The following is a 72089-nucleotide window of genomic DNA, read 5'->3' as shown; positions in this document are numbered from 1 at the left end:
TTGCCAATTTCTTTGCACTCCACCACAATAGCCACACTGACAGCACGTGAGTTAGCAGCCACATATAACAACAATGGCTCCTTCTCAACAGGAGCAGCAAGAACTGGCGGCTCAGTGAGCTGTCTCTTCAGATCCTCAAAGGCAGAGTTGGCAGCGTCACTCCAGACAAAGTCACCTGCTTTTTTCATCATTTCACACAATGGCATAGCCTTCTCACCCAACCGGCTTAAAGCTGCAACACGGCCCGCCAGCCGCTGAACGTCATTGATGCACGCCGATTTATCCAAAGATGTGATTGCCTTAATTTTCTCTGGGTTAGCCTCAATGCCTTTGTTAGACACCAAAAACCCCAAGAATTTGCCAGCTTGGACTCCAAAAACACACTTGGCCGGGTTAAGCATCATTTTGTAGACCCGGAGGTTATCAAAGGTCTCCTTCAGATCAGTTACCAAGGTTTCCTTCTCTCTGGATTTCACCACTATATCATCCACATAAGCATGAACATTACACCCAATCTGATTGTGAAGGCAATTCCACACACATCGTTGATAAGTCGCCTGGGCACTCTTAAGCCCAAAAGGCATAGACACATAGCAGAAGGCTCCAAACGGAGTGATGAAAGCTGTCTTCTCCTGGTCCTTAACTGCCATCTTGATCTGATGATAACCCGAATAGGCACCCAAAAAACTCAAACGCTCGCAACCCGCCATAGAATCAATGATCTGATCAATATGAGGGAGAGCAAAAGGGTCAGCCGGACAAGCCTTGTTTAAATCGGTGTAATCTACACACATACGCCAGGTGCCGTTTTTTTAGTACAAGCACCGGGTCAGCCAACCACTCCGGGTGAAAAACTTCAAAAATGAACCCAGCCGCCAAGAGCCAGGCCACCTCTTCTCCAATAGCCTTGCGCCTTTCCTCGTTAAACCGTCAAGAAACTGCCTGACCGGCTTAAATTTCGAATCAATATTGAGAGTGTGCTCAGCGAGTTCTCTCGGGACACCCGACATGTCAGAAGGCTTCCATGCAAAAATGTCCCGGTTCTCACGGATGAACTCGATGAGCGCGCTTTCCTATTTTGGATCCAAGTTAGCACTAGTAATGAACTGTTTGGATGAGTCGCCAGGCACAAAATCAACCATCTTGGTGTCATCAGCTGATTTGAATTTCAACACCGGTTCATGCTCTGTAGTTGGCTTCTTCAAAGACGTCATGTCTGCCGGGTCAACATTATCTTTATAAAACTTTAATTCCTTTGTTGCACAAACAGACTCAGCATAAGCAGCGTCACCTTCTTCACATTCCAGGGCTATTTTCCGGCTTCCATGTACTATAATGGTGCCTTTATAACCCGACATCTTGAGCTGCAGATATACATAACACGGTCGGGCCATAAACTTGGCATAAGCCGGCCGTCCAAACAGGGCATGATATGGGCTTTTGATTTTAACCATTTCAAAAGTTAACTTCTCAGCCCTAGAATCGTATTCATCCCCAAAGGCTACTTCCAGCTCAATCTTACCAACTGGGTATGCCGACTTACCAGGTACCACGCCATGAAAAACAGTGTTGGATTGTTTAAGACTCTTGTCAGTCAACCCCATGCGACGAAACGTCTCATAATAGAGGATTTTGATGCTACTGCCTCCGTCCATGAGCACCTTATTAAACTTATATCCACCAACCTGAGCCACCACCACCAAAGCCAAGTGACCCGGATTATCAACCCGGGGAGGGTGATCCTCCCTACTCCACACAATAGGTTGTTCTGACCATCTTGATACGTCTCCAACATATCTATAATTTTTGATTTCTCCATGCTATATTATCTACTGTTTTGAATGTTTATGGGCTTTATTATACACTTTTATATCATTTTTGGGACTAACCTATTAACCCAGAGCCCAGTGCCAGTTTCTGTTTTTACCCTGTTTTAGGGTTTCGAAGAAAAGGAAAATCAAATGGAGTCCAATTGACCTGAACTTCATGGAACTCATTTTTGGAAGGAAAGAAGCCCAGAAGACTTGGAGTGCACATCACGGGATCTGCGAGGAGGTCACGAGGTAGGGGGGTGCGCCCACCCTCCCTAGGCGCGCCCTCCACCCTCGTGAGCCCCTCGTGCCCCCCTGACGTACTTCTTCCGCATATATATCTCCATATACCCTAAAAACATCCGTGAAGACAATATACCGGGAGTTCCGCCGCCAGAAGCCTTCGTAGCCACCGAAAACCAATCTAGACCCGTTCCGGCACCCTGCCGGAGGGGGCAATCCTTCTCCGGTGGCCATCTTCATCATCCCGGTGCTCTCCATGACGAGGAGGGAGTAGTTCTCCCTCAGGGCTGAGGGTATGTACTAGTAGCTATGTGTTTGATCTCTCTCTCTCTCTCGTGTTCTTGAGATGGTACGATCTTGATGTATCGCGAGCTTTGCTATTATATTTGGATCCTATGATGTTTCTCCCCCCTCTACTCTCTTGTAATGGATTGAGTTTTCCCTTTGAAGTTATACTATCAGATTGTGTCTTTAAAGATTTGAGAACACTTGATGTATGTCTTGCCGTGGATATCTATGGTGACAATGGGATATCGCGTGATTCACTTGATGTATGTTTTGGTGACCAACTTGCGGGTTCCGCCCATAAACCTATGCATAGGGGTTGGCACACGTTTTCGTCGTGATTCTCCGGTAGAAACTTTGGGGCACTCTTTGAGGTTCTATGTGTTGGTTGAATAGATGAATCTGAGATTGTGTGATGCATATCGTATAATCATACCCACAGATACTTGAGGTGACATTAGGGTTTTGGTTGATTTGTGTCTTAAGGTGTTATTCTAGTACGAACTCTAGGGCTGTTTTTGACACTTATAGGAATAGCCCAACGGATTGATTGGAAAGAATAACTTTGAGGTGGTTTCGTACCCTACCATAATCTCTTCGTTCGTTCTCTGCTATTAGTGACTTTGGAGTGACTCTTTGTTGCATGTTGAGGGATAGTTATGTGATCCAATTATGTTATCATTGTTGAGGGAACTTACACTAGCGAAAGTATGAACCCTAGGCCTTATTTCCACACATTGCAATACCGTTTACGCTCACTTTTATCATTCGGTACCTTGCTGTTTTTATTATTTCAGATTACAAATACCTTTATCTACCATCCATATACCACTTGTATCACCATCTCTTTGTCGAACTAGTGCACCTATACAATTTACCATTGTATTGGGTGTGTTGGGGACACAAGAGACTCTTTGTTATTTGGTTGCAGGGTTGCTTGAGAGAGATCATCTTCATCCTACGCCTCCTACGGATTGATAAACCTTAGGTCATCCACTTGAGGGAAATTTGCTATTGTCCTACAAACCTCTGCACTTGGAGGCCCAACAACATCTACAAGAAGAAGGTTGTGTAGTAGACATCACATCTCAAATAGCGTGGAACCGCCGGCTCAACAGTGTTTACAGCCCTTTTATGAAGTTTCTGGTCCCTCTTCCACAAACTAGTGGTAAATACGTGGTACTGCCCACTGTTCAGCTGTTTCGGGTTACTCTGATACCCGGACTGTTGCTGTTGTTGCTGCTGATTACTTTGGCCGGATTGCTGATTATAACCACCTTGGTTACCCAGATGGCCCTGGCCGTGAAAACCGCCTCTGCCTGAGCCGGCGCCCGGGCCATGAAATCCGCCATCGCTTGAACCGCCGCCAGGTCTGTGGTTACCATCGAACATGTTGGAATTTTTAAACGCCTTCATGATCGTACAGTCCTTCCACAGATGGGTAGCTGGCTTCTCCCGGGTGCCGTGTCTCAGACATGGTTCATTCAGTAGTTGCTCAAGGGTGGGACCTGACCCGCCTGACCGAGGAGGTGGCCTCCCCTTGCGCTGTTGGTTGTTGCCCTTTGTACTGGCATTAGCCACAAACTCGTCAGCCTTACGTTTATTACCTCCTTGATTCGCCGGGTTATGCTGGTGACCCTTGCCATTGCCGTTCTTTTTTTTCCTTCCCTGCCTTCTCTTCATCAAACGCGGGATCCTTGGTACTATCTGAATCAACATATTTGACCAGAGCCACCATCAACTGGCCCATGTCATGACAATCACGCTTGAGCCGCCCCAACTTCTGCTTCAGAGGTTCAAAACGGCAATTTTTCTCCAACATTAAGACCGCAGAGCCGACATTCATCTTATCAGATGAATGTATTATCTCCTTGACCCGGCGCACCCAATGGGTCGTGGACTCACCTTCCTCTTGCTTACAGTTAGTCAAGTCCACGATTGACATAGGTTGCTTACATGTGTCCTTGAAGTTCTAAATGAACCGGGCTTTTAACTCCGTCCATGAGCCGATGGAGTTGGGTGGCAACCCTTTCAACCAAGTGCGAGTTGTTCCATCCAACATCATAGTGAAATATTTAGCCATTGCTGCATCGCTGACCTCCAATAGCTCCATTGCCATCTCATAACTTTCAATCCATGCCCCAGGCTGCAAGTCGGCCGTGTAATTAGGCACTTTACGAGGCCCCTTAAAATCTTTTGGAAAGTGCTCATTACGTAGAGCCGGCACCAGGCAAGGGACACCTCTGTCCTTGTGGCCACTCCTACCTCAACAGAGGTTGCTGGATAAACTGGAAAAGCCTGATGAGCCGCCTGCTCAGCTGCCAGTTGAACCGCCCGCTCAGCCTCCTGACGGATCCTCTCCTGATCCACCAAGTTAAAGGCTCCATCCCGCGCCGGGTCATGCCAGCGTGGTTGGTTACGGCGTTGGGCATTGCTTGACATAGCCGCTGAGTCCATATGCCTGCTATAGCTCGGGCTCCGGCTTGGGAGAAGGGTTGAATGGATTCTGTCTCGACTATAAGAGTACTCATCCTGCTGTGCCAGGGCTGTCTGAAGAAGTTCTCTAACCCTTCGTGTTTCGATCGCCGTTGGAGAGTCGCCTTCCATTGGGAGAGCCGCCAGACGAGCCGACGCAGCAATTAAATTCTCCAAAGGGTTAGAGAAGTTACCCGGTGGTACTGGCGTGTAATGAGGTGGAGCAGTACTCACACGTGGTGTTTCCATGGCCCTCGGCTGAACCGGCGCCCCCGTCCCGGGTGTTGTGATACAGTTTGCCTCCGGCGGGTTGTTGGGACCGGCCCCGGGTGTGTGGAAAAGGTTCCTAGGATCGTAAGTCAGAGGCAGACGTGACTGAGTTTTCTGGTGTCTTCTCCTCATGACCTCGTTTGACGCGTTCAGATCCACCGAGAGCCGGAAAGTCTCCGCTTGAAGCTGCCGAGCACGAGCATCCAAAACCGCCCTCTCCGCAGCCATCCTGACATCTTCTGCTGCTAAATTTTCCTTGGCTTGTGCCACCTCTTCACGTAATCGTGCCACCTCCGTGTCATGCTGAGCCTTATCCGCCGGCTCAACCATAGCAGTCAACAGAGCCGTCATCTTATCCATGAGGTCCATTAGTACCTGAGCCGGGGGGTGCGCGGGGTCTCCTGACCCGGCTGCTGCCGACCCGGTGGTTATTGCTGCCGCAGGCGTAGAATTCTGCCCGGGTTGAGTGCCAACCATGAAGACTCCGGCTCGATTCGGCGGCTCAGAGGGGTCCGGAATACTGCTGCCATCCGAACAGCCCCCAAGCACACCATCTTGTAGCTGATACAAAGAGTCTGTCTCACCTGTGGACGATGCATCGTCAAAGCAGACGACCGTCTCACCACCATCTGTCGATCCTTCAGAAAATCCCCCTCCATGGATGCAACCCACGAAGGCCCGCCGCACGGCGGGTTGAGCCCGGACGGGTCACGCGCATTGAGCCATCTCGATGAGGTTGGTGCAGATGTCCGGCTCAGGGCCTGACTCGCCGATCCGGCCGATGAAGACATGGATTCCGCCGAAGGGGACCCGGTACCCGTACTCAATCGAGCCGGCGTCGGGGCTCCAGCCTTCGTCGTCGATGTAGAGCTTGCCGCAACGACTCTTGGTCATCCGGCCCACAGCGTATCCCTTGAGCCCTTCGAAGTTGCCCTTCAAGAACTCAAATCCACCGTGCACTGGCCCCACGGTGGGCGCCAACTGTCATGGAATTGTCACGCCAGATGTCCTAGTGAAAGGACTTAGTCGTAGGGCCATCGCAACTAGGAAGCTTAAAGGGGTTAATCGGGACAAAGGACACGAGAGGTTTATACTGGTTCGGCCCCTTACGGCGAAGGTAAGGCCTAGTCCAGTTGATGTTGTATTGCTAGGTTTCGATGACCAAGGAGCGAATCCGCTAGCTTGGCTATCGATCTGTTGATTCTTCTCCTAAGCCGCCGTCGGGTCGTCCCCTGCTACCTCTTGAGCACCGCGTTGGTTTTCCCCGAAGAGGAAGGGATGATGCAGCAGAGTAGCGTAAGTATTTCCCTCAGTTTTTGAGAACCAAGGTATCAATCTAGTAGGAGGCTACGCGCGAGTCCCTCGTACCTGCACAAAAAATAAATCCTCGCAACCAACATGAAAGGGGCTGTCAATCCCTACACGGCCACTTACAAGAGTGAGATCTGATAGATATGATAAGATAATATTTTTGGTATTTTTGTGATAAAGATGCAAAGTAAAATAAAGGCAAAGTAAAAAAGCAAAGGAAATAACTAAGTAGTAGGAGATTAATATGATAAAGATAGACCCGGGGGCCATAGGTTTCACTAGTGGCTTCTCTCGAGAGCATAAGTATTCTACGATGGGTGAACAAATTACTGTTGAGCAATTGACAGAATTGAGCATAGTTATGAGAATATCTAGGTATGATCATGTATATAGGCATCACGTCCGAGACAAGTAGACCGACTCCTGCCTGCATCTACTACTATTACTCCACTCATCGACCGCTATCCAGCATGCATCTAGAGTATTAAGTTAAAAACAGAGTAACGCCTTAAGCAAGATGACATGATGTAGAGGGGTAGACTCATGCAATATGATGAAAACCCCATCTTGTTATCCTCGATGGAAACAATACAATACGTGCCTTGCTGCCCCTACTGTCACTGGGAAAGGACACCGCAAGATTGAACCCAAAGCTAAGCACTTCTCCCATTGCAAGAAAGATCAATCTAGTAGGCCAAACCAAACTGATAATTCGAAGAGACTTGCAAAGATAACCAATCATACATAAAAGAATTAAGAGAAGATTCAAATATTGTTCATAGATAGACTTGATAATAAACCCACAATTCATCGGTCTCAACAAACACACCGCAAAAAGAAGATTACATCGAATAGTTCTCCACAAGAGAGTGGGAGAACATTGTATTGAGATCCAAAAAGAGAGAAGAAGCCATCTAGCTACTAACTATGGACCCGTAGGTCTGAGGTAAACTACTCACACTTCATCAGAGGGGCTATGGTGTTGATGTAGAAGCCCTCCGTGATCGATGCCCGCTCAGGCGGAGCTCCGGAATAGGCTCCAAGATGGGATCTCGTGGATACAGAAAGTTGCGGCGGTGGAATTAGGTTTTTGGCTCTGTATCTGATCGTTTGGGGGTACGTAGGTATATATAGGAGGAAGGAGTACGTCAGTGGAGCAACAGGGGGCCCACGAGGGTGGAGGGCGCGCCTGGTGGGGGTAGGCGTGCCCCCTACCTCGTGGCCTCCTCTTTTGTGTGTCTTGACGTACGGTCCAAGTCTCCCGGGTCTTGTTCGTTGAGAAAATCACATTCCCGAAGGTTTCATTCCGTTTGGACTCCGTTTGATATTCCTTTTCTTCGAAACCCTAAAACAGGAAAAAAACAGCAATTCTGGGCTAGGCCTCCGGTTAATAGGTTAGTCCCAAAAATAATATAAAAGTGGATAATAAAGCCCAATAATGTCCAAAATAGTAGATAATATAGCATGGAGCAATCAAAATTATAGATACGTTGGAGACGTATCAAGCATCCCCAAGCTTAATTCATGCTCGTCCTCGAGTAGGTAAATGATAAAAACAGAATTTTTGATGCGGAGTGCTACTTGACATATTTTTAACGTAATTCTTCTTAATTGTGGCATGAATATTCAGATCCGAAAGATTCAAGACAAAAGTTCATATTGACATAAAAATAATAATAATTCAAGCATACTAACTAAGCAATTATGTCTTCTCAAAATAACATGGCCAAAGAAAGTTCTTCCCTACAAAGTCATATAGTTTAGTCATGTTTCATTTTCGTCACACAAGAATGCTCTCATCATGCACAACCCCGATGACAGGCCAAGCAATTGTTTCATACTTTAGTAATCTCAAACCTATAAACTTTCACGCAATATATGAGCGCGAGCCATGGACATAGCACTTTGGATGGAATAGAATATAATGAGGGGGGGTTATGTGGAGAAGACAAAAAAGGAGAAAGTCTCACATCAACGAGGCTAATCAATGGGCTATGGAGATGCCCATCGATTGATGTTAATGCAAGGAGTAGGGATTGCCATGCAACGGATGCACTAGAGCTATAAATGTATGAAAGCTCAACAAAAAAACTAAGTGGGTGTGCATCCAACTTGCTTGCTCACGAAGACCTAGGGCACTTGAGGAGGCCCATTGTTGGAATATACAAGCCAAGTTCTATAATGAAAAATTCCCACTAGTATATGAAAAAGACAAAACAAGAGACTCTCTATCATGAAGATTACGGTGCTGCTTTGAAGCACAAGTGTGGCAAAGGATAGTAACATTGTCCCTTCTCTCTTTTTCTCTCATTTTTTTGGGCCTTCTCTCCTTTTTTTGGCCTTTCTCCCTTTTTTATATTCCTCACTTGAGACAATGCTCGAAAAATGATGATCATCACACTTCTATTTATTTACAACTCAATGATTACAACTTGATACTAGAACAAAACATGACTCTATATGAATGCCTCCGGCGGTGTACCGGGATATGCAATGGACAAAGAGTGACATGTATGAAAGAATTATGAATGGTGGCTTTGCCACAAATACTATGTCAACTACATGATCATGCTAAGCAATATGACAATGATGAATGTGTCATGATAAACGGAATGGTGGAAAGTTGCATGGCAATACATCTCGGAATGGCTATGGAAATGCCATAATAGGTAGGTACGGTGGCTGTTTTGAGGAAGATATAAGGAGGTTTATGTGTGAAAGAGCATATCATATCACGGGGTTTGGATGCACCGACGAAGTTTGCGCCAACTCTCGATGTGAGAAAGGGCAATGCACGGTACCGAAGAGGCTAGCAAGGATGGAAGGGTGAGAGTGCGTATAATCCATGGACTCAACATTAGTCATAAAGAACTCACATACTTATTGCAAAAATCTACAAGTCATCAAAAACCTCGGCACTACGCGCATGCTCCTAGGGGGATAGAATGGTAGGAAAAGACCATCGCTCATCCCTGACCGCCACTCATAAGGAAGACAATCAAATAACACCTCATGTTTCAAATTTGTTACATAACATTTACCATACGTGCATGCTACAGGACTTGCAAACTTCAACACAAGTATTTCTCAATTTCACAACTACTCAACTAGCACGGCTTTGATATTATTACCTCCATATCTCAAAACAATCATCAAGCATCAAACTTCTCTTAGTATTCAAAACACTCATAAGAAAATTTTACTAATCTTGAATACCTAGTATATTAGGATTTTAAGCAAATTACCATGCTATTTAAGACTCTCAAAATAATCTCAATGAAGCATGAGAGATCAATAGTTACTATAAAACAAATCCACCACCGTGCTCTAAAAGATATAAGTGAAGTACTAGAGCAAAACTATATAACTCAAAAGATATAAGCGAAGCACATAGAGTATTCTAACAAATTCCAAATCATGTATGGCTCTCTCAAAAGGTGTGTACAGCAAGTATGATTGTGGTAAACTAAAAAGTAAATACTCAAATCATACAAGACGCTCCAAGGAAAACACATATCATGTGGCGAATAAAAATATAGCTCCAAGTAAAGTTACCGATAGAAGTAGACGAAAGAGGGGATGCCTTCCGGGGCATCCCCAAGCTTTGGATTTTAGGTGTCCTTATATTATCTTGGGGGTTCCATGGGAATCCCCAATCTTAGGATCTTGCCACTCCTTGTTCCATAATCCATCAAATCTTTACCCAAAACTTGAAAACTTCACAACACAAAACTTAAAGTAGAAAATCTCGTGAGCTCCGTTAGCGAAAGAAAACAAAAGACCACTTCAAGGTACTGTAATGAACTCATTCTTTATTTATATTGGTGTTATACCTACTGTATTCCGACTTCTCTATGGTTTATAAACTATTTTACTAGCCATAGATTCATCAAAATAAGCAAACAACACACGAAAAACAGAATCTGTCAAAAACAGAACTGTCTGTAGTAATCTGTAGCTAGCGCAAGATCTGGAACCCCAAAAATTCTAAAATAAATTTCTGGACGTGAGGAATTTATCTATTAATCATCTGCAAAAATAATTAACTAAATAGCACTCTCCAAATAAAATGGCAGCAGTTCTCGTGAGCGCTAAAGTTTCTGTTTTTTACAGCAAGTGTAACAAGACTTTCCCCAAGTCTTCCCAACGGTTCTACTTGGCACAAACACTAATTAAACACAAAAAACACAACCAACACAGAGGCTAGATAAATTATTTATTACTAAACAGGAGCAAAAAGCAAGGAATAGAAATAAAATTGGGTTGCCTCCCAACAAGCGCTATCGTTTAACGCCCCTAGCTAGGCATAACAAGCAAGGATAGATCTAGGTATTGCCATCTTTGGTAGGCAATCCATAAGTGGCTATCATAATAGATTCATAAGGTAATTTAATTTTCTTTCTAGGAAAGTGTTCCATGCCTTTCCTTAATGGAAATTGGAATCTAATATTTCCTTCCTTCATATCAATAATTGCACCAATCATTCTAAGGAAAGGTCTACCAAGAATAATAGGACAAGAAGGATTGCAATCTATGTCAAGAACAATAAAATCTACGGGCACATAATTCCTATTTGCAACAATAAGAACATCATTAATTCTTCCCATAGGTTTCTTAATAGTGGAATCCGCAAGGTGCAAGTTTAGAGAGCAATCATCAAAATCACGGAAACCTAAAAAATCACACAAACTCTTTGGGATTGTGGAAACACTAGCACCCAAATCACATAAAGCATAGCACTCATGATATTTAATTTTAATTTTAATAGTTGGTTCCCACTCATCATAAAGTTTTCTAGGGACAGAAACTTCCAATTCAAGTTTTTCTTCATAAGATTGCATCAAGGCATCAACGATATGTTTAGTAAACGCTTTATTTTGACTATAAGCATGAGGAGAATTTAGCACGGATTGTAACAAGGAAATACAATCAATCAAATAGCAATTTTCATAGTTAAATTACTTGAAATCCATAATAGTGGGTTTAGCAACATCTAAGATTTTAATTTCTTCAATCCCACTTTTATCAATTTTAGCATCAAGATCAACAAATTCTGAATTCTTGGAACGCCTTCTAGGTAAAGGTGGATCATATTTAGTGCCATCATTATCAAGATTCATATTGCAAAACAAAGATTTAATAGGGGACACATCAATAACTTTTATATCTTCATCTTTATTTTCATAGGAACTAGAAGAACACGCTCTTATAAAGGCATCTTTCTTAGCACGCATCCTAGCGGTTCTTTCTTTGCACTCATCAATGGAAATTATCGTGGCTTTGAGAGACTCATTGATATCATGCTTAGGTGGAATAGATCTAAGTTTCAAAGAATCAACATCAAGAGAAATTCTATCAATGTTCCTAGCCAAATCGTCAATCTTAAGCAATTTTTCTTCAATCAAAGCATTAAAATTCTTTTGTGAAGTAATAAATTCTTTAATATTAGATTCAGAATCAGAGGGCATCTTATTCTAATTTCCATAAGAATTGTTGTAGGAATTACCATAATTATTAGAGGGATTACTAGGATAAGGCCTAGGATTAAAATTTCCTCTATACGCGTTGTTACCAAAATTGTTCCTACCAACAAAATTCACATCCATAGATTCATTATTATTCTCAATCAAAGTAGACAAGGGCATATCATTAGGATCAGAAGAAACACTCTTATTAGTAAATAATTTCATAAGTTCATCCATCTTTCCACTCAAAACATTAATTTCTTCTATCGCATGCACCTTTTTATTAGTAGATCTTTCAGTATGCCATTGAGAATAATTAACCATAATATTATCTAGGAGTTTAGTAGCTTCTCCTAAAGTGATTTCCATAAAAGTGCCTCCCGCGTCCGAATCTAAAATATTTCTAGAAGCAAAATTCAATCCAGCATAAAAGTTTTGTATAATCATCCACAAATTTAAACCACGAGTAGGGCAATTACGTATCATTAGTTTCATTCTCTCCCAAGCTTGTGCAACATGTTCATGATCAAGTTGCTTAAAATTCATAATATCGTTCCTAAGAGAGATGATCTTAGCGGGAGGAAAATACTTAGAGATAAAAGCATCTTTGCACTTGTTCCATGAATCAATACTATTTTTAGGCAAAGACGAAAACCAAACTTTAGCACGATCTCTAAGCGAAAAAGGAAATAGCTTCAATTTAACAATATCATTATCCACATCTTTCTTCTTTGGCATATCACACAAATCAACGAAGCTATTCAGATGGGTAGCGGCATCTTCACTAGGAAGGCCAGAAAACGGATCTTTCATGACAAGATTCAGCAAAGCAGTATTAATTTCACAAGATTCAGTATCAGTAAGAGGAGCAATCGGAGTGCTAATAAAATCATTGTTGTTGGCATTGGTGAAGTCACACAATTTAGTATTATCTTGAGCGATCGTGACAAGCAAGCAAACTAACACACAAGCAAACAAAAAGCAAGCGGGCAAAAAGAGGCAAATAGAGAAAGAGAGGGAGGATAGAGAGAGAAAGGGCAAATAAAACGGCAAGGGTGAAGTGGGGGAGAGGAAAACGAGAGGCAAATGGCAAATAATGTAATGTGGGAGATAAGGGTATGTGATGGGTACTTGGTATGTTGACTTTTGTGTAGCCCTCCCCGGCAACGGCGCCAGAAATCCTTCTTGCTACCTATTAAGCACCGCGTTGGTTTTCCCCGAAGAGGAAGGGATGATGCAACAGAGTAGCGTAAGTATTTCCCTCAGTTTTTGAGAACCAAGGTATCAATCCAGTAGGAGGCTACGCGCGAGTCCCTCGTACCTGCACAAAACAAATAAATCCTCTCAACCAATGCGAATACGGGTTGTCAATCCCTACACGGCCACTTACGAGAATGAGATCTGATAGATATGATAAGATAATATTTTTGGTATTTTTGTGATAAAGATGCAAAGTAAAATAAAGGCAAAGTAAAAAAGCAAAGGAAATAACTAAGTAGTAGGAGATTAATATGATAAAGATAGAATCGGGGGCCATAGGTTTCACTAGTGGCTTCTCTCGAGAGCATAAGTATTCTATAGTGGGTGAACAAATTATCGTTGAGCAATTGACAGAATTGAGCATAGTTATGAGAATATCTAGGTATGATCATGTATATAGGCATCACGTCTGAGACAAGTAGACCGACTCCTGCCTGCATCTACTACTATTACTCCACTCATCGACCGCTATCCAGCATGCATCTAGATATTAAGTTAAAAACAGAGTAACGCCTTAAGCAAGATGACATGATGTAGAGGGATAGACTCATGCAATATGATGAAAACCCCATCTTGTTATCCTCGATGGCAACAATACAATACGTGCCTTGCTGCCCCTACTGTCACTGGGAAAGGACACCGCAAGATTGAACCCAAAGCTAAGCACTTCTCCCATTGCAAGAAAGATCAATCTAGTAGGCCAAACCAAACTGATAATTCGAAGAGACTTGCAAAGATAACCAACCATACATAAAATAATTCAGAGAAGATTCAAATATTGTTCATAGATAGACTTGATCATAAACCCACAATTCATCGGTCTCAACAAACACACCTTAAAAATAAGATTACATCGAATAGTTCTCCACAAGAGAGGGGGAGAACATTGTATTGAGATCCAAAAAGAGAGAAGAAGCCATATAGCTACTAACTATGGACCCGTAGATCTGAGGTAAACTACTCACACTTCATCGGAGGGGCTATGGTGTTGATGTAGAAGTCCTCCGTGATCGATGCCCCCTCCGGCGGAGCTCCGGAACAGGCCCCAAGATGGGATCTCGTGGATACAGAAAGTTGCGGCGGTGGAATTAGGTTTTTGGCTCCGTATCTGATCGTTTGGGGGTACATAGGTATATATAGGAGGAAGGAGTACGTCGGTGGAGCAACAGGGGGGCCACAAGGGTGGAGGGCGCGCCTGGTGGGGGTAGGCGCGCCCCCTACCTCGTGGCCTCCTCTTTTGTGTCTTGACGTAGGGTCCAAGTCTCCCGGGTCTTGTTCGTTGAGAAAATCACATTCCCGAAGGTTTCATTCCGTTTGGACTCCGTTTGATATTCCTTTTCTTAGAAACCCTAAAACAGGCAAAAAAACAGCAATTCTAGGTTGGGCCTCCGGTTAATAGGTTAGTCCCAAAAATAATATAGAAGTGGATAATAAAGTCCAATAATGTCCAAAACATTAGATAATATAGCATGGAGCAATCAAAAATTATAGATACGTTGGAGACGTATCATCCCCTTATATACACGGGTTGACGCCTGGCGGCCTACAGAGTCCCGGCCGGCTTATAAAACGTGTCTGGCTCGGTGACTTCTTTTATATGCCTTTGTTTACAAGTCTTTCTTTACATATGGCGGTTTACAATATTGGGCCTTAAGCCGCCTCTGGGATTAGGCCTTCTACAATTCTTAATAAACTATCACCTTGAATATTACTGTGCTTCTCTTAACAACCCGCCATTAGGGTTGACCTAGCCCCTCCTGGGCGGGTCATACCTGAAAGTTATATTCCCAACATGACTTGTACGAAAGAATTATGAACGGTGTCTTTGCCACAACTAAAATGTCAACTACATGATCATTCAAAGCAATATGACAATGATGGAGCGTGTCATAGTAAACGGAATGGTGGAAAGTTGCATGGCAATATATCTCGAAATGGCTATGGAAATACCATGATAGGTAGGTATGGTGGCTGTTTTGAGGAAGGTATATGGTGGGTGTATGACACCGGCGAAAGGTGCGCGGTATTAGAGAGGCTAGCAATGGTGGAAGGGTGAGAGTGCGTATAATCCATGGACTCAACAGTAGTCATAAAGAACTCACATACTTACCGCAAAAATCTATTAGTTATCGAAGCAAAGTACTATGCGCATGCTCCTAGGGGGACAGATTGGTAGGAAAAGACCATCGCTCGTCCCCGACCGCCACTCATAAGGAAGACAATCAATAAATAAATCATGCTCCAACTTCTTCACATAACGGTTCACCATACGTGCATGCTACGGGAATCACAAACTTCAACACAAGCATTTCTAAAATTCACGACTACTCAACTAGCACGACCCTAATATCACCATCTCCATATCTCAAAACAATTGTCAAGTATCAAACTTCTCATTGTATTCAACACACTCATAAGAAGAAGAAAATTAATCTTGAATGCCTAACATAATTAAAGCAAATTACCACGCTATTTGTAGGACTTTCAAAATAATCTAAGTGAAGTATGAGAGAACAATAGTTTCTATAAAAAAATCCATCACTGTGCCCTAAAAGATATAAGTGAAGCACTAGAGCAAAAGCTATATAACTCAAAAGATATAAGTGAAGCACATAGAGTATTCTAACAATTTCTGAATCATGTCTGTCTCTCTCAAAAGGTGTGTATAGCAAGGATGATTGTGGAAAACTAACAAATAAAGACTCAAATAATACAAGACGCTCCAAGCAAAACACATATCATGTGGTAAATAAAAATATAGCTCCAAGTAAAGTTACCGATGGAAGTAGACGAAAGAGGGGATGCCTTCTGGGGCATCCCCAAGCTTGTGCTTTTAGGTGTCCTTAGATTATCTTGGGGTGCCATGGGAATCCCCAAGCTTAGGTTATTCCCACTCCTTGTTCCATAATCCATCAAATCTTTTACCCAAAACTTGAAAACTTCATAACACAAAACTTAAAGTAGAAAATCTCGTGAGCTCCGTTAGCGAAAGAAAACAAAACACCACTTCAAGGTACTGTAATAAAATAATTCTTTATTTATATTGGTGTTAGACCTACTGCATTCCAACTTATCTATGGTTTATAAACTATTTTACTAGCCATAGATTCATCAAAACAAGCAAACAACACACGAAAAACAGAATCTGTCGAAAACAGAACAGTCTGTAGTAATCTGTAGCTAACGCAAGTTCTGGAACCCCAAAAAATTCTAAAATAAATTTCTGGACGTGAGAAATTTATCTATTAATCATCTTAAAAAATAATTAACTAAATAGCACTTTCCAAATAAAAATGTCAGCAATTCTCGTGAGCGCTAAAGTTTCTGTTTTTTACAGCAAGATTAAAAAGACTTTCCCCAAGTCTTCCCAACGGTTCTACTTGGCACAAACACTAATTAAACACAAAAAACACAAGCAAAACAGAGGATAGATAAATTATCTATTACTAAACAGGAGCAAAAAGCAAGGAATAAAAATAAAATTGGGTTGCCTCCCAACAAGCGATATCGTTTAACGCCCCTAGATAGGCAAAAAAGCAAGGATAGATCTAGGTGCCGCCATAATAATAGGATAGATCATTAAAACTCATCTGATATTCTCTACATTCGGCAGCAAGTTTTCTTTGAGTCAAGCAAAAGTAATCAAAAGGGCTAAATTTAATGGGACCAAAGTCCCCAAGATCAACTTTAGGAGGTATAGGTTCCTCATTTGGCCCTTCGTATTGCACAACCAATTCGTCATTAAAATCATTCTTTTGACAGAACTTTGTGAGCCTATACTCGAGAGAATATCCTAGCTCATTATTTCGAATAGCCAAATCATTATTAAGTTCAGAAATTCTATCAACTAGAACATTGGTAGGAACCCTTTTTCTAAGATTTTCATTGAAAGCAACAAAGTCTAGATATTGAAAACACATTTTTCTTCTTGATCAAAAAGGATAGCCTCTATGGGAGGATGGCCAGTGTCCACCCTATAGTGTGCAAAGATTTCTTTGGCCTCTTTTATTATAAATCTAAACTCATGAGCCAAAAAGATAGTAGCGACACGCTTAACAGAAGAATGCTCAATATTAGAAAATTCTAGGAAAATCCTTTGTATGCAAGGATGCATTTGCATAAATTGTCTTTCAAGTTCAACTACAAGCATGGCGATAGCGTCCGCAAGACTACTAGTTCTATGAAGAATAGAACTACCCATAGAAGGCAAAGCACCGGCACAAGTAAAGAAATCTTGAATAACTCATTTTCCAATAATATTATCACTACCAATTCAGAATTTTTTTTGTATGTAAGATATCTGGTTCTTCAGTAGGAGCATCAGAATTTTCCATGATTTTATTATTGTCCATATCGACAATAATTTCCCCAATTTCAGACATAACGGCAGAAAGTGCAAGGGGCAAAAAGAAGGAGGAAGGCGAATGGAAAGAGGGGGCGAATAAAACAGCAAGGGTGAAGTGGGGGAGAGGAAAACGAGAGGCAAATGGCAAATAATGTAATGCAGGAGATAAGGGTTTGTGATGGGTACTTGGTATGTTGACTTTTGCGTAGACTCCCCGGCAATAGCGCCAAAAATCCTTATTGCTACCTCTCAAGCACTACGTTTGTTTTCCCTTGAAGAGGAAAAGGTGATGCAGCAAAGTAGCGTAACTATTTTCCTTTGTTTTTGAGAACCAAGATATCAATCCAGTAGGAGGGCACGCACGAGTCCCTCGCACCTACACAAACAAATAAGATCCTCGCAACCAACGCAATAAAGGGGTTGCCAATCCCTTCACGGTCACTTACGAAAGTGAGATCTGATAGATATGATAAGATAATATTTTTGGTATTTTTATGATAAAGATGCAAAGTAAAGAAAGCAAAATAAACGGAAAAGGAAATAGCTTGTTGACGGAAGATTAATATGATGAAAAATAGACCCGGGAGCCATAGGTTTCACTAGTGTCTTCTCTCGAGAGCATAAGTATTATGGTGGGTAAACAAATTACTGTTGAGCAATTGACAGAATTGAGCATAATTATGAGAATATCTAGGTATGATCATGTATATAGGCATCACGTTCGAGACAAGTAGACCGACTCCTGCCTGCATCTACTACTATTACTCCACACATCGACCGCTATCCAGCATGCATCTAGAGTATTAAGTTCAAAAGAACAGAGTAACGCTTTAAGCAAGATGAGATGATGTAGAGGGATAAACTCATGCAATATGATATAAACCCCATCTTGTTATCCTCGATGGCAACAATACAATACGTGCCTTGCTGCCCCTACTATCACTGGGAAAGGACACCGCAAGATTGAACCCAAAGCTAAGCACTTCTCCCATTGCAAGAAAGATCAATTTAGGAGGCCAAACCAAACTGGTAATTTGAAGAGACTTGCAAAGATAACCAATCATACATAAAAGAATTCAGAGAAGATTCAAATATTGTTCATAGATAAACTTGATCATAAACCCACAATTCATCGGTCTCAACAAACACACCGCAAAAGAAGATTACATCGAATAGATCTCCACAAGAGAGGGAGAGAACTTTGTATTGAGATCCAAAAAGAGAGAAGAAGCCATCTAGCTAATAACTATGGACCCGAAGGTCTAAAGTAAACTACTCACACTTCATCGGAGAGGCTATGGTGTTGGTGTAGAAGCCCTCCGTGATCGATGCCCCCTCCGGCGGAGCTCCGGAAAAGGCCCCAGGATGGGATCTCACGGGTACGGAAAGTTACAGCGGTGGAAATAGGGTTTTGGCTCCGTATCTGGTAGTTTGGGGGTATGTAGGTATATATAGGAGGAAGAAGTATGTCGGTGGAGCAACATGGGCCCCACGAGGGTGGAGGGCACGCTTGGGGGGTAGGCGCGCCCCCTACCTCGTGCCCTCCTGGTTGCTTTCTTGACGTAGGGTACAAGTCCTCTGGATCATGTTCGTTCTGAAAATCACATTCCCGAAGGTTTCATTCCGTTTAGACTCCGTTTGATATTCTTTTTCTGCGAAACTCTGAAATAGGCAAAAAAACAGCAATTCTGGGCTGGGCCTCCGGTAAATAGGTTAGTCCCAAAAATAATATAAAAGTGTATAATAAAGCCCAATAATGTCCAAAACAGTATATAATATAGCATGGAACAATCAAAAATTATAGATACGTTGAAGACGTATCAATGAGCATTGCTACCTCTTGAGCTTGCGTTGGTTTTCCCTTGAAGAGGAAAGGGTGATGCAGCACAGTAGCGTAAGCATTTCCCTCAGTTTTGAGAACCAAGGTATCAATCTAGTGGGAGGTAACAGACAAGTCCCCTAGTACCTGCACAAACAAACAAGAACCTCGCAACCAACGCGATAAAGGGGTCGTCAATCTCTTCATGGTCACTTACGAAAGTGAGATCTGATAGAGATAATAAGATAAATATTTTTGGTATTTTTGTTTTATAGATTGGAAAATAAAGATTGCGAAATAAACAAGCAAGTAAATAGGAAAATAATATGATGGAAGATAGACCCGGGGCCCATAGGTTTCACTAGTGGCTTCTCTCAAGATAGCAAATTCTATGGTGGGTGAACGAATTACTGTCAAGCAATTGATAGAAAAACGCATAGTTATGAGAATATCTAGGCATGATCATGTATATAGGCATCATGTCCGCGACAAGTAGACCAAAACGATTCTGCATCCACTACTATTACTCCACACATCGACCGCTATCCAGCATGCATCTAGAGTATTAAGTTCATAAGAACAGAGTAACGCATTAGGCAAGATGACATGATGTAGAGGGATAAACTCAAGCAATATGATATAAACCCCATCTTTTTATCCTCGATGATAACAATACAATACGTGCCTTGCTGCCCCTGCTGTCACTGGGAAAGGACACCGCAAGATTGAACCCAAAGCTAAGCACTTCTCCCATTGCAAGAAAGATCAATCTAGTAGGCCAAACCAAACTGATAATTTGAAGAGACTTGTAAATATATTTAAATCATGCATAAGAGATTTTAGAGAAGAATCAAATATTGTTCATAGATAGTCTTGATCATAAACCCACAATTCATCGGATCTCGACAAACACACCATAAAAAGAATTGCATCGAATAGATCTCTAAGAGAATCGAGGAGAACTTTGTATTGAGATCCAAAGAGAGAGAAGAAGCCATCTAGCTAATAACTATGGACCCGAAGGTCTGTGGTAAACTACTCACACATCATCAGAGAGGCTATGGTGTTGATGTAGAAGCCCTCCGTGATCGATCCCCCCTCCGGAGGAGCGCCGGAAAAGGCCCCAAGATGGGATCTCATGGGTACAGAAGGTTGCGGCAGTGGAAATAGGGTTTCATGGTGCTCCTGGATGTTTTCGGGGAATATGGGTATATATATGAGGAAGAAGTACGTCTCGGTGGAGCTGCGAGGGGCCCACGAGGGTGGGGGCGCGCCCCCTACCTCGTGGCCTCCTCGCTTCTCTCTTGATGGCAACTCCAAGTGTCCTGGATCACGTTTGTTCCAAAAATAACTCCCCCGAAGGTTTCATTCCGTTTGTATTCCGTTTGATATTCCTTTTCTGCGAAACACTGAAATAGGCAAAAAAACAACAATTTGCACTAGGCCTTTGGTTAGTAGGTTAGTCCCAAAAATAATATAAAAAGGTATAGTAAAGCTTATTAAACATCCAAAACAGGTAATATAATAGCATGGAACAATCAAAAATTATAGATACGTTGGAGACGTATCAAGCATGCCCAAGCTTAATTCCTGCTCGTCCTCGAGTAGGTAAATGATAAAAACATAATTTTTGATGTGGAATGCTACCTAGCATAATTCTTAATGTAATTTTCTTTATTGTGGCATGAATGTTCAGATCCAAAAGATTCAAGACAAAAGTTTAATATTGACATAAAAATAATAATACTTCAAGCAAACTAGCAAAGCAATCATGTCTTCTCAAAATAACATGGCCAAAGAAAGTTATCCCTACAAAATCATATAGTCTGGCTATGCTCTATCTTCACCACACAAAATATTTAAATCATGCACAACCCCAATGACAAGCCAAGCAATTGTTTCATACTTTTGATGTTCTCGAACTTTTTCAATCTTCACGCAATACATGAGCGTGAGCCATGGATATAGCACTATAGGTGGAATAGAATGGTGGTTGTGGAGAACACAAAAAAGGAGAAGATAGTCTCACATCAACTAGGCATATCAACTGGCTATGGAGATGCCCATCAATAGATATCAATGTGAGTGAGTAGGGATTTCCATGCAATGGATGCACTAGAGCTATAAGTGTATGAAATCTCAACAAAAGAAACTAAGTGGATGTGCATCCAACTCGCTTGCTCGCGAAGACCTAGGGAATTTTGAGGAAGCCCGTCATTGGAATATACAAGCCAAGTTCTATAATGTAAAATTCCCACTAGTATATGAAAGTGACAATATAGGAGACTCTCTATCATGAAGATCATGGTGCTACTTTGAAGCACAAGTGTGGTAAAAGGATAGTAACATTGTCCCTTCTCTCTTTTTCTCTCATTTTATTTTTATTTGGGTCTTTTCTCTTTTTTTATGGCCTCTTTTTTTATTTTCTTTTTATTTTCGTCCGGAGTCTCATCCCGACTTGTGGGGGAATCATAGTCTCCATCATCCTTTCCTCACATGGGACAATGCTCTAATAATGACGATCATCACACTTTTATTTACTTACAACTCAAGAATTACAACTCGATACTTAGAACAAAATATGACTCTATGTGAATGCCTCCGGCGGTGTACCGGGATGTGCAATGACTCATGAGTGACATGTATGAAAGAATTATGAATGATGGCTTTGCCACAAATACAATGTCAACTAAATGATCATGCAAAGCAATATGACAATGATGAAGCGTGTCATAATAAACGGAACGGTGGTAAGTTGCATGGCAATATATCTCGGAATGGCTATGGAATGGAAATGCCATAATAGGTAGGTATGGTGGCTGTTTTGAGGAAGGTATATGGTGGGTTTATGGTACCGGCGAAAGTTGCGTGGTACTAGAGAGGCTAGCAATGGTGAAAGGGCGAGAGTGCGTATAATCCATGGGCTCAAGATTAGTCATAAAGAACTCACATACTTATTGCAAAAATCTATTAGTTATTGAAACAAAGTACTACGCGCATGCTCCTAGGGGGATAGATTGGTAGGAAAAGACCATCGCTCGTCCCCGACCGCCACTCATAAGGAAGACAATCAATAAATAAATCATGCTCCGACTTCATCACATAACGGTTCACCATACGTGCATGCTACGGGAATCACAAACTATAGAACAAGTATTTATCAAATTCACAACTACTCAACTAGAATGACTCTAATATCACCATATTCATATCTCAAAACAATCATCAAGTATCAAACTTCTCATAGTATTCAATGCACTTTTTATGATAGTTTTTATTATACCCATCTTGGATGCCTATCATATTAGGACTAATTTTATAGCCAAAGCAAATTACCATGCTGTTCTAAAAGACTCTCAAAATTATATAAGTGAAGCATGAGAGATCAACAATTTCTATAAAATAGAACCACCAGCATGCTCTTAAAAGATATAAGTGAAGCACTAGAGCAAAATTATCTAGCTCAAAAGATATAAGTGAAGCACATAGAGTATTCTAATAAATTCTGATTCATGTGTGTCTCTCCAAATGGTGTGTACAGAAAGGATGATTGTGGTAAACTAAAAAGCTAAGACTCAAATCATACAAGATGCTCCAAGCAAAACACATATCATCTGGTGAATAAAAATATACCCTTAAGTAAAGTTACCGATGGACGAAGACGAAAGAGGGGATGCCTTCCGGGGCATCCCCAAGCTTAGGCTTTTGGTTTTCCTTAAGTTTTACCTTGGGGTGCCTTGGGCATTCCCAACCTTAGGCTCTTTCCACTCCTTGTTCCAAAATCCATCAAATCTTTACCGCAAACTTGTAAACTTCACAACACAAAACTCAACAGAAAATCTCATGAGCTCCGTTAGTATAAGAAAACAAACCACCACTTAAAGGTACTATAATTAACTCATTCTTTATTTATATTGGTGTTAAACCTACTGTATTCCAACTTCTCTATGGTTCATGCCCCCCGATACTAGCCATAGATTCATCAAAATAAGCAAACAACACACGAAAAACAGAATCTATCAAAAACAGAACAGACTGTAGTAATCTGTAGATTTCGAATACTTATGTAATCCCTAAAATTCTGATATAAATTGGTGGTTGTGAGAAATTTTTCTATTAATCATCTGCAAAAATAATCAACCTAATCGCACTCTCCAGTAAAAAATGGCAGCAAATCTCGTGAGCCCTAAAGTTTCTGCTTTTTACAGCAAGATCACAAAGACTTCCCCTAAGTCTTCCCAAAGGTTCTACTTGGCACGAACACTAATTAAAAACATAAAACCACATCTAAACAGAATCTAGATGAATTATTTATTGAATAACAGCAAGGAAAAAATTGTGTTGCCTCCCAACAAGCGCTTTTCTTTAAAGCTTTTTAGGTAGGCAAAAGATTTCAACGATGCTCACATGAAAGACAAGAATTGAAGCACAAAGAGAGCATCATAAAACACGTGACAAACACATCTAAGTCTAACATACTTCCTATGCATAGGCATCTTAAAGGCAAACAAATTATCAAGGCAAGCAAAAACTAGCATATGCAAGGAAGCGAAAAGGAACAATAACAATCTCAACATAACGAGAGGTAATTTAGTAACATGAAAATTCCTACAACCATATTTTCCTCTCTCATAATAATTACATGTAGGATCATAAGAAAATTCAACAATATAGCTATCACAAAACATATTCTTAACACGATCCACATGTATGCAAAGCTGACACTCTTCCAAAATAGTGGGATTAGCATTAACTAAAGTCATGACCTCTCCAAACCTACTTTTATCAAAAACTTCATAAGATTGAACATTCTCCAAATATGTGGGATCTAAAGCTGACACTCTTCCTAACCCACTTTCAATATTATTGCAAACATTATAATCAATCTCATATTCATCATGGGGCTTAAATAAATTTTCAAGATCATAAGAAGAATCACCCCAATCATGATCATTGCAACAAGTAGTAGACATAGCAAAACTAGCATCCCCAAGCTTAGGGTTTTGCATATTATGAGCACAATTGACATTAATAGAATTTATACTATCATCATTGCAATCATGCTTTCTATTGAAAGATCCATCGTGAATCACTCCATAAAGTACTTCATCACAATTTTCAGATTCACGAATTTCAAGCAAAACTTCATAAAGATAATCTAGTGCACATAACTCACTAGCAATTGGTTCATCATAATTGGATCTCTTAAAAAGATTAGCAAGCAGATGAGGATGCATAGATCTTAGGTTCTCTATTTAGCAATAAATAAACAATTATTCCAACCAAACGAGCAAACGAGCCAAGTAAGACATCAAAGCAAATGGAAAGACAAACAGAAGAAGGACGAATAAAACGGCAAGGGTGAAGTGGGGAAGAGGAAAACGAGAGGCAAATGGTAAATAATGTAATGCGAGGGATAAGAGTTTGTGATGGGTACTTGGTATCGGCGCCAGAAATCCGCACATTGGTGGGAGATCAAAGCTTGACTTGACTTCGTGCAAACCTCCCTAGCAACGGCGCCAAAAATCCTTCTTGCTACCTCTTGAGCTTGCGTTGCTTTTCCCTTGAAGAGGAAAGGGTGATGCAGCACAGTAGCATAAGCATTTCCCTCAGTTTTGAGAACCAAGGTATCAATCCAGTAGGAGGTAACACACAAGTCCCCTAGTACCTGCACAAACAAACAAGAACCTCGCAACCAACGCGATAAAGGGGTTGTCAATCCCTTCACGGTCACTTACAAAAGTGAGATCTGATGGAGATAACAAGATAAATATTTTTGGTATTTTTGTTGTATAGATTAGAAAATAAAGATTGAAAAATAAACAAGCAAGTAAATAGGAAAATAATATGATGGAAGATAGACCCGGGGCCCATAGGTTTCACTAGTGGCTTCTCTCAAGATAGCAAATTCTATGGTGGGTGAACGGATTATTGTCGAACAATTGATAGAAAAGCGCATAGTTATGAGAATATCTAGGCATGATCATGTATATAGGCATCACGTCCGCGACAAGTAGACCGAAATGATTCTGCATCTACTACTATTACTCCACACATCGACTGCTATCCAGCATGCATCTAGAGTATTAAGTTCATAAGAACAGAGTAACACATTAGGCAAGATGACATGATGTAGAGGGATAAACTCAAGCAATATTATATAAATCCCATCTTTTTATCCTCGATTGCAACAATACAATATGTGCCTTGTTGCCCCTACTGTCACTGGGAAAGGACACCGCAAGATTGAACCCAAAGCTAAGCACTTCTCCCATTGCAAGAAAGATCAATCTAGTAAGCCAAACCAAACTGATAATTTGAAGAGACTTGTAAAGATATTTAAATCATGCATAAGAGATTTTGGAGAAGAATCAAATATTGTTCATAGATAATCTTGATCATAAACCCACAATTCATCGGATCTCGACAAACACACTGCAAAAAGAATTACATCGAATAGATCTCCAAGAGAATCAAGGAGAACTTTGTATTGAGATCCAAAGAGAGAGAAGAAGCCATCTAGCTAATAACTATGGACCCGAAGGTCTCTGGTAAACTACTCACACATCATCGGAGAGGCTATGGTGTTGATGTAGAAGCCCTCCGTGACCGATTCCCCCTATGGCGGAGCGTCAGAAAAGGCCCCAAGATGGGATCTCACGGGTACAGAAGGTTGCAACAGTGGAAATAGGGTTTCATGGTGCTCCTGGATGTTTTCGGGGTATATGGGTATATATAGGAGGAAGAAGTACATCGGTGGAGCTGTGAGGGGCCCACGAGGGTGGGGGCGCGCCCCCCTGCCTCGTGGCCTCCTCGCTTCTTTCTTGACGGCTACTCCAAGTCTCTTGGATCACGTTTGTTCCAAAAATAACTCTCCCGAAGGTTTCATTCCGCTTGGATTCCGTTTGATACTCCTTTTCTGCGAAACACTAAAATAGGCAAAACAAACATCAATTTGCACTCGGCCTTTGGTTAGTTGGTTAGTCCTAAAAATAATATAAAAAGGTATATTAAAGCCCATTAAACATCCAAAACAGATAATATAATAGCATGGAACAATCAAAAATTATAGATACGTTGGAGACGTATCAAGCATTACCGAGAGGGCCCAGAGATACCTCTCCGACAATCGGAGTGACAAATCCTAATCTCGATCTATGCCAACTCAACAAACACCATCGACACCTGTAGAGCATCTTTATAATCACCCAGTTATGTTGTGACGTTTGATAGCACACTAAGTGTTCCTCGGGTATTCGGGAGTTGCATAATATCATAGTCATAGGAATATGTATAAGTCATGAAGAAAGAAATAGCAACAAACTAAACGATCATAGTGCTAAGTTAATGGATGGGTCTTGTCCATCACATCATTATCTAATGATGTGACCCCGTTCATCAAATGAGAACACATGTCTATGGCTAGGAAACTTAACCATCTTTGAGTAACGAGCTATCCAAGTATAGGCATACTAGGGACACTCTGTTTTTCTATGTATTCACACATGTATCAAGTTTCCGGTTAATGCAATTCTAGCATGAATAATAAACATTTATCATGATATAAGGAAATATAAATAACAACTTTATTATTGCCTCTAGGGCATATTTCCTTCAGTCTCCCACTTGCAGTAGAGTCAATAATCTAGTTCACATTGTCATGTGAATAGTTCACATCTTTATGTGATTAGTTCACATCTTCATGTGACTAATACCCAAAGGGTTTACTAGAGTCAATAATCTAGTTCACATCGCTATGTGATTAACACCCAAAGAGTGGTCATATTTTTCTTGTGAGAGAAGTTTAGTCTACGGGTCTGCAACATTCAGATCCGTGTGTATTTTGCAAATTTCTATGTCTACAATACTCAGCATGGAGCTACTCTAGATAATTGCTCCCACTTTCAATATGTATCTAGATCGAGATTTAGAGTCATCTAGATCAGTGTCAAAAGCTTGCATCGACGTAAATCTTTACGACGAACTCTTTTATCACCTCCATAATCCAGAAATATTTCCTTAGTCCTCTAAGGATAATTTTGACCGTTGTCCAGTGATCTACTCCTAGATCACTATTGTACTCCCTTGCCAAAATCATTCTAAGGTATACAATAGGTCTGGTACACAGCATAGCATATTTTATAGAACCTATGACTGAGGCATAGGGAATGACTTTTCATTCTCTTTCTATTTTCTACCATGGTCGGGTTTTGAGTCTTTACTCAACTTCACACCTTGCAACACAGGCAAGAACTCCTTCATTGACTGTTCCATTTTGAACTACTTCAAAAACATGTCAAGGTATGTACTCATTGAAAAAATTTATCAAGCGTCTTGATCTATCTCTATACATCTTGATGCCCAATATGTAAGTAGCTTCACTGAGGTCTTTTCATTGAAAAATTCTTATTCAAGTATCCTTTTATGCTATCCAGAAAATCAGTATCATTTCCGATCAACAATATGTCATCCACATATAATATCAGAAATGCTACAGAGCTCCCACTCACTTTCTTGTAAATACAGGCTTCTCCAAAAGTCTGTATAAAACTATATGCTTTTATCAATTCATCAAAGCGTATATTCCAACTCCGAGATGCTTGCACCAGTCCATAGATGGATCGCTGGAGCTTGCACACTTTGTTAGCACCTTTAGGATTGACAAAACTTTCTTGTTGTATAATATACAACTCTTCTTTAAGAAATCCATTAAGGAATGCAGTTTTGACATCCATTTGCCAGATTTCATAAAATGTGGCAATTGCTAACATGATTCGGACAGACTTAAGCATTGCTACGAGTGAGAAAATCTCATCGTAGTCAACACCTTGAACTTGTCGAAAACTTTTTTCGAAAATTCAAGCTTTGTAGATAGTAACACTACTATCAGCGTCCGTCTTCCTCTTGAAGATCCATTTATTCTCAATGGCTTGCCGATCAACGGGCAAGTCCACCAAAGTCCACACTTTGTTCTCATACATGGATTCTATCTCAAATTTCATGGCCTCAAGCCATTTTGCGGAATGTGGGCTCATCATCTCTTCCTCATAGTTCGTAGGTTCGTCATGGTCAAGTAACATGACCTCCAGAATAGGATTACCGTACCACTCTGGTGTGGATCTTACTCTGGTTGACCTACGAGGTTCAGTAGTAACTTGATCAGAAGTTTTCATGATCATCATCATTAGCTTCCTCACTAATTCGTGTAGGAATCACTGGAACTGGTTTCTGTGATGAACTACTTTCCAATGAGGGAGCAGGTACAATTACGTCATCAATTTCTACTTTCCTCCCATTCACTTATTTCGAGAGAAACTCCTTCTCTAGAAAGGATCCACTCTTAGCAACAAAGATCTTGCCTTCGGATCTGTGATAGAAGGTGTACCCGGCGGTTTCTTTTGGGTATCCTATGAAGACGCACTTCTTCGATTCGGGTTCGAGCTTATCAGGTTGAAACTTTTTCACATAAGCATCGCAACCCCAAACTTTAAGAAACGACAGCTTAGGTTTATTGCTAAACCACAATTCATACGGTGTCGTCTCAACGGATTTTTAGACGGTGCCCTATTTAACGTGAATGCAGATGTCTCTAATGCATAATCCCAAAACGATAGTGGTAATTTGGTAAGAGACATCATAGATTGCACCATATCTAATAATGTATGGTTATGACGTTCGGACACGCCATTACATTGTGGTGTTCCACGTGGCGTGAGTTGCGAAACTATTCCATATTGTTTCAAATGAAGACCAAACTCGTAACTCAAATATTTGTTTCCGCGATCAGATCGTAGAAACTTTATTTTCTTGTTACGATGATTTTCCACTTTACTCTGAAATTCTTTGAACTTTTCAAATGTTTCAGACTTATGTTTCATCAAGTAGATATACCCATATCTGCTCAAATCATCTATGAAGGTCAGAAAATAACGATACCCGCCGCGAGCCTCAACACTCATTGGACCACACACATCAGTATGTATTATTTCCAACAAGTCTGTTGCTCGCTCCATTGTTCCGAAGAATGAAGTCTTAGTCATCTTGCAAGCATCAAGTGATTCCAAAAGTCCATCAGCATGGAGTTTCTTCATGCGCTTTACACCGATATGACCTAAATGGCAGTGCCACATATAAGTTGCACTATCATGATTAAATTTGCATCTTTTGGCTTCAATATTATGAATATGTGTATCACTACGATCGAGATTCAATAAACCATTTATATTGAGTGTATGACCATAGAAGGTTTTATTCATGTAAATAGAACAACAATTATTCTTTAACTTAAATGAATAATCGTATTGCAATAAACATGATCCAATCATATTTATGCTCAACGCAAACACCAAATAACATTTATTTTAGGTTCAACACTAATCTCAAAGGTAAAGGGAGTGTGTGATGGTGATCTTATCAACCTCGGAATCACTTCCAACTCACATCATCACCTCGCCCTTAACTAGTCCTTGTTTATTTTGCAACTCCTGTTTTGAGTTACTACCCTTAGCAACTGAACCTAGTATCAAATACCAAGGGGTTGCTATAAACACTAGTAAAGTACACATCAATAACATGTATATCAAATATACCTTTGTTCACTTTGCCATCCTTCTTATCCGCCAAGTATTTGGGGTAGTTCCGCTTCTAGTGACCATTCCCTTTGCAGTAGAAGCACTCAGTTTCAGGCTTAGGTCTAGCTTTGGGCTTCTTCACGGGAGTGGCAACTTGCTTGCCATTCTTCTTGAAGTTCCCTTTATTTCCCTTGCCCTTTTACTTGAAACTAGTGGTCTTGTCAACCATCAACACTTGATGCTTTTTCTTGATTTCTACCTTCGCCAATTTCAGCATCGCGAAGAGCTTGGGAATCGTTTCCATTATCCCTTGCATATTATAGTTCATCACGAAGTTCTAGTAACTTGGTGATAGTGACTAGAGAACTCTGTCAATCACTATCTTATCTGGAAGATTAACCCCCACTTGATTCAAGTGATTGTAGTACTCAGACATTCTGAGCACATGCTCACTAGCCGAGCTATTCTCCTCCATCTTGTAGGCAAAGTACTTGTCAGAGGTCTCATACCTCTCGACTGAGGCATGAGTCTGAAATACCAATTTCAGCTCTTGGAACATCTTATATTCTCCGTGGCGTTCAAAACGTCTTTGAAGTCCCTGTTCTAAGCCGTAAAGCATGGCGCACTAAACTATCAAGTAGTCATCATACCGAGCTTGCCAAACATTCATAACGTCTGCATCTGCTCCTGCAATAGGTCTGTCACCTAGCGGTCAATCAAGGACATAATTCTTCTGTGCAGCAATGAGGATAATCCTCAGATCATGGACCCAGTCCGCATCATTGCTACTATCATCTTTCAACTTATTTTTCTCTAGGAATATATCAAAAATAAAATAGGGGAGCTATACGCGAGCTATTGATCTACAACATAGATATGCAAAAACTACCAGGACTAAGTTCATGATAAATTAAAGTTCAATTAATCATATTACTTAAGAACTCCCACTTAGATAGACATCCCACTAATCATCTAAGTGATCACGTGATCCATATCAACTAAACCATGTCCGATCATCACGTGAGATGGAGTAATTTTCAATGGTGAACATCACTATGTTGATCATATCTTCTATATGATTCACGCTCGACCTTTCAGTCTCAGTGTTCTGAGGCCATATCTGCATATGCTAGGCTCGTCAAGTTTAACCCGAGTATTCCGCGTGTGCAAAACTGTCTTGCACCTGTTGTATGTGAACATAGAGCTTATCACACTCGATCATCACATGGTGTCTTGGCACGACGAACTGTCGCAACGGTGCATACTCAGGGAGAACACTTATACCTTGAAATTTAGTGAGGTATCATCTTATAATGCTACCGCCGTACTGGGCAAAATAAGATGCATAAAAAATAAACATCATATGCAATCAAAATATGTGACATGGTATGGCCATTATCATCTTGTGCCTTTGATCTCCATCTCTAAAGTACCATCATGATCTCCATCGTCACCGGCATGACACCATGATCTCCATCATCTTGATCTCTATCAACGTGCCATCACATGGTCGTCTCGCCAACTATTGCTTTTCAACTATTGCTATCGCATAGCGATAAAGTAAAGCAATTGTATGGCGCTTGCATCTTATGCAATAAAGAGACAACCATAAGGCTCCTCCCAGTTGCCGATAACTTTAACAAAACATGATCGTCTCGTACAACAATTTATTTCTCATCACGTCTTGACCATATCACATCACAACATGCCCTACAAAAACAAGTTAGACGTCCTCTACTTTGTTGTTGCAAGTTTTACGTGGCTGCTACGGCTTAGCAAGAACCGTTCTTACCTACGCATCAAAAACCATAATGATTTTTCGTGAAGTGTGTTGTTTTAACCTTCAACAAGGACCGGGCGTAGTCACACTTGATTCAACTAAAGCTGGAGAAACAGACACCCACTAGTCGCATGTGTGCGAAGCACGGCGGTAGAACCAGTCTCATGAACACGGTCATGTAATGTCGGTCTGGGCCGCTTCATCCAACAATACTGCCGAATCAAACTATGACATGCTGGTAAGCAGTATGACTATAAACGCCCACAACTCTTTGTGTTCTACTTGTGCATATAACATCTACGCATAGACCTGGCTCGGATGCCACTGTTGGGGAACATGGTATTTCAAAATTTTACCTACGATCACGCAAGATCTATCTAGGAGATGCATAGCAACGAGAGGAAGAGTATGTCTACGTACCCTCGTAGATCGAAAGCGGAAGCATTTAGTAACGCGGTTGATGTAGTCGAATGTCTTCGCGATCCAACCGATCCAAGTACCGAACGTACGACACCTCCGTGTTTAGCACACGTTCGATGACGTCCCTCGGGCTCATGATCCAGCTGAGGTCGAAGGAGAGTTCTGTCAGCACGACAGCATGGTGACGGTGATGATGAAGTTACCGGCGCTGGGCTTCGCCTAAGCACTACGATGATATTACCGAGGTGTGTAACTGTGGAGGGGGCCACCGCTCACGGCTAAGACAAATCTTGGAGTGCCTTTGGGGTGTCCCCCTGCCCACGTATATAAAGGAGGGGGAAGAGGAGGCCGGCCTAGGAGGGGTGCGCCTATAGGGGGAGTCCAACTAGGATTCCCAATCCTAGTTGGAGTCCCCTTCCTTTTCCAAGAGGGAAGGAAGGGAAGGAGTAGGAGAGGGAGGAGGAAAGAGAGGGGGAGCCGCCCCCTCCCTAGTCCAATTCGGACTTGCCATGGGGGGAGCGCGGCCACCCCTTGAGGCCCTTCTCTCCTTTCCTGTATGGCCCATTAAGGCCCACTACTTCCCCCGACGAATTCCCATAACTCTTCGGTACTCCGAAAAATACCTGAATCACTCAGAACCTTTCCGATGTCCGAATATAGCCTTCCAATATATCGATCTTTACATCTCAACCATTTCGAGACTCCTCATCATGTCCGTGCTCTCATCTGGGACTCCTAACAACCTTCGGTACATCAAATCACATAACTCATAATACAAATCGTCATCGAACGTTAAGCGTGCGGACCCTACGGGTTCGAGAACTATGTAGACATGACCGAGACACATCTCCGGTCAATAACCAATAATGGAACCTGCATGCTCATATTGGCTCCTACATATTCTACAAAGATCTTTATCGGTCAAACCGCATAACAACATACGTTGTTCCCTTTGTCATCGGTATGTTACCTTCCCGAGATTCGATCGTCAGTATCCTCATACCTAGTTCAATCTCGTTATCGGCAAGTCTCTTTACTCATTCCGTAATGCATCATCCCGTAACTAACTCTTTAGTCACATTGCTTGCGAGGCTTATAGTGATGAGCATTGCTACCTCCTGAGCTTGCGTTGGTTTTCCCTTGAAGAGGAAAGGGTGATGCAGCACAGTAGCATAAGTATTTCCCTCGGTTTTGAGAACCAAGGTATCAATCCAGTAGGAGGTAACACACAAGTCCCCTAGTATCTGCACAAACAGACAAGAACCTCGCAACCAATGTGATAAAGGGGTTGTCAATCCCTTCACGGTCACTTATGTTGTGGTTTTGTTACGGCAGATGTCCTTATTATCAGGACTTAGTCGCGAGGCCAACGCATCTATGTGGTAGCTTGAGAGGGGTTGAGTGGAATGAGAGACGCAAGGTTTTACCCAGGTTCGGCCCCTCATGGTGGAGGTAAAAGCCTACGTCCTGCTTCATTGATATTGATGATGATGATCACGATTACAAGGGAGCTCTATCTCAAGAGCTATTGAGTTTCTGTCTAACCCTAACTTATCAAAACCTGTCCTCTTGGGGTGCCCTGCCCCTCCTTATATAAGTTAGAGGGGCGGGTTACATGTGGAGTCCTATTAGAATTAGGACTAGTCTACCTTCTAATACAAACCGGATACAAGTCCGAGTCTTAACTCCTTGTAAGGAAAATATTCCTCACGCCTTTCCTCTTAAACCGGCCCACCATTAACATAAACCGGCCTTCTGGGCCTTGGGCCTTGTCATCCGTCTGTCCCGCCTGCCAGGTTACCAGGGAGTCATAATGTTCAGGCAGGTTGCTTTGTAAACCGTCTGATCAAGGCGGGTCGCCAGTGAATCGCCAAGTGTAAACCGGGTCTCAAGTAAACCGCCAAGTCCGGCCGGGTCATATTTCCAGCCGGGTCATATCGCGGGGTATATCCCCGACATTAGCCCCTAGTTTAGCTTGGATTTATCCATGGTAAACTTATGTTGCAAAAAACACAAGAACAAATTTGACAGGTTGTGCCCCAGGTTAAGAAATTCTTGTAAACCGGCACCTCAACATCCTTAAGTCCTTGTCATTTCCTTCTTCTAGAAAATCCGGGTCAACAGACCAGCTTCATAATCAACTTGCTTGCATAAGAAATATTGTAAATCAAGAATCCATTTGAGTCAGCCTTCAATGCTCTGACTTGACAAAAATATTGGTCTCTGAAATATTTAACTCATATCCAGCCGGCATGATGATGTAGAACTTGCCGGTTTATGATTACCACCATTGTCGGGTTATAAAAACTGATAATTCTGGGTCATGACTGTTATAGACACCGGGTCATGATTGTTACCAACACCGGGTCACACAATTAATCTTCCTGCTTTGCTCAAAACTAAGAATTTGAAGATGTTCCTCCTTTATATGCATATTACCTGTAGCCCCCAAGTCTTAAGAGGAGAACATAGTGATAGCTTAAGACTTGCTTCAATATAAATGTTACAACCTTGGAAGAAATCTAGATTGTTCATCTCAGTCACTAGTCAAAACTGAATATTCCACATATGTAGCCCCCAAGTGTCGGGTTTTCATGCTTGCAGCAGCCTGGGACTTATAATTGACTTTATGCTCATAAAAACTTCAACCAGTGTAACCCCCAAGGGCCGGGTCATTATGCAATAATGAGCAGGAACTTTATAAATATGATCATGTAGACTTGAATCATCAATGTGTAGCCCCCAAGGGTGGGGTCATTATGCAATAATGAGCAGGGACTTTATATATATATATATATATATATATATATATATATATATATATACTTCATTGAAAATAACATCATATGAGGTAACCTCGTCATGGGGCTTGAACCCACGTCCACAAGGTTAAGAGCTTTGTGCTTTACCAACTGAGCAGTGGATCCTTCAATATAATGGATTAAGACTTGTGTACCTTGAATCATTGATAGGAGCAATTGGTAGCCCCTAAGGGCCGGCTCATTATGATGTGATGAGTCGGGTCTTCAGTAAGGCCAATAAAAATGACTTTGCATTAGCCCCCGAGTGTCATGGTGCATGCTTGCAGCGACATGAGACTTGCATATTTGATACAATCTCAATTTGAATAATGTAGCCCCCAAGTGCTGGGTCGTAAGCCTGCAGCGACTCAAGACTATTCCTTCAATTATAGAACAAAGCATATCCATTGATAATATAATAGCCATTGCGCAAAAGCGACTTTGAAAACCTTCATCATAATACTGGTTATTAATAACCATAATAAAATCCCGCCATGTTGGCTATTGGAAGATTTGAATAATATAATCCAATGATTTATGAGCGCATGATTCCAATAGCGCAATCCAAATATATACTGGCGACTTATAATCCCAAGCCAGTCCAGGTTAAGAAACATTGGATAATTTATCATCATACTGGCGAATTATAGTCGAAAGCCAGGCCGGGTTAATAAACGCCGGTGATTTATAATCATGCTTTATTCAACCTGTTTCTGAATAGAACAAGTTTAAAGTGTCCAGGCGGTTTACCGCCGGACGGGTCATAATGCCTAACATATAACCTGGGTTTATAACCAAGGCTGCACTTAAGAATAATCAAATATGAAATATATCATACATGTGACATTGAATCACATCGTTGGTTTACCAACTTTTTGTAGCAAGGGTGATAATCCAAATCTTGAGTCCTGATAACTCCTCCCATCTCTTGCCCGTTTATAATAAAACTGTATCGGGTTGTAATAAACACCGGATTATCCATATGTACTTGAAAGTGCGTTATATCGACTAGAGGGGGTGAATAGGCGATTTTTATGAAATTCTTCACTGAGGAATTTGCCGGTGAGGAAATTCCTTAGTGAAGAACAACTAGCAGCGGAATAAGTATTCAAATGTAAACACAACAGAATACAAGCATAGTCATCATGATGAAATGAAGATAGGCACAGAGTACAGGAAGTGTAATCACAGGATAACACATGATGAAGACAAACAGACTGAAGAAAATGAATTAAGGAAATTGAGAAAGTCTTCAGTCAAAGTCTTCAAACACAAATATGAACAAACATACAGCACAGTTATGAGGAAATGAAAGAGTTGAGGAAATAGAACCAGTAAGCTCGGTGAAGACAATGATTTGGTATACCAGTTCCAATTGTTGTCTCAGTTGTACGTCTGGTTGGAGCGGCTGAGTATTTAAACTCAAGGACACACAGTCCCGGACACCTAGTCAAGGACACTTAGTCCAAGACACCCAGTCCTCACCGTATTCTCCTTGAACTAAGGTCACACAGACCTCGTCCAATCACTCGTGGTAAGTCTTCAGGCGACTTCCAAACGTTCACAAACTTGGTCACTCGGCGATCCACAATTCCTCTTGGATGCTCTAGACCATGACGCCTAACCGTCTGGAAGAAGCACAGTCTTCAAAGGTAACAAGCGTCGGATCCACTCAGGATCAATCTCTTCAGTGATGCTCAATCACTTGGGGTTTGTAGGTGTTTGGGTTTTGGGTTTTTGGTTTTTCCTCACTTGATGATTTTCGCTCAAAGTCCTCGGAGGATGGGTTGCTCTCAAATGACAAGTGTTAGTTTCTCTCGAAGCAGCCAACCAGCTAGTGGTTGTAGGGGGCGGCTATTTATAGCCTAGGGAGCAGCCCGACATGATAAGACATAAATGCCCTTCAATGATATGACCGTTAGGTGGGTAGATATTTTGGGACAGTTGGCGCATAGCACATCAACGGTCGGAATTTTGAGTAGCAAAATCCTCAGGGCTATCATGTTTCTCACTGTATAGGCAATCCGCACTGGCGAATTCTTAACTCCTCAGTCAGGACAAATTTCTCAGAGACCAGAAGAACTTCGTCTCTGTCACTGAAGAAATTGACTGAACTATATGAGATTTCCAATGGCTTCACTCGAAGGGATTGGTAGGTGTAGGATTTTGAGTTGAGCATCACATGGAAATTTTTCCTTAGTATTTCCTCGACCCCCTTTAACAGTACGGTGTTTCCTATGACTCAAGAAAGAGAAAAACAAAACTATGAAAATGAAAGTCTTCAAGCTTCATATTCCTCGCATGAATATCAAGTCTTCACGGACACACCAATTTCTTCACTTTCAAAGTCTTCAGAAATACCAAAATCTTCAGTCAAAGATATTCATTTTTAGGGGTCGACTTTTCCTGTAAATATCAAACTCCTCATAGACTTATAGACTTGTGTACACTCACACATGCATTAGTCCCTTAACCTATAAGTCTTCAATACACCAAAATCACTAAGGGGCACTAGATGCACTTACAATCTCCCCCTTTTTGGTGATTGATGACAATATAGGTTACGTTTTCAACGGGGATAAACATATGAAGTGTAAATACTGATATTGAGGAATTTGATTGCAAGATATAGAAGAACTCCCCCTGAAAATGTGCATAGTGAGGAATTTGCTTTTGAAGCAATGCACACTTGAAGAGTTGTATCATGGAGAGCTCCCCCTATATCTTGTAATTCATACACGCATTTAACATATAATATGAAGAATTTGAAATGCATGATGAAATATGGTGCCTGATGAAATTCAGCATGCGTGCAATAATATTTAACGAGGAATAAGCATGCAGAATAGTGCATCAAAAGTATCAGAGCACAGTGCATCAAAAGTATCAGGGCACCATTGGGTTTAAGATTACAACTCGATCCAATAAAGTTTCAGAAGAATGAGAGTTGTAACTTAGCAAAAAACGCCCATATAGTAGACCCGCTTGAAGACTAACTCATATTTCTCCCTCTTTGTCATTGAATGACCAAAAGGATCGAAAATGAGGACTAACGCCCCTGAAGATAATCATGGTGATGAAGGAGTGCCAGCGTTGTTGGGGTCGTTGGTTGATGTAGGGCCTGCCGCGGTGTCATCCAAATCTTCATGTTCATCAGTGTCGCGCGATGAAGAATATGAGCTGGCCACCAGAGAAGGAACCTTGACCTTCTTGAATTTCTTCGGTGGAGGTGCAGACCAGTCAAAATCTTCATTAAGACCCATGTTCTTCAGATCTTCTTCACCATACAGATGTGACAGGATTGCCCAGGTGCGACCGAAGACTTGATGGAGGTAGTAGTGGTTTTTCTTCACTGCATTGTGTGTGGCAGTCATGTTGTGAATAAGTGAACCAAACTGACGCTTAACCCATTTGTGATTTCGATCCACCTTCTGGTGAAGACTAAGCAGAAGTTCACGGTCAGTCATCACACGCGGAGCAGTGGCTTGAGGAGTGGACTTGGGTGCATTGGCAGAGTCATGTGTGGCAGAGTCATCATTGGTGGAATAAGATGCAGCTTTGCGAAACTGGCCATCCAATGGACGAATGCCTTCATCAATTACAGCTGGTGCCTTGCCCTTTCCATCAACTAAGGAATATGTCTGCTTGAGGACCTCAACTGGGGGCAAGTAGCTGAGATGATTCTGGAAATCAGCTTTGTAGTTGAGTGAAGACCTTGTCCTGAGGAATCTCATGATCCAAGGTGCATAAGGCTTCAGCTCAAACGGAGACAGTGCAACATTTGTCATAGTCCTCATGAAGAAATCGTGATAATTGACAGGAATGCCATGAACGATGTTGAATACCAGATTCTTCATGATGCCAACAATTTCCTCATCAGATGAGTCATGGCCTTTGATAGGATTGATTTTCCTTGTAAGAATACGATAAACAGTTCTGGGCACGTACAACAATTCCTTCACGAGGAATTTGGTTCGTGGTGCCTGACCTGGTTTCAAAGGCTTCATCAGCACCTGCATGTAATGATGTGTGAGCTCAGGTTCACTGTAGATGCAGCGAGCTACTTCAAGGGGAGGACTGAGTGGTAGAGCACGAAGCAATTCAGAGGCTGGTGCAGTGTGGTGAGTGTTTTCAGACATCCAGTCCAGCACCCATGAATTCACATCTTCAGCATCTCTAGTGATGTGCAGCGTTGCATAGAATTGAAGAATCAGTTCTTCATTCCAATTGCAGATGTCAGAGCAGAAGTTGAGCAGTCCAGCGTCGTGAAGAATGGATCCTTTGGCTTCGGCAGAGGAGTTTTAGTGAGTTGCATCACGACCTCAGGAATATCAATCGCAGGTTCTTCAGGCTGAGGAATTTCTGGTTCCTCCTCAGTGGCAGTCTGCGTAGTTGGTTGTTCAGCAGCAGCAGTTTCATCAGCGCTAGTGGCTGGAATTTCCTCGTGGACAGATGTAGTGGGATGAGTTTCTTCAGAGCCCATGTGAACAGTTTGTGTGGGGGACTGAGGAATTTGCTGTAGAGGGGTGAACATTGGAGAGTTTGGATGCTGACTTTCCCAGAATTCATCACTGATTACAGGTGTGGAGCGGTCAATGTCCACATCTTCATCTTCCATTTCTTCAGTGCCAGCCTCTTCAGCTGTGAACTGAGGCATAGGCGAGGAGATGATAGGTGTTGAAGGGATCGCGTCCACTTCAATTTCTTCATCCAATGGTTCAGACGAAGCAGTAGAATGAGTTTCTTCATCAGATCCATTGGGGATCACATATTCTTCATCAAAAGGAACAAGGTCCTTTGATGGCCTGGTTGAGATGGGAACATCGTCAATAGGATGTGTAAATGAACTTGTCATAGGATTCATTTTCTTCGGAGCTGAAGAATCTGAAGCAGCTGATGCTTTCCTTTTCTTCATTGCAGCATGCTCTGCAGCCTTGGTCTTCTTCACATCTGATGCAGATGGAAGGATCGGAGTTGGTGTCGGCGCAGGAGGAGCAGAGGAATCTGGTTGGTTTTCTTCAGGCACAACTGATGCAGTTGCCCTGAGTTCTTCAGTTTCTTCAGGCGGACCACTAGTGGGTGCCCTAGCAATTTCTTCAGTGGCTAGAATGCAGTCATCAGCCCTGAAACTCACATTTTCTTCAGCAGCCTGATTGTCATCAGCGGTGTTGGCATGTTCTTCAGTCGGCTGAGCAGATGCTTCAGCCTGAGGAATTTCCTGTTGCGTTGGGGTAGCAACATTTGAAGTGAACTGTTCAGTTATCTTTACAAATCTAACTTTGACTCCTTGCCAATCAGCATAGTAGGCTTTGAAGTCATCGCTGAGGGTTTTGATTTCAGATTGGATTTTTACAAGTTCATCAGTTGTCATAGTGACAATGTTGTTCTTCAGAAATTTCTCCTTCTTGTACTGTGCTTTCTTGATCTGCCTGGCCTTCTCAAATTTCCACTTTTCTTCTTGAATGAAGTGGGTCAGCATGTGACTTCGGCCAGGAGTCAGCTTGAAGTCAGGCAAGGGAGTGTTGGGGTCCTTGTGCCAATCATCAATGTAGTCGAGGATCAGCTTGGGATCCAAAAGCAGTGGCACCTCTGATCCTTTGGCTCTAGCGGCCCTGACTTGCCTGTCTTTAATGATTTCTGCAAGTTCATCATCATCAGCTTCGTCTTCATCAGACGGCACTTGGAAAGCGACTTGCTTCTTTTGAGGACTTGGGCGTGGACCTCGTCCAACAGTGGCCTTTGTCTTCAGCAGTGAGGGGCCAGCTGAGGAACTTGGTGCAGCTGAGGAACTAGCTGAGACACCTGAGGCAATGGAGATGCCGGCAGTCCTTTGGCACGAAGCGAGATGCACAGGTGCTGAGGATTTGGTCGGAACAGCTGAAGGCTTTGGCGGCGGAGCTGAGGACTTTGGAGGAACAGGAGCAACATGAGGAATTGGCCGTGAGGGCTTTGATGATTCTGGCCGTGAGGGCATTGCTGATGAAGCACTTGGCTTGCGCGCAGGCTTGTTTGACATAGCCTTCTTTGGCTTGACAGCAAAGGCCTCAGCAGAGGCAGCAGCAGCGGCAGAGTCTTCATTGAATTTCCTCACTGCTTCTTTGGCTTGCTTAGCCAACTTGCCTTGGCGCTTGGCCCATTCATCAGGATAGTCCTCACCTCGCTTGAGGCTGGTGGGATCTGCTACTTGGCCAGGTGCCAATGGAGCTCTTGGGCATGGAGGATTGAGTGCAAATTTCTTCATGTACTTAGGAGTGACATATCTGTACTCCCTCCATTCTCTTGCCCATATCCTCTCTATCCTTTGTTTGCGCACTTTGCGCTCATTCTTGGTTTCCTCAGTAGGTGTGCAGTACCCAGCATATATGTCATCAGGGATCTCAAACGCTGTATTTACCTCAGGCCTCTTTCCTCCCTTCTGTGGCCTTTTACCATCAGCCATTTTCTTCAGTTGAGGAATTTGAACAATCGAATTCTCTGAAGAAGTATGCAACTTTTCTTCGAGGAACGCTGCAGATGAGTTAAGTTGATGAGAACCTAGTGATTCAGTAGCTAACATGTGTACTTGTGAACAAAGTATAGTTGCGAGGAATTTGGAGAGGTCATATGCGTTCTCAGAAGGTTTTTCAAAAAGAACAAGTTTGAGGAATTTGACCAGATGATTCTTGAAGATTTTCACTAAGCGTTCTTTGTCTTAGGTTCCACAGTTGTATAGATTGAAGATCCACACAATTGAGGAATCTTGAAGAAAAATGATGCTTAGAGAAACGAATCAAGAACAGATGACTTGTGAGGTGTTCAGTGTGTGAAGATATGAAGATAAACACTTTTGAAGATTTTGTAGATAATCATTCGAATCAACGAGAGCAGTAGAAGTAACTTTTAATTACCCTGGATGAAGAACACGACGAACTGGAGTGAGGAGATGTGAAGTTCGTCTGTGCAGATCTTCCACGCCCTAACTTGGTGGAGGAAGACAGCTACGGCGGCGGCGGAGTGAAGATGTCCGCGGTCGGCGCGAGTACGTCGGCGACGAGGTCGAGGCAGTGAAGCTCTTCCTCACCGGCGGCGATGAAGTAGCGACGGCGCTAGGGTTTGAGAAGCTCGAGCCGGAGAGAGAGGTCGAGCGGAGTAAAAGAAGTGAGGAAGGGAAGGAGGGGTATTTATAGCCACGGTGAAAAACTGCTCGCCCGAAGAAATTGGACGAACGTGCCCCTGACCCTTCTCATTCGCATGACATGTGTCACCCACGTAGTGAGAGGTGGAGATCGTGTTAGATCGTGGGTGAGTGGATAAGTGTATCATGGGATGCGGAACGGTTTGAGCGGCAAGACCGAAAATTTCGATAAGATAGGTTTTAAAGTTTCGTTCGCAATTTCTTCAGCTAACAAGGACACAGTGAAGATTTTGAACGAGTTTCAAATAGAACGCACATGAAGAATTTGTGAACAGATTGGGTTGAGTATAGCATAGAGGGGAAGGGTCCGATCACATTCACTTAGCAGAAAACCAACTTGAAGAAATAGCAATAAGTGAATGTTGTAGAGGACATAAACTCATATATATATATAGCCAATGAAGAAAAACGACGGAACCAGTGAAGACTATGCAAAGTTGAAGAATATGAATAATTTGAGGAATTTCAACTTTTGGTGGTGGCGTGACCCACCGTATAAGAATGATGATTTCAGACACTGCATACAATTATTGTAGGGTTCTGAGAATCAAATTTTTCATTAATTTCTTCACACTAAGAGTGTTATTCTTCATTGATTGAAGAAAAACGTTTCTTCATGTGTTGCACATCTAAGTCATCAATTTTGCATAAGTGTTAGGATGAGTGTCCTTTTCAAATAACATTCGAAGATTCTAGGATATTTAGCTCACACCGCAACTTGCTAAATCTCTTCTCATCCAAGGGCTTTGTGAAGATATCAGCTAGCTGTTCTTCAGTCTTCACATGCTCAAAAGAAATGTCGCCCTTCAACACATGATCACGAAGAAAATGATGACGAATCTGAATGTGCTTTGTCTTCGAGTGCTGAACTGGGTTGTGAGAAATCTTGATGGCACTCTCATTGTCACAGAAGAGAGGCACATTCTTCATGTTGACGCTGTAGTCCTTGAGAGTTTGCTTCATCCATAGCAATTGGGCACAGCAAGAACCAGTGGCAATGTACTCAGCTTCAGCAGTAGATAGTGATACGCAGTTCTATTTCTTCGAGGACCAACAGACCAAAGATCGTCCGAGGAAATGACATGTACCAGATGTTGACTTGCTATCCACACGATCACCAGTACAGTCAGAGTCAGAATATCCAACAAGATCAAAAGCCGAGCCCTTGGGGTACCATAATCCAAGTGTTGGTGTGTGAGCTAGATATCGAAGAATATGCTTCACAGCCTTATGGTGTGATTCCTTCGATGCAGCTTGAAATCGGGCACACATGCAAACACTAAGCATTATATCTGGCCTAGATGCACATAAGTATAATAAGGAACCTATCATGGAGCGGTATACCTTATGATCGAAGTCAATACCATTTTCATCAGTGCACAGATGGCCATTTGTGGGCATAGGAATTTTGACGCCTTTGCAATCTTGCATGTCGAATTTCCTCAGTACATCCTTGAGGTATTTCTCCTGAGATATGAATATGCCATTGTGTTGTTGATGAATTTGAAGACCTAAGAAGAATTTCAACTCTCCCATACTAGACATTTGATATTCTTCACTCATCATATAGGCAAATTCATCACTATAACGTTGGTCAGTACAACCAAAGATAATATCATCAACATATACTTGGCACACAAACAATTCACCATCATAAGATTTAGTGAAAACAGTAGGGTCGAGTGAACCGGGTTTGAAGCCTTTCTTCATGAAGAGTTCCTTCAAGGTATCATACCAAGCCCGTGGGGCCTGCTTGAGGCCATAGAGGGCCTTGTTGAGTCTGAAGACTTTGTCAGGATTCTTTGGATCTTCATAACCTGGGGGTTGAGCAACATATACTTCTTCCCCAAGCTTACCATTGTGGAATGCACTTTTCACATCCATTTGATATAGAGTGATATCATGATGGTAGCATAAGCAAGTAATATGCGAATAGCCTCAAGTCTAGCAACAGGTGCAAAAGTTTCATCGAAATCAATTCCTTCAACCTGTGTGTAGCCTTGAGCTACAAGTCATGCCTTGTTCCTCACCACAAGGCCATTTTCATCTTGCTTGTTGCGGTAGATCCACTTTGTGACGATGATATTGTGCTTGCGAGGATCTGGACGTTTGACCAGTTCCCAGACATTGTTGAGCTCGAACTGATGTAATTCTTCTTGCATGGCCTGAATCCACTCAGGCTCTAGAAATGCTTCATCTACCTTAGTGGGCTCTGTAATAGAGACAAAAGCATACTACCCACAAAAGTTAGACAAATGTGAAGCTTTTGAGCGTGTGAGAGGACCTGGCGCTTTGATGTCATTGATGATCTTTTCAACTTGCACTTCTTTTGCAATGCGAGGATGAGCTGGTTGTCGTTGAAGAGTTTGATCAGCGTTTTCTTCAGCACCATTTTCTTCAGCATTTTCTTCAGGTGCATTAGCTCGACGTTCTTCATGTTCTGGAATGAATTCTTCAGCAGATTCTTCAGTAGGAATGACATCCTCAGTAGCCTTGAACTTGATAGTTTCCTCAGGTGTTGGTTCATCTATCACAGTAGGTAGGTGCTCTCTTTGCGAGCCATTAGTTTCATCGAACCGCACATCTACAGTTTCAACAACTTTGTGAAGAACGTTGTTGAAGACTCTGTAGGTGTGCGAGTCCTTTCCGTAACCAAGCATAAAACCTTCATGTGCTTTCGGTGCAAATTTTGAGTTGTGATGAGGATCTCTAATCCAACATTTAGCACCGAAGACTTTGAAATAACTTACATTGGGTTTCTTATCAGTGAGGAGTTCATAGGCAGTCTTTTTGAAGAATTTGTGAAGATATACTCTGTTGATGATGTGGCACGCAGTATCAATTGCCTCAGTCCAGAAATGACGAGGCGTTTTGTATTCATCAAGCATAGTGCGAGCCATCTCAGCAAGAGTCCTGTTCTTGCGCTCCACGACGCCATTCTGCTGAGGAGTGTAAGGAGCAGATAACTCATGAGTAATACCAAGTTCATCAAGATAGTCATCGAGACCAGAATTCTTGAACTCAGTGCCATTGTCACTTCTGATGTGCTTGATCTTCCACACCAAAGTTGGTTGAAGCCCTCGAGGAAAATCGTTTGAAGACTTCCTGCACTTCATGTTTGTAAGTAACAAGGTGTACCCATGTGTATCGAGAATAATCATCAACAATAACAAAGCCATATTGAGATGCTTCATTTGAAATAGCAGAATAATGATTAGGACCAAAGAGATCCATGTGAAGCAATTCAAATGGGCGAGTGGTGGTCATGATAGTCTTCGCTGGATGCTTGGCCTTGGTCATCTTCCCAGCTTCATAGGCTCCGCATAGGTGATCCTTGAGGAATTTGACATTCTCGATGCCAATGACATGCTTCTTCTTCGCAAGCGTGTGCAAATTCCTCATGCCTGCATGACCAAGTCGTCGATGTCAGAGCCAACCTTCTGAAGCTTTTGCAAGTAAGCACACGGCTGGTTGTGGTCCTGTAGAGAAATCAACAATATACAGGTCTCCTCTCCTAAAGCCTTCGAAGACTTTGGAATTGTCAGCTTCCATAACCACAACACAACGGTACTTGCCAAAGACAACAACCATATCAAGATCACAAAGCATTGAGACAGACATAAGGTTGTATCCTAAGGACTCAACAAGCATGACTTTGTCCATGTGTCGATCCTTTGTAATCGCAACCTTACCTAGACCCAATACCTGACTTTTGCCTTTGTCAGCAAAGATGATATGCTTCAGATGCGACGGAGATAATGGAGCATCCATCAATAGATTCTTGTCACCAGTCATGTGGTTTGTACATCCACTATCGAGGACCCACTCAGTGGCTTTGGGTTGATCATCCTGCAGATGAATTAGTGCAGCTTACAAACTCATATACTTCATCAGTGAAGAATATGACATCAATTCATCAGATCAATTTCATCAAGTAAAAGAACTGATAAAGCAATATGAGGACGTGAGAAATGAAAGTTCATTTCTTCATGATTAGCCTGCGTCCTATCAGGCATGCTCAGGTCTCCAGCAAATTCTTCAGACGATTACGTGCGTCTGGAGACCTGACCCTGCAGAAGAGATTAGTTCTTTTTCTTCACCACCCACATCTGAAGGGGTGGCAAAGAGTTCATCATTCTGTGAGATCCATACGAGAAGGATGGCATAGAAGCCAGTCCATTTCGTTTCACATAAGAGGGGTTAGAGTAAGCATATGAGTAAGCAGAGAAATTCTTCGAGGACTTATGGACATAATGATTTGAAGAATAATGCACATATCCATAATCCTTAGATCTTCCCTGCGAAACAGACGTGTTAGCATGATGATGTTCATATGAGGACTTTGATCCATATGAGGAATTTGGTCCGTATGAGGAATTTGATCTGAGGTTCCTATTCTTCACAGGTGGCGTCATGATGACATTCACCTGAAGATTTTCAAGGAATCTTTTGGGAACCCAGATTTTCTTCATCGGGGAGCCGTTCCTGCAGTTAGTGCCAACATATCTAGCAAATACTTCACCATTCTGATTTTTGAATAGCTTATAGTTGGAGTCAATTGACTCATCATCAGAATGAGGAGATTCACATGCAAATTCAGATAAGTTAGATGGATCAACTGGAGGTCCCTTTGCAGCAACCCGTGTAGTTTTGGGGTACTGCTCAGGCTTCCAATATGTACCATCAGCATTGAGTTTTCTCTCAAAGGCGATACCCTCTTTCCTAGGGTTCCTATTGAGGATTTGCTTTTTAAGCACATCACAAAGAGCCTGATGCCCTTTGAGGCTTTTGTACATGCCTATCGTGTACAATTCCTTCAGCCCTGCATTGTCAATGATACTAGCAATGTCCTCAGATGAGGAATTAGTGATAGTAGAGGCATGTGAAGAATTTGAAACATTAGCAGCATTTGAACATTCAGGTGAAGAATTAGCAGATTCACGTTCAATGCATTTCAAGCATGGTGGAATAAATTCTTCCTGAGATGCGCTGATTTGTTGAGCAAGTAATGAATCGTGCTCCTTCTGAAGATCTTCATAACTCACTCTTAGCTTCTCAAGGTCTTGCTTTCTTTGAAGAAATTCATAAGAAAGCTTCTCATGATCCGATAAGAGAGTGGTATGACGACTTTGAAGTTTGTCAAGCTTGGACTGAAGTCTCTGAAGATTTTCAGTCAAAGTTTCAGTGCGATCCATTTCTTCACCCAACATATCATCGCTCTTGTTTAGCATATAGTGAGCTTTTTCCAAAGCTCTTTGTTGTTTAGTAGCAAGGGAAGCAAGTTTGACATAGCTGGGTCCAAATTCATCACCAGATTCATCATCACTGGACTCGGATAGGTAGCATTCAGTTACCTCAGCATCTTTTGCCATAAGGCATGATGCAGAAGATGATGATTCTGATTCGAATGTCATCGTTTTGAGAGATTCCTTGAAGTCCTCAAACCAAGGATCATGACAGGTTCGATGACCTTCATAGACCTCAGAGAGACGGTCCCACATGAGCTTCGCATGATCGAGATGCATGATATTCCTGAACTGATTTTGTGACAGGCTGGAGCAGATGACATCCTTCGCCATGAGGTTGAGAAGAGTATACTTGCGAATGTCATCAGCATCCGCCATCTCACACAGATCAGTCAGGCCAATCTCAGTGATGGTCCACAACTCGCTGTTCATCGCCATGGGGCGTTTCTTCATCATGGCCTTCCACTTGGGATACTCGTGACCGTCAAAGATGGGGCATATCACCTTTGTCATACCTGCGGTCGACATAACTAAAACTCCAGGCGGTTAAACCAAAATCACACAGAACAAGGGAGTACCTTGCTCTGATACCAATTGAAAGTGTGTTATATCGACTAGAGGGGGGTGAATAGGCGATTTTTATGAAATTCTTCACTGAGGAATTTGCCGGTGAGGAAATTCCTTAGCAAAGAACTACTAGCAGCGGAATAAGTACTCAAAGGTAAACACAACAGAATACAAGCATAGTCATCATGATGAAATGAAGACAGGCACAGAGTATAGGAAGCGTAATCACAGGATAACACAGGATGAAGACAAACAGACTGAAGAAATTGAACTGAGGAAATTGAGAAAGTCTTCAGTCAAAGTCTTCAAACACAGATATGAACAAACACACAGCACAGTTATGAGGAAATGAAAGAGTTGAGGAAATAGAACCAGTAAGCTCGGTGAAGACAATGATTTGGTAGACCAGTTCCAACTGTTGTCTCAGTTGTACGTCTGGTTGGAGCGGTTGAGTATTTAAACTCGAGGACACACAGTCCAGGACACCCAGTCAAGGAAACTTAGTCCAGGACACCCAGTCCTCACCGTATTCTCCTTGAACTAAGGTCACACAGACCTCGTCCAATCACTCGTGGTAAGTCTTCAGGCGACTTCCAAACCTTCACAAACTTGGTCACTCGGCGATCCACAATTCCTCTTGGATGCTCTAGACCATGACGCCTAACCGTCTGGAAGAAGCACAGTCTTCAAAGGTAACAAGCGTCGGATCCACTCAGGATCAATCTCTTCAGTGATGCTCAATCACTTGGGGTTTGTAGGTGTTTGGGTTTTGGGTTTTTGGTTTTTCCTCACTTGATGATTTTCGCTCAAAGTCCTCGGAGGATGGGTTGCTCTCAAATGACAAGTGTCAGTTTCTCTCGGAGCAGCCAACCAGCTAGTGGTTGTAGGGGGCGGCTATTTATAGCCTAGGGAGCAGCCCGACATGATAAGACATAAATGCCCTTCAATGATATGACCGTTAGGTGGATTGATATTTTGGGACAGCTGGCGCATAGCACAGCAACGGTCGGAATTTTGAGGAGCAAAATCCTCAGGGCTATCATGTTCCTCACTGTGTAGGCAATCCACACTGGCGAATTCCTAACTCCTCAGTCAGGACAAATTTCTCAGAGACCAGAAGAACTTCATCTCTGTCACTGAAGAAATTGACTGAACTGTATGAGATTTCCAATGGCTTCACTCGAAGGGATTGGTAGGTGTAGGATTTTGAGTTGAGCATCACATGGAAATTTTTCCTTAGTATTTCCTCGACCCCCTTTAACAGTACAGTGTTTTCTATGACTCAAGAAAGAGAAAAACAAAACTATGAAAACAAAAGTCTTCAAGCTTCATATTCCTTGCATGAATATCAAGTCTTCGCGGACACACCAATTTCTTCACTTTCAAAGTCTTCATGAAAGTCTTCGGAAATACCAAAATCTTTAGTCGAAGATATTCATTTTTAGGGGTTGACTTTTTCTGTAAATATCAAACTCCTCATAGACTTATAGACTTGTGTACACTCACACACGCATTAGTCCCTTAACCTATAAGTCTTCAATACACCAAAATCACTAAGGGGCACCAGATGCACTTACAGTAATACTAGCGACTTATAGTCGAAACCAGGTCGGGTCAATAAGCACCGGATTATAACTGATCATGTACTGACAACTTGTAGTTGAAAGCCAAGTCGGGTCAATAAACGACGGTTTATCATAAGATATTATGAACCTCATCAAAGGAGAAAAAACTTGGCAAATAAAAGCATAAAAAGAACATGTGAGGCTTTTCATGGGCTGCCAGGCCCAAAATCGAGGCTTTTCATGGGCTACCAGGCCATTGAGTTAAACCACTTTACAAAGCCTTTTAAGATGGACCTCACATTAACCAATCGTCGTTTTAACTTTGACAAGTTCAGGGTCTATGAGATTGACTTGTCAAACGTTCGGCGGGTCATACCAGGATTACCTGGATGGAGTGGCTTACTTAAAAAGGCAGGATAACCCGGGGTTTTAGGTGAATACACCTGGCTTCCAAGCCTGGCTTGATAGCCTATTACAAGGGTGCAGACTGTTTGTTCTTTGAGAAGCAAAGAGCCCCCGAGGCAATATTTTGAGTTGTGCTCACTGGGTGCCTATGTTTGAGTTGTGCATTTGCAACACTCTCTTTGGCCCCCAAGTGATTTCCCTAGTGGCCTTACGCTGGTCAAGAGGTGTAGCTATGGTTCAAATACGACCGAGCCCCCAAGTGATTTCTCTGGTGGCCTTACGATGATCAAGAGGTGTAGCTATGGTTCGAATACGACCAAGCCCCCAAGTGATTTTTTTATATATATATATGGCTTTATAAGCCGGGTCAATGGGAAATCAGAACTCCGTTTTATAAACAAAAGCCCCCATGTGATCAACAATATGATAAGCCAATAAGGCAGGATACCCATGTTTGAACTGTGCATCATGGCAACAGGTCCTCTTCGGCTACCTTTAACTTTTTGCAAGAGATAAATTCTTCTTGAACCGGTATTTTGAACCGGATATTGAGAGCGTCAGAGCTTTGCAAGAGATAGTTTCCTCTTTAAACCGGATTTTAACCTGATACTAAGGGCTTCAGCGCTGTGTGGGAGACGAGATTTCCCTTAAACCGGACTATAAACCGGAAGCATCATTGTGAGCCGGAATATTTCTGACGGCCTTTAAATTTTCATCAATATAACAGTAGCCTCCGGGACCGGGTTATCTTTCCCTCCATCGTCCTAGGGTTCTTGAACTTGCTTAAACTGGCAAGATTTGCTGAGTCGTGTCATCATAGCCTCCGAGTCTTAAGACGACTCGAGGAGTTGTCTTGAGATTCTCCGTAGTTGACCATAGCAGAAGGTATATATTATTGGTGTTGATAACGTGATGTGAACCCACAGAAGGTTGAGGTGACTGCGGCGGGTTATAAATGATCCCGTATGAACCGTGTCAGCAACTCGGCCAATGGTTCCTTCCAATTGGCTGTTTTGAAGTTTAACCAAACTGTAGTGGCGGCGACTTGTGTGCCTGCCCATTGGGCCACCCAGTGCAGACGGCGGTTGATAGTATATGATAATTTGCCTCCATTTTTTTGAAAGAAAAACCGGGCTACCCAAGCTGTGACTTGCTCATACTCAATAAATAGCTCATGCAGACAGGTACGGCCCGGTGTATTGATGTAGACCAGGCCGCGAGAGACATACGGTAAAGACGACCGCAGCATCAGAGGCGGCTCTGACAGATGAGTCGGCCGCATCATTGTAAGCCGGTGCAAACGGGCGAGTTAACCACATCATGTTGATGGCGGCTTGCAGTTATATTCACCGAGCTTGATGGTGTGGTCAGATGCTACCGCATTATAATAGTAGTGCGAACTATACATCCATAATACGATCATAGCTTTCGCGATGAACAATTGCTCCTGCATAAATAATATCTCAAGCCGGAGTAATTTGTTCCTTTAAAAAATAAAAAATGTATCAATAAAAATTGATTGGGTAGATTTCACCTTGATATGTTAGGCCAAAAATTATCAGCCATGGTGTTGAAGATCACGGCAGTGAAGCTGAAACCAACCACGAGTAAGTCGGCCGCAGGAGCAAACAGATGAGCCAGCCGCGGCGTTGCAAGCCGGTGCGGACGGGGAGAGTCGGTCGCCGCGCTCTAAGCCGGCGCGGACGAGAGAGTCGGCCGCGGCGTTGTAAGCCGACACAGATGGGCGAGTCGGCCATATGTTGATGTAGACTGGACTGCACGGGACGGCAGCCTGTGCGCGCTTATTGGGCAATTTGTGCAGTCCTGACGAGTTGATGCAGGCTGGACTGCGGGAACGGCGGCTTGCACACATATCTGTCGAGCAGTGTGGCATGGACGAATGCTAGTGCTTGCACTCCGTATCCACGGTATCATAGCATAAAAAATTTATCCTGCGTAGAAATATTTACAGTGCAAAGTAATTGTTTTTTGACAAAAACAATAAGTGTTAATAAAAGAAATTTAGATGAATATCACCTGATGTTTGTGAACGACAATTGATCTGTACATGGACACTGCTTGTCCTCTGTCTGATCTGATCTGATGTAGCCTTTGCCTCACGTAGCCTTCTCTTATCTTTCTTTTTTCTTTCTTTTAATTTTCATATGGGACGGAGAGTAACAGTACTTGGTTTCAATGACAACAATTCCATGGTCATGTCTATCCGTTTCCGGGTCGCGGCCTTCTCTTAACTTTTTTTGCTCTTTCGACTAATTAGCACTTTTTCGTGAATCAATAGTCTGATTGACTTTCCCAAAGCACTGAAGATTTATTCCTGTATCTTCATCACGAGACTGAAGTCAATTTATTAAACCCTTCAAGAGTCGCGCAAAGAGCGGCCGCTCGCACGTGCCACATCTCACAGGTACGACAAAGAAAAAAGAAATTGATTGCTTTGTATCGCTAGAAAGATAAAGGTCCTGATAATTGTCACACGTGTGGTATATCGGATAGTTGTGCCACACGCCTCGTGTGGCATGGACAGCAACCAGCCCACACACCTACGTGTGGGCAAAACAACTAATGCCCACACACATCTTTTTTCCCCTCCTGAACCCTCTCACACGCGTGCGTGTGGGCGATGTTGATAACGCCCACACGCCCGTATGTCAGGCCTCGTGCCCTTCTGGTCCCGCACGCGACGCGTGACGCCCACCGCGCGCCCGCAGTTGCCATAGTCCAGACCCTCGTCCATGTTCGTTTATCTGCAGTTGCCATGTCGCTGAACTACGGTTGCCATGTCGGACAACTGTAGTTGCCATGGTTGCTCAACTGCAGTTGCCATGTATGGTCTGATCTAATGTAGTTGCCATGATTTCATAACTTTAGGAGTTGCCACATACTAACACGAGGCAGTTGAGAAGTTGCCATGTGCTCACAAGCATGCTAGGGCAGTTGCCATGTAAAAAGGAAGAGTTGCCATCTACTTACGTGCACGTTAGGGCAGTCGCCATGTACGTGCACGTTGGGGCAGTTGTCATGTACAATGCAAAAACACATGGCAACTCGGTAAAAGACAGTTGTCATCTGCTTACGTGCACACTAGGCAGTTGTCGTGTACCCTACAAAAACACATGACAACTCGGGTAAACAAAGAGAGTTGTCACCTGCTTATAAAGCACACTAGAGGCAGTTGCCATGTGCGCTGCAAAAACACATGGCAACTAGCAGCTTACGTGTGGGAGAGGAGACGGGCGTGTGGGCGAGATGGCAAATGCCCACACACCAGCCCTTGTGCGTGACTGAAAACTGGTGTGTAGGTGAATTGCTAAACGCCCACACACCGGCCCCTCCGTGTGGTAAAACGGATGTGTGGGCGAACTATGTCACACACCACACACACGCCTTATCCTACATGGCACAGAAAATCAGCCAGATTGTGTCAAGATTCGTGCATATAGTACTGGACGGTGATGGATGCGTGTGGTCGAGATGGTCAACGCCCACACGTGTGGGCGTTAACATTTCCGAAAGATAAAAAGAAAAGAGGGGCGACTGGTCGGGCGCGTTCCCTTCCTCACGAAACAACCTTCCCCTCTTCTCTCCTCGTTTCCTCTTCTTCGGGCGGACCTAGGATTGTCGTTGCCGCCGTCCGCACATCCCAGGCTCCCAGCTCCCCCGGCGCCCGCTCCTCCGTCGAGAGGACAGGAACATGGTGGCAGCGGCCGGTGGAGCGGGAGCGTCTGGGTCAACGAGACGTTGCGGTACGAGGTGAATCGGCGGCAAGCCCGGCGCTAGCGCTACGCGCCGCCTTTCCGACTCCTCACTCCGTCCTCGTCCACGGTGGCCGCTGCCACCCTCACTTGCGCTCGTGCCCTCTTCATCTCCGGCCGCGAGCTCCATCCCGTCCAGCCTCATCTCCCCAGATCTTCTTGGTTTTGGTCCGGGAGCATACGGGTGCGGATCAAAGCATTGATGGACAGGTTCGTGAAGGAGCTGCAGAAGGCGCTGGACGTGGACATCCAGGATCGCATCATGAAGGAGCGGGAGATGCCAGCTACATTAGGAGCACAAACGCGGGGTCGCCGAGAGGGAGGCCGTTTGGAAGGCCGAGCTCTCCCGCCGCGAGGTAGTAATCGAAACCCGTACATGTCTTACTGTCGTCTCCTTTTCTGTCAGACCGATTCATCTGCGTATTTATACCCTGGTGTTGATTCATATGATGGTGTCGATGGCATGATGCCTTCGGTAAGGGATCAGTTGCTGAATCCTGGTGCATTCCAAAGTATATATATTAAATTTACATTTCCACTACCAGTAAACCATGTTGTCATCAATCTCTGATGTGTAGAGTTGACAGAGAAGATTCAGTGTTGTGATGGTCACACTCTTCTTGAATAATGTTTGTGCTGCACGGTCCTACTCCTTCTGGTGAAAGCATTTTTAGGACCTTCAGTGAGTTCTTCACTTTTTCTGTTAGCAGTGCTGAGATTTAGTGGGTTTAACTGATATTTGAAAAATGATCTTGATATAGTGAGTTTAACTGGTATCTGAAAAGTTTGAAGGGTTGACGGCTTCAGGCACAACATGCATTTTCTTGTTGTGGTACAACCTGGGCTCAAAACATCATTTTCTGTCTAATGCTTCAATTAAACCTCTTTTTTTAGTCTACTCTCTTAACCTCATTTCTTTAAACTCTCTTTTGAAATAGTTTCGAACTAATGATTCAAGAAAATTTCAAAACCTATTTCACTTGTTCAGTCCATAGATCAAACTTCACAAAACATAGACCTGAGACTAATCAACTCATAAGTTGCACGCTATCCTGCCTCCCCTCCCCTCGCGACCGCTCGCCACACAGCCTAATCGCCGGCCCTAACCCGGAAGGATTCCGCCCACGATTTTCTTTTCTGTAAAGTGTTTGGCACCTGTGTTTTATAATTCCAGTGCCCAGCGGGTTCAATTTAAGGTACTCTTTAGATCTGAAGTTTGTACTGGAGTTGTTGTTGGTTCATTCATATTCGTTCAGTACTGCCTCTGAATTTTGGTTCTGCAAGTCTTTAGACCTCTTATCTTTGCTATGACTAGATTATAGGAGAATTTTCTGAAAAAATAGATAGAGAGGGTGTATATCTGATCCAGCAAGTTGCAGGATGATGCTGAGAGTTTTCAAACACCATTAGGTTATTAGCAATCCTTTGTCAATATTTGCCATTGTTGGATATTCACAGAAATTCAGGAATATATGTTGTCAAAAGATTTTAAACCCTTGGTCATCGGGCTGTGATCATATTATCCTTTGTTATCCGACTGGAGCTATTGTTGAATATTATTGACGAGTGTTTTGCTATTTTGGATTGTCTTCCAATATTTGTTGTTTGAGCTGTTGTGCTTGTTAGTGGAATGATATATAGAATTATGCTGATTGGGGGTGCATCCAGAGAACTGTATTCTAAAAGACTAAACACCTGGAAATTAGTATTGATGGAGACCATTTAATATTTGATATCTCTGTAGGGAGGTTGCTCTGAGGAGAACTGAATGGAGTTGCACCAACCAAAATGCTCAATTGGACACATGCTTCCAAACGTGTAAACAATAGTTATATGACCCTCGATCGGTATCACGATCGTGAATCCTCTCTTGGACGTTGTTTCAAAAAAAAATTACAGAAGTCTTTGAACCTTTTTAGTAGGTGAATTTTGGAGTGAAACTCAATAAATATCTTGTTCTTTTAGCTATGTACTCAGTTGTATCTACTGATGATTCTTCCCCATTCAGTGAGAAGGCGTCCGGAAAGTAGGCAGTGGGAAATACAGTGAAGTCATAAGAGCGTTTAAATCACTAAAGTAGTGATCTAAACACTCTTATATTTCTTTACAGCAGGTAGTACTCGCCGGCTCACAAACACAAAGTAATGCGACTTACTTACTCATTTGCTTCTTACTCTAAACTATTGGGACTCACTAAAGAATTTGCAGCGACAACATATATGGTGATATCCAACGAAGCTTTTTTGGCTGCCTATTCTCGATTAATGCAGAGGCCCGAAGCCGAACTCATTCATGGTTCTATCTTTTAGATACATGATAGAGAATCAACAAATTCACTTTGATCTGTTTGATGCAGAGTGTACAGAAAGTGACTATTGACTGGTAGACTGTTGAATATACGTGCAAATACATATTTATATTGGGTATTTTATTGCTTAATATAGTAATAAACAGATATTGTTATTGTCTGCCCACTAAGATCTCCAAACCACACCTTGTTGATGCATGTGAAGTTACATGTTAGTAGTTTCTTGGTTATTCCTTGGCTAATATGCTGGATTATTCTGCGTACATGTGTTATATCTTCTTACTTGCATGCTTGTTTGTCTTGACAGATGGCAACTTCTTTGGGGTTGTGTCAGCAAGCTTTAGGATAATTGCCATGAATGTCGTAGGATAATTGCCATGATTTAGCTTTAGACTCCCACATGTTTCTTGATCTGAGTGTATGCTCATGTGGTAGTTAATTATTTGGTTCCATGACGAGGAATATGGAGATCAAGTTGCACACTATCAAGAGGCCTTCTCCAGAGGTATTCTACAAGTTATCAGAATAGATTCTCTTCATTCCCTGTACCTTGCAGCATCTCCATCTAAGGCCGGAGTTCTGCACCTACCTACCTGTTGGTGTAATAAATTCCAACTATGAAACTAAGCATCAATTTATGTCCTACACATAGTGTTGGCAGTGTGTCATTGTTGGGTAGATGTTCAGTACTGCCTCTGTATTTTGGTTCTGCAAGTCTTTAGACCTCTTATCTTTGCTATATGACTAGATTCAAGGAGAATTTTCTGAAAAATTGGATAGAGTGGGTGTATATCTGATACACAGGATGACGCTGACAGTTTTCAAACACCAGTAGGTTATTAGCAATCCTTTGTCTAGGTTACAAATTTCGCCACTGGCAAGTCTGACAATTTTTTTTCCTTCCAACTGATGTCTGTTGTAATAAAAGATACTACACATTATGGATTTGTGTGAAAGTGAGTTGTTGCTTTTCTCCATGTTGTTTACCCCAACAAGGGTGAGGCTGGGGAAAACACATGCCTTTCTCTGTATTTTTAGTTAATGTGTTAACTTTTTTATTTGCAACTTAGATTGTCTGATGCATTTCGTCTCTGTACAATTAGTAAGATCTTCCTCGTCTTCCTTCCTCTCCTTCTCCACCTCTTAATTTCCAAGTGATTTCAGTGTGGTGTTACTTTTAGGTAAACCTAGAAACTTTGGGAACTTAAAAATTAGGCAAACCGTTCTTGCAAGAACGACAACTTTGTTGTTGACTAGATGCACTACGCCTTATTTATATGTGAGATCTGTAAATTGAGGTGTCTTGCCATGGTGTTCAACTTCTTTACACAGTCTCTAGCTCGCTAGGCTGGGACTTGAACCACCATGCAATCTGAAGGAAGACTAGCAGTTGGAAGTTGTGTTAATTAATTAATATGTACTAACTTATATTTATGTGTTTTTAGAGTGGACGGTATGCTGTAATAGTTTGAACTGTTATCCTCCCAAAAAGAGACAACCCGTCCGATTGTTTTGCTATATAGTGTTGATGTTTCCTTAAAACAACCAAGGCTTCTTTTTCATCGGATATAGAACTGTGATTCTATAAATTATATTTATTACTATCTCTTTTTAAACAGAATGAATGCCATTTTCTATTTTCTTCCATTCAACACTGTAAATTTCCATCTTCTATGAGGAATCCATAACGTCATGCTAACAACTCTTAGTCTGCTATTAGTAGAAGACAAATGTGTGTAAACGTGTGAAAATGGTTGCATAGGACATGATGAGGTGATCAAGCAATACAAGTGCGCACAGATACGCCCCAAGAGGCACGCCATGGGCGTGCCCCAGACCCTAGTATCCTTACATGCTGGCATATGTGTTCTCCGGACAGCGTTCCGCGGGTAGGTGATGTCGTGGCCTCTGGCCTGTTTGTGCTGACCGGACCTGGCGACGTACGGCACCGATGTGGCGATGTTGGTGTGAGCTCTGTTGATATGACAGCCTTGATTTTTTCTTTATTGATCCAAGTAATGGTTCGTACTGTTACCCCAAGTTGTCAAGGAGTACTACTAATCTCATTTAAGATGTGCGTATATGCACCACCTTTCACTTGATTGATGCTCCATGGCTGAATTGTTAGCAGTGGATTCCTGATTTGCCTCGTACTGGCACACTACATCGCGCTGCAGCTTTTCCTTTGCTCCCCACGAGGTGAGTCTGTGGTGGAGGTGCGCCTGGCGACTTAATTCTTGTACGGGTCGGTCCAGAGGGCCAGCATCTTCTGTGTGACCCTCGGCGGCTCGGCCCAGAGGAGAACAAGGTAAATCTAGTTTAACAAGATCAGACCAGACTGGTGCCTATGGTGCTCGGGGGTGACAGCAGTTCGCCTCAGATCTAATTTAATAATATTAGCCAACTCAGGATTTGCGGCTGCTGAGCGCTGCCCATGGTGCAGCAAAAAAGAGGCCAAAACGAGGTCCAGGTCGCTGTCGGTTTTGACTTTCATGTTTCCTCATCTCAAGCGTGGCTTGTATCTATTGATGTCTTTTTTGTCTGATCTCATCTCTTTTGGTCTTAGTCTTTGCTCCTGGCGCCTTGCAGCAGAACATCAAAATCGGTTTGGTTTAGATTTCTTAATTGTACAGGGAACAAACGCTTATCGGTTTCGGCGGATCGGAGGACGGCGGCAGCAAACACACATAAGCCCAGCGATCCGGCTCTGCCCAAAGTTATCATATGCCGGGTTATCCTGCGAGCCTCTTTTTCTTCTTCGTCTAATCAACCGCGAGCTTCTCAATTTATATGAGAGATCCCTCCAAAAACTCAACACTATCGTGCGTGAGCCCCACAGTGGGCGTCAACTGTCGTGATTTTGTTACGGCAGATGTCCTTAGTATCAGGACTTAGTCGCGAGGCCAACGCATCTATGTGTAGCTTGAGAGGGGTTGAGTGGAACGAGAGACGCGAGGTTTTACCCAGGTTCGGCCCCTCACGGTGGAGGTAAAAGCCTACGTCCTGCTTCATTGATATTGATGATGATGATCACGATTACAAGGGAACTCTGTCTCAAGAGCTATTGAGTTTCTGTCTAACCCTAACTTATCAAAACCTGTCCTCTTGGGGTGCCCTGCCCCTCCTTATATAAGTTAGAGGGGCCGGTTACATGTGGAGTCCTATTAGAATTAGGACTAGTCTACCTTCTAATACAAACCGGATACAAGTCCGGGTCTTAACTCCTTGTAAGATAAATATTCCTCACGCCTTTCCTCTTAAATCGGCCCACCATTAACATAAACCGGCCTTCTGGGCCTTGGGCCTTGTCATCCGTCTGTCTCGCCTACCAGGTTACCAGGGAGTCATAATGTTCAGGCAGGTTGCTTTGTAAACCGTTTGATCAGGGCGGGTCGCCAGTGAATCGCCAAGTGTAAACCGGGTCTCAAGTAAACTGCCAAGTCCGGGTGGATCATATTTCCGGCCGGGTCATATCGCGGGGTATATCCCCGACAACTTACGAAAGTGAAATCCGATAGATATAATAACATAAATATTTTTGATATTTTTGTGCTAAGCTAACGGATGGGTATGACAACACATGTCTATGGCTAGGAAACTTAATCATCTTTGATTAACGAGCTAGTCAAATAAAGGCATACTAGGGACACTCTGTTTGTCCATGTATTCACACAGGTATCAAGTTTCCGGTTAATACAATTCTAGCATGAATAATAAACATTTATTATGATATAAGGAAATATAAATAACAACTTTATTGTTGCCTCTAGGGCATATTTCCTTCAAATCCGACGTCTCCTTACCGGTCCCTCCACGTGCCGTCGGTCGGTTAAAGGCCGCCCCGCGGCGGATCCGATCGGAGTTGGATCCGCAGTCGCCGCCGCCACCATCTCCGCGCAGATCAGGCACCCCGTCGGATGGGGCGCTGCCACCGTCGCCGTCCATCTCAGGGTCTCCGCTCCACCGGCAGATGTCGCTTTGGCCACCGCCGCACGGCAAGGGATCGCTGCCCCAGCCGCCGCCTTCGGATCCCATGAGAAGGGCCACCCCTGCCGCCTCTGATGGGATCTCGCCGCGTCCACCCACCCAGGTGCCTTCGGCGTCGGGCCCGCGGCCCTCGCCGGCGGCAGCGGCGGCAGAGGGAGGCGCGAGAGGAGGCCTGCGGCGCTAGGGTTTGGATGCCCCTGGCGTCGCCTAGGGGGAGGCGACGCGAGGGGCGAGGGGACGAGTAATTCCTGAGCTGTTTGGAAGTGTTTGCCGGGGTCTTTCTTTCGTGCTGCTACTGTAGGTTGGTTTTTTTTATTTTGAATTGAACAATGTCGTAGCCTCGATGGTCGTTGATCGTAGCAGCTCACGGCCCACCGACAACAACCCTTCAAGCACCGGTAGTGCCTCTTGCAGTAGCTCGTGCTTGGGATTGCAGCATCGAGCTCCATCAAGCATCAGCCTTGTAGCACTGGCATGTACCCTCACAACATTGCCACATGTCCTACAACACTAAGAGGTTATGAATGTAGAGTTGTGGGGTGATCTTGGAGCATTCATAAGTGGTACAAGGTAGATGCACGGGGTGTTGAAACCCTCAAGCTTCTATTACTTTGGGAGAAATGCTACAACTACGCGCAGATTTTAACGGACGATGCGCTACGGACAGACGTGGGGTTAAAGGATTGGGAAATCATGATGACCGGCCCCACCATGCAAACCAGAGGGGGCGAGAGATTGGTTAAGAAAGAAGGAGGGCTAGGAATTAGAAACCTTCATGCCATGAACCAAGGCCTCATCCTTGCCTCGGCTTGGAGACTTGCAAACAATCCAAACTCACATTTACATCTTGTTCTCAAATCGAAATATTTTTCAGATACCTCCATTTGGGCTGCCTCGTCCAACACTCCTAAGTCAGCTTTTTGGTCATCCATTCTCAAGATGCTACCTAAACTTAAGAACCATTCTTTCTACCACATCACTCAAGGGAACATCTCCATTTAAAGCACTCCTTGGTGCTCAGCTTGGACTGATATTCACAATCATCTCATTATCCAACCTACTGGCTACATCTATCCTGCACAAGTGAGAGATCTTTGGCTCCCAGGGCATAAAACTTGGAACATCAGCTTAATTCATTCTCTTTTTCAGGAGCCGACGGCATCTATTATTACTCAGACTACCATCATTCCGGATGACTGTCCAGACATTCTTTGCTGGGATCTTACTCCTAATGGTAAATGTAACTCTAAATCCACTTACAAGTTGTGTTTGCAGGATATTCAAAGGCAGCCAAGAAACCAACCTTCGCAGGTCCCCCTACAGGTTAAACAGCTTCTTAAGCAGGTTTGGAAGCAAAAACTGATGGCACCCAGAGTTCAAACTTTTGCCTGGAGGTTACTTCGGAAAGCTCTTCCAACAGGTTTGAGAGCTAGTCGATTTTCATCTCATATTTCTAAACAATGTTGTCGTTGTGATCTTGAAGAGGATGACATGCATCTCTTTTTTCGTTGCACTTTTGCGAGAGCATCTTGGTTTGCTCATCCTCGGTACATCAGAAGTGATCTTCTAATTGAGAATCATCTTTCTATGCAAAGTGTTATTCATGTTCTGCTCAATATGAATCACCCCTATGCATCTATATCTAACATTTTCAATTTCCTTTGGTGCATATGGAAATCTAGAAATGATTGCTTATTTGCTAGAAAAATGCCTCTTCCTCATCAGGTACACATTGCTGCTTCAGCTTTGGCTGAACACAATAATTACTTACAGAATTCAGTCCATGATGGTAAGCAAACTGATCAGCTTCTTACCTCTCATAATATAAGTACCTTACCTCAACAAGGCTGCACTGTTAGGACGGATCTTCTCATTTCAGGAGCTAAAATTTATTCTGATGCCGCTTTCAACTGTTCGAAGATTCCAGGACTTGTACATGGAACAACAGCTACTGGAGTTGGAGTGTTTCTCTGTTTTTTGCAGGATCAAGCTGAGGTCAATGTGCAAATTCAAGCTTCCACCCAAAACACAAGCACGCCTCTTCAAGCTGAAGCCCTTGCTTTTCTTCTTGCAGCTCAAATTGCTCACAGGCTTCACATTAATAGGCCTACTTTCCTCACTGATTGTCTCTCCTTGGCAAAAGCGGCAGCGAAAAGAAGTGTTTTGGCTGATTCTACCCCTTGGTCCATCGGGAAATATCTTGCTGAATTTTTCTCTCTTACTAAAGATCTCCAAGCGCAGGTGTTTCATATATCAAGAGAGATTAATGGCATAGCTCACAATGTGGCTCATCAGGTTCTTACATGTTCTATAGAACCTGACATTAGTTGTTTTGCTTCAGCTCATTCACATAGGACATGCCCTGTAGTTTCCCTCCTTTCCAATATCAATTTTCAGGGCTATGTACTTCACGCTGTAAGATGTTATTGGGCTGAATAAAAGTGTTGGCGCTTGTGCGCCTTTCTCTGTTCAAAAAAAAAAGGTAGTCCGTAGGCTGCAGCCTGTAACTTGTCCGTAGGTGTAGAATTTTCGTTACTTTGGCATGTCCATAGGCCACGAGAAAGTGGAAGAGGAAGAAGCAGCAACCTACGTGGGCGGAGGAAATGAGTGGACAGGAGACCTCTAGCCACATATAAGGATGTGTGCACGTTGAATGAAGTGACTGTACACGGGACATGTACCCAACGTTCGAGGTGGCCGACCCGAGACATTTAACGCCCAGCTGAATTAGATTGTTTCCTAACAATTTTGGGGCATGTTAGGTATCAACGGATCGGAGCCAGCCCTTGATCGGTTGCCTCCCATGCCATATGATCCATCCTAAATATGATATTCTAACCGTCTGACTATTGTTGTGCCAAAGTCTTGAGCGGAGCATTGTTTTAAACATTTGCAATACCGTCGCCACATTTTTCTTGTAAGGTATGTTTAATACAACAACAACAACAAAGCCTTTAGTCCCAAATAAGTTAGGGTAGGTTAGAGATGAAATTCATAAGATCTCGCAACCAACTCATGGCTCTAGCACATGGATAGCAAGTTTCCACGCACCCCTGTTTATAGCTAGCTCTTTGGTGATACTTCAATCTTTCAGGTCTCTTTTAACGGACTCCTCCCATGTCAAATTCGGTCTACCCCGCCCTCTCTTGACATTCTTCGCACGCTTTAGCTGTCCTCTATGCACTGGAGCTTCTGAAGACCTGCGCTGAATATGTCTAAACCATCTCAGACGATGTTGGACAAGCTTCTTCTCAATTGGTGCTACCCTAACTCTATCTCGTATATCATCATTCCGGATTCGATCCTTCCTCGTGTGGCCACACATCCATCTCAACATACGCATCTCCGCCACACCTAACTGTTGAACATGTCGTCTTTTAGTCGGCCAACACTCCACGTCATACAACATTGCGGGTCGAACCGCCGTCCTGTAGAACTTGCCTTTTAGCTTTTGTAGCACTCTCTTGTCACAGAGAATGTCAGAAGCTTGGCGCCACTTCATCCATCCGGCTTTGATTCGATGGTTCACATCTTCATCAATACCCCCATCCTCCTGCAACATTGACCCTAAATATCGAAAGGTGTCCTTCCGAGGTACCACCTGGCCATCAAGGCTAACCTCCTCCTCCTCACACCTAGTAGTACTGAAACCGCATATCATGTACTCGGTTTTAGTTCTACTAAGCCTAAACCCTTTCGATTTCAAGGTTTGTCTTCATAACTCTAACTTCCTATTTACCCCCGTCCAACTATCGTCAACTAGCACCACATCATCCGCAAAGAGCATACACCATGGGATATCTCCTTATATATCCCTTGTGACCTCATCCATCACCAATGCAAAAAGATAAGGGCTCAAAATTGACCCCTGATGCAGTCCTATCTTAATCGGGAAGTCATCGGTGTCGACATCACTTGTTCGAACACTTGTCACAACATTATCGTATATGTCCTAGATGAGGGTAATGTACTTTGCTGGGACTTTGTGTTTCTCCAAGGCCCACCACATGACATTCCGCGGTATCTTATTATAGGCCTTCTCCAAGTTAATGAACGCCATATGCGAGTCCTTCTTTTACTCCCTATATCTCTCCATAAGTTGTCGTACCAAGAAAATGGCTTCCATGGTCGACCTCTCAGGCATGAAACCAAACTGATTTTTGGTCACGCTTGTCATTCTTCTTAAGCGGTGCTCAATGACTCTCTCCCATAGCTTCATTGTATGGCTCATCAGCTTAATTCCACGGTAATTAGTACAACTCTGAATATCCCCCTTGTTTTTGAAGATTGGTACTAATATACTCCGTCTTCATTCTTCTGGCATCTTGTTTGCCCGAAAAATGAGGTTGAAAAGCTTGGTTAGCCATACTATCGCTATGTCCCCGAGACCTTTTCACACCTCAATGGGGATACAATCAGGGCCCATCGCCCTGCCTCCTTTCATCCTTTTTAAAGCCTCCTTCACCTCAGACTCCTGGATTCGCCGCACAAAACGCTTGCTGGTCTCATCAAAGGAGTCTCCCAGTTCAATGGTAGAACTCTCATTCTCCTCATTGAACAGCTTGTCGAAGTACTCCCGCCATCTATGCTTAATCTCCTTGTCCTTCACCAAGAGTTGGCCTGCTCCGTCTTTGATGTATTTAACTTGGCCAATATCCCTCGTCTTCCTCTCTCGGATCTTGGCCATCTTATAGATGTCCCTTTCACCTTCCTTCGTGCCTAACCGTTGGTAGAGGTCCTCATATGCCCGACCCCTTGCTTCACCAACAGCTCGCTTTGCGGCCTTCTTCGCCATCTTGTACTTCTCTATGTTGTATGCACTCCTATCTAGGTATAGGCGTCTGAAGCAATCTTTCTTCTCTTTAATCGCCTTCTGGACATCATCATTCCACCACCAGGTATCCTTATCTTCGCTTCTCCTTCCCCTGGACACTCCAAACTCCTCCGAGGCCACCTTACGAATGCAAGTCGCCATCTTCATCCACACATTGTCTGCATTCCCTCCTTCCTCCCAAGGGCCCTCCTTAATGACCCTCGCCTTGAACACCTGAGCTACCTCCCCCTTGATCTTCCACCACTTCGTTCTAGCGACTTTGGCACGCTTATCCCGCTGGACACGAATCCGAAAGCGGAAGTCAGCAACCACCAGCTAGTGTTGGGGTACAACACTCTCTCCAGGTATCACTTTACAGTCTAGGCACGCACGCCTATCTTCTCTTCTCGAGAGGATGAAATCAATCTGGCTAGAGTGTTGGCCACTACTAAAAGTCACCAGATGTGATTCTCTCTTTCTAAAGAGGGTGTTAGCTACAATCATGTTGTAGGCTAGAGCAAAGCTTAAGACATCTTCTCCTTCTTGATTCCTGATGCCATAGCCAAAGCCCCCATGCGCCCCTTCAAAACCCGTGTTAGATGCACCCACGTGGGCATTGAGGTCTCCTCCTATAAAGAGCTTCTCACCAATCAGTACACTCCTAACCATGTCTTCCAGGCCTTCCCAGAACTCTCTCTTGGTGTTCTCATTGTGGCCTACTTGTGGGGCATACATGCTGATAACATTGAGAACCAAGTCCTCAACTTCCAGCTTGACCAGGATAATCCGGTCCCCACGTCTCTTGACGTCTACCACTCCATACTTGAGGCTCTTGTTGATCAAGATGCCTACGCCATTTCTGTTCGCAGCCGTCCCCGTGTACCACAGCTTGAAGCCGGTATCCTCCACCTCCTTCGCCTTCTGTCCTCTCCATTTGGTTTCTTGGACGCAATCAACACCTCTCCTCACCGCTGCATCAACTAGCTCCCGAAGCTTCCCTGTGAGAGACCCTACGTTCCAACTACCTAAGTGAATCCTCCTAGGCTCGGCTAGCTTCCTTACCCTTCGCACTTGTCGAGTCAAATGCGAAGGCCCTTGCTCATTTTCCACTACATCCGGGCGCAGATGTAGCACGCCACTAAGGATGCGACTACCCGATCCTCGCTCACTTGCCACCGTATCCGGATCAAGATACGGCATGCCACTTGGGGGGTTACGGCCCGGCCCTTGCCCATTTTCCACCACACCCGGGTTCCGATGTGGCACGTCGCTGAGAGGGTTACGCCCCAACGAAAATCTTTTGGGTTTCATCTCCATAAGAGTGGCTGAGTTTTTACGTTGGCTCGCCAAGCCTATCACAACCTCCTCCTTTACCCGGGCTTGGGACCGGCTATGTTGAGACAACATAGGCGGAGTTTATACATGCAAAAAAAGTAGCAACATTTTAAACATTGTCCGCGACTTCAAAAAATGTTTGCAAATTTGATCCCCCGGTAGGCGCTTTTGGGCCGGCTCATATGAGGGGCAGGAGACTCCTATTTTTTGTTCTGTTTTGGTTTTTTGCTTCGGTAAAATTGTTTGGAATTTCAGAGTAATTATGAATTTTTTGAAATGTCCATGTACTTCCTCTAGTCCATATTAATTGTCGTTGACTTAATACAACTTTCTACCGAACTTGTTCTAAGTCGGCGACAATTAATAAGATCTAAGGGAGTACATGAAAAGATTATCACGAATTTGAAAAAATGTTGAGAAATTCAAATAAAACATGAATTTTACAAAAATGTTCATGAATTCAAAAAATGCTCATAAAATCAAAAAAAGTTGCTGAATTCAAAAAATATTCATGAAGTGCAAAAAAGGATCGTGAATTCAAAATAATGTTCATGAATTTAGAAAAAATCACGAGTTCAAACATGTTTATGACTTTCAAGAAAATGTTCGTGAATTCGAAAAAATGTTAATGAAAGTTCAGAAAAATCCTGAGTTCAAACAATGTTCACTAATTTCAAAAATAATTGTAAATTTAAAAAATGGCCACGAATTCCAAAAATATTCACTAATTAAAATAATATTCATGGGTTTCAATAAATGTTTGTTAGTTTTAAAAATTACTACTTTCGAAATAATTTTCACGAGTTTGGAAAAAATATTCATTAATTTCAAAAATTGTTCTTTAATTCAAAAATGATCAGAACTTTTAAATAATTTCATGAATTTTAAATTCCTTCGTGATTTTCAAATATGTACATGAAATAAAAAATTGTTCGTGATTTTAATTAAAAATACTGATTTTATGAGAATTCATGATTTTTTTAAAGGAACCTTCGTTGAACTGGTGGGGAAAACCCCCAGAATGGGCCGACCCATGCGAAGAACATGCACGGGGATGCACCTTTGATCAGTACTTGCCGACCTACGCGAGGAATAGGATCCTCCGCTGAATAGGAACTCCGGTCTCTTCCACTCAAAAAAAAAGCAGCTCCTGTCTCCAGCGCCGTTGTGAAGTGGCCACATCACATGGGCTTTTTATGATCTAACAAGATAAATTTGTCAGCATACCACATCACATGGGCTTTTATGATCTAACAAGATAAATTTGTCAACATACATTGTTTTCGAGAAAATTGACTGGTAAGTTACTACGGGAGCTCCTACTGGAAAAAAAACGAAGCGCGAAACATACTAGCTAGAATTCGAACATAGGTCCTCCATCTTGTCTTGGAGAGCAGCTAACCAGTGGAGCTAACAAACGTAAGTCTACAAATGGGAGCGTGCTTGCATAAGAACTAACACCAAAGCAGAATCTGGACAACTGTTTTGATTTTTTTGGAACTTCATCTGGAAATTCTGATTCTTTTTAAAAACGAACAATGTTTGAAAATCTGATAATTTCTTGAAAAACTCGGAAAATTTATCAAATTTTCAAAAAATAAAATAAAAACGTGAACATTTTTCAACAGAAAGCATTTTGAAATTCCAGAATATTTGATGAAAACACAAACATTTATTGAATTTTGAGAAACAAAAATTTGATAATGAGTACAATTTTTGAAAAGTGCAAACATTTTTAAAAATTCCAGAACATTTTCAAAAAACTGAATATTTATTGAATTTTGAGAACAAAAATTGATAATGGGAACTGTGTTGAATTGCTGAAGATTTTTCGAAATTCTCAAACATTTTTTGCAATTCCGAACAATTTTTGGAAAAACGAACATCATTTGGAAATAGGGACAGTTTTTAATATTCTGAACATTTTTGTAAACATGAACATTTTTCAAAATTATGAGCGAAATTTCAAAACAGGAACAATTTTTTAAAGGGAAAAACTTCTCGTCAACCGGCTGATATGGCGTCTGCATCAACCGCCTTGTGCAACTGACACGTGTCCCACATAGCTGTCCCACCTCACGTCCTCATCCTCATCTCGAAAATTCTCACAGCCACTAGTCTTCTTCTCCATGAGCCAATTCACTTCTGTCTCTCGCTGAAATCCACAAAAAGCACACAGTAGCACACCTTTTTCCATCCCACGAGCCGTTGTTGCAGCTACGAGCGGGAGGTTGTGCCGCAAGCTAGCTCGGATGCGCCAGAGTAATTACGGATGGTGGCCGCCTGCGGTCTACCGCCTCCACCATGCCCGTAGGCCGCCACGAAGCACCGGAGCAAGGCACGGCCACTACCAACTTCCTCCATGCCATTCCTAGCCATCACCGGTCGTCTCCTTGTTGAAATTGCAACAACAGAGTTGCAAACCGTGACGGCAAGTAATGGATGTTGCTACAACATGGGTCGGCAATGGTGGCGGTGTTTCTGCAACTTCATCTTCGTTGCAATTTTTTCTGCAACATCACATGTGTTGCAAAAGTTCCTTCCGCAACAATACCTATGTTGCAAAAAAGTGGAAAAATTCATTCCACAACAAGACCTCTGTTGCAGAAATATTCTGCAACAAGACCTCTGTTGCAATGACGGAGGTGTTGCTCGACCGCTTGATGCCCCAGATCTAACGGCTCGTGACCCGCCTCCCTTGCTTGACAAGTGTAGATATAGGGAAATGATTCTAATGTTTCAAAAAGTCCGTCTGCAACGACACACATGTTTCAAAAAAGTTAATGCGAAAAAATCTACAACGAAATCTCTGTAGCAGAAGTTTCCGCAACAAGAGATATGTGCAAACGATTCCGCAACATTGCCTTTGTTGCAATTATGAGGAAAGAGCCGGGCCGATGGATGCGCCAGATCAAACGGCTGTAAAGGTGGCGGATCTTTGAAAATAATCCGCCGGCGGACGCGTAGCGTCGCCCTTTTTTAAATCACGAACATATTTTGAATTGTTAGAGCAAATTTCGAAATAGAGAACAATTCTAAAACTCCCAACAAAATTGAAACGCGAACAAATTTTGAATAAGTGACCAAAAATTTGGAAACGAGGACATTTTTTAATTTGCGATCAAGTTTTAAATATAAGAACATTTTTTGAAATGCCAGTCATTATTTGAAAATTTCTGATAAATTTGAACAAAAACATTCTGACCAATTTCTAAAATAAAAATGCATTTTTTTGAATTTATGAACATTTTTTGAAAAAAGACGACCATTTTTCTAAAATTTGAAAAAATTTAAAAGCACAAACATTTTTAAGGTTTGAAACCATTTTTAAAACATGAATTCTTTAGAAAAATAAATAAACTTGAAACATAAAAAGAAACGGAAAAAGAAAGGGAAAAGCTCACTTTCAACCGGCTGATGCGTGCGTGAGTGTCCGCCGCTTGCATAGCCGTTAGATTAATCCTGATCAAGCAGCCACGCTGGCCATAAGGCACTCCCGCGCGACGAGTCATTTTCTTGCAATAAGGGTCTTGTTTTAGTAGATTTATGCAAGGCAAGACTAGTTTCAGAAAGAAAGAAAAAATATTCGGTGGTGAAGGTTTTTTTTCTGCAACTAGGGTCTTGTTTCAAAAGATTTTTGCAACATATCTTTTGTTTCAGAAAGAAAAGAAATGTTTCGGTTGTGTAGGTTTTTTTCCTGCAACAAGGGGCTTATTTCAGAATCATAGCCCAAGTTGTAGCGCCGCAAGAGCGCGCGACGTTAGAGAGTGAATGGTCAGACATTGCAACACGAGGCATGTTTCAGAAACATAGCTCCGGTTGCAGAAAACACTGAAGAAGCGTCGTGTGTGAGAGGTCGCCGCCATCGTGCTCGATTAGAGCTAGCAGCTGCTCGCGGGACTGATACGGAGGAGGAGCAGCAACTCCGGCAAGCACGGCAAGGACTAGTTCCCCGGCATGCGTGCCGGCGGCAGTCGCCGCGCTGGGCGGAGCTATGAAAGGACGACGGAGAAGGGATTCTGTTTCCGAAATTGAGAGGCTGTTGCAGGAAGTAGAGAGATGGTCACACGCGTGTGATGGTTAGATCAAACGGCTGTCAAGGCGCTCATCCGACGATGCTCCATGCGGCGGATGTTTCTAATACATCCGCCGGAAGACGCGTAGCGACGCCCAAAAAGAAACAGAAAAGAAAAAGAAAAGAAAAAATAAACAGAAAAAAGGAAAAAGGAAAAAAAAGAAACAGGAAAATCGGTTCCCAAAACGAAAAAATCCGGCCTGGAAATTCTAAAGGTTCCCAAAATCGAAAAACGCTGCAACCTGTTACTGGGCCCAGCCCAGGTTCGTCACTTATGTTAATGAGCCGGGCCCAGGTCATCGCTCGATCGTGACCTCTTTTCTAAGGGTCGACATTTTGACGCAGTGTGCGTGAAATTCCAGTTACTACTACCGTTACTACTACCGATATCAGCATTTCAAACAACACGCCAATCAACATCGGCTAGTTAAAAGTTAGCGAAGTTAGTTCTCAACCAGCGAGGCAATCAAGGACTCGCGAACATCACATCGACCAATAGGAAAAAGACAAATCACCAAAACAAGAACATAGTTCGTGCTATAATACCACAACCGGTAACCGCTAGATAAACACACGCCTGCCATGTCTTCCATGTTCTCAAACAAAAGGCTAGCACATTCTTAACACTAGAAACTCACATCAGACATACAAATTCCGCAAAACCTGGATGCGGGTAATGCCAGGACCAACAGCCCGAACAGAGGGAACTCAAAATCTGACCCCGCCAGGGCAGCATAAGGTTACAGGGCGGAGCTGACTAGAATTTACCGCCTGCGCATTCCCCTGCCGCCTCGGCCACGCATCCCCCCTCCACCACGGCCGCCCATCGCAGCAGCATCGCCTTGCGCGCTCTCCGACTAAGGCATGGCACAAAAAAATGTCAGTTAGGTGATACGCAATCTTTTGTAAATGCGATGTAAAATGTACACAAACCAAAAAAACATGATGCTGAGAGATATTAACTATGTGCTGAAAAGTTATTGCTCAAAAGTGCAATCCAGACGTAGCCAATACAAGAACTGAACACAAGTACCAAAAGGTAAAAACAGGCATTAGAGCACAATAGATTAGGACAAGGCCACCATGATCATTAGTCGTGCCATATAAAGACCAATCATATGATCTCACTCGACTTCTCAGAGCTTAATCGATTTGGTAGTACCACTAAGACGGTAAATGGAGGTTTAGATATAAGATCCTTTAATCCCTAACTGGAATGCATTTATATTATCGTTTTTCCTTAAAATCAGCTTAGTCTCCTCAGCACAAGGGTACTTTAGTACACAAGATGAACATGTTAGGCAGCATACAAAGTGAACTGGCAAAGAATAATGAGGGCTGCAACTCCAGATACAACAGAAAATATTCTGTGGGCTTCACTAATGCCCACTAGGTATTTACAGCTCTTACCTTTGGGTTTTTCACTGTTTCGTCAACACTCAGAATAAGGCAGGCAGCTTCGGTTGCTGCATTAATTGCATTGATCTGAACAAAAAAACCGAGGTTGTCAACATCAAGTTAGCATAAGAATATCAGGATACAGAAATGCTAAAGAACCAAAAGGAAAAGCCCAATTACCTTCACGACTGCAGGTTCCCACACAAAGTTAGCAAAGGAATCCGCAATTCCACCGGTGTTGATGTCAACACCATAATTAGCACCACCATCTGGTACATCATAAAATTGCATTAGACAATAGACACTTTGCCGGTTCACAACTTTGTAGATAACAGTACAAGCAACTCATAACAATGATAAAGAGAACAAACCAGCTGCATGCTTCTGTCTGAGCTTATTGAGCACATCAGTTGCGTCAAATCCAGCATTATCACAAAGTTGCCTAGGAATAACCTGCGTAAGTTTGTTTAAAATGAGCAGATGTAACACAGGCAGGAAGATACAATTAAACATGACCTACAGTTCAAGGTATATTGACGCAAAGTTAGATTGCTTCGTTTCTGTGTCAGCATAGGCCAAACGAACAA

The 72089-nt window shown here is 42.7% G+C and overlaps 1 protein-coding gene and 1 long non-coding RNA gene across 2 annotated transcripts in view; one reads left to right on the top strand and one right to left on the bottom strand.

The window, feature by feature from the left end:
* The first annotated feature begins 53396 nt into the window (after positions 1-53396).
* Positions 53397-56835, top strand: LOC123132345 (uncharacterized). The gene is made up of 2 exons (XR_006464650.1): positions 53397-53942; positions 55331-56835. It is a non-coding gene; the product is annotated as an uncharacterized lncRNA (long non-coding RNA).
* A 13785-nt stretch (positions 56836-70620) lies between these two features.
* The window catches only part of LOC123132344 (T-complex protein 1 subunit eta), a 5290-nt gene continuing 3821 nt past the window's right edge, over positions 70621-72089 (bottom strand). The window contains exons 11-14 of the mRNA XM_044552119.1: positions 71874-71955; positions 71683-71771; positions 71515-71589; positions 70621-70961 (exon numbers count right to left, since the gene is read on the bottom strand). Of these exons, the coding sequence (XP_044408054.1) occupies positions 70869-70961; positions 71515-71589; positions 71683-71771; positions 71874-71955 (339 nt within the window). The 3' untranslated portion in view covers positions 70621-70868. The remainder of the gene's footprint in view (positions 70962-71514; positions 71590-71682; positions 71772-71873; positions 71956-72089) is intronic.

Source organism: Triticum aestivum, chromosome 6A (genome assembly GCF_018294505.1).
Source record: "Triticum aestivum cultivar Chinese Spring chromosome 6A, IWGSC CS RefSeq v2.1, whole genome shotgun sequence".
Taxonomy (NCBI): Eukaryota; Viridiplantae; Streptophyta; class Magnoliopsida; order Poales; family Poaceae; genus Triticum; species Triticum aestivum.
The sequence above is the reverse complement of the archived record's forward strand: the minus strand, read 5'-3'. Positions and strand labels throughout refer to the sequence as shown.